The sequence below is a fragment of the Panthera tigris genome, chromosome B2 (assembly GCF_018350195.1).
Source record: "Panthera tigris isolate Pti1 chromosome B2, P.tigris_Pti1_mat1.1, whole genome shotgun sequence".
Classification (NCBI taxonomy): domain Eukaryota; kingdom Metazoa; phylum Chordata; class Mammalia; order Carnivora; family Felidae; genus Panthera; species Panthera tigris.
The window spans coordinates 64235638-64307726 of NC_056664.1; the positions used below are offsets into that span (position 1 = coordinate 64235638).

At 37.1% G+C, this 72089-nt stretch overlaps 1 long non-coding RNA gene across 1 annotated transcript; it reads left to right on the forward strand.

Annotated features, from left to right (window-relative positions):
- The first annotated feature begins 5482 nt into the window (after positions 1-5482).
- On the forward strand, positions 5483-43939 carry LOC107180375. The gene is made up of 3 exons (XR_001511138.2): positions 5483-5581; positions 43051-43147; positions 43830-43939. It is a non-coding gene; the product is annotated as an uncharacterized LOC107180375 (long non-coding RNA).
- The last annotated feature ends 28150 nt before the right edge of the window (positions 43940-72089 follow it).

Sequence of the window (72089 nt, forward strand, 5' to 3'; positions counted from 1 at the left end):
CAAGTCTTCTAAAACTGACTTAGTCTAGTGTTTTCTTCTACTTATCAAATTTATGCTATATTTTTCTCCATTAGGACTTTAATACCAGGTTATAATTGACCAAATAGCTGTAGCTACCATTGGAATTCAGAGCAAGATGTAATCTTTAAGGAATTAATGATCTAGGAAGGCTCCAAGGAGGAGTTAGAAACTGAAGAATGGGTAGAATCTGAGCGGTTCGAGGAGGCATCACTAATAAGGGAAGCAATATGGGCTAAGGCCGGTGGTTAAGTGTTCCATGTTCCAGGAACTATGTGGAGAATATATTCAGAGTAGGATAGGACACTGGTTTTAAGGTCACCATATAAGCCAAGCAGAGGAGGCTCCATTTGATATGGGTACAAATAGAAAGTGATGAAAGGTTTTCAATTTTAGGAAAATAAAAAAAAAAATGATGTGAAGATAGCGAAGAATAGCCTTGCAAGATTTGAGGGGCCTTGTAGGAGTCTGTCTACTAATATCAATATTTTACAGGACTGTTTGTAAGGGGAAAGTAAGCTAATGAGAGACAAAGTACTTTGGAAAGTACATGAGCTCTAGAAAGTAAAGGTATTTTTCAAAGTCAGGGGCAGTGGCCTGTCTGATCACATCGCCATGTCTTGACGGCATACACTTCTCTGACAAGGCAAATTTGGAGATGGATTCTGGATCTATTCCTTTGGGATCAGAGATAGAAATCTCTGCCCTTCAATAATTCCAAAGGCTAGATTCCAAAAGGAGACAGTTGGTACCCCTAAGCCATTGCAAGGTTGAGGATCACAGAGCCTAAAATCCAAAACCAAGATTAACATTTTGAGGCAGACAACACAATCAATGTTTCTCAAAGTGAATCAGAAAAGTATTTAAGTACTAAATAAAGGGGTATAAAAAAGGAGGGGGTAGAGGAGACAGCACCTGAGCCAGGGTGATACATGAGGAAACCCAGGTTATTAGCTGGACTGCAGTCTACTCCTTCCCTTGTCCCTTTCCCCTCTGCTCAATAATTACTATATAGCGGTATGACCTTCCCTTGTATCCAGAGTGACTTATCTCCTCCTGTGTTGTCTTCCTCTCTTATCCCTCTTCTACAGCAACTCTCCAGGGCTAGAAAAGAAATTTTAAAAAAATTACTATAATAAGTTAAAAGTACACATATGTAGTATGTACTGAGTGAAAATTATTATCTGTCACTAATTTGTGTATTACATAATTACCAAAACAACTCCTATGAGGCGTTGGAGTTGGAAACTCCAAGTAAGGAAACTAAAGCATAGAGGGTAGGTAGAGGGTACAGCTCAAAGTCACCTAGCTAATAAATGGCAAAGCTAGGATTTGTATCAGGTGTGGCTGACCCCTTAGCCTATGCTTTGAACTTCTCTCCTAAACTCTTCCCTTTTTCTTCAATAAACATGAAAATACTGAAATGTTGGGGTTTTATGCATACAGAGGTTACAAAAGCCATTTTATGGGTTTGCAAATGAAAGTTTTAATAACAGACAGCATGGGGCCTGGGTTCAGCCACTCGCTTGACTGCCAAAGTATCAGCTTGAGAACTAAAATCATCAAATATGAGTGTTAAACTATGTTGAGGGGATAGGTTTCCATGCTGCATTCTAGCTCTGTTCCCTCTCACACCTTCTGCTCCTTGGGGTCCATTCCCAATTATTTGCTTGAAACTTAATCTCTCTAGTTGACTTAGGAGGTGACTGGAAGACAGGGTGGTGGGAATATCCCACAGTAGAAGGGGTCTCTTGGCCCTGTGCTCCAAAGCAGCCTTAACTGTGCTTATTAATTAGAAGGTAGGTGGTATTTTGGCTTGCTTATAGAAGTGGCTTGTGAGGAGATCCCTGGCCACAATTAAGAGATGAAACCACCAATTTTGGTGCTGGAGAGGAAGTGATCAGGGCAGAGAGCATGGTAGGGTAGGAGTACTTTTTAAATGTTCCTGGGGAAAGCAACAGTTGCCATTAAACATTGGCAAGAAAACTCTAATTCTCAAAATTTAGTGTGATTAATTCTCACTTTGGGAGGAAGCTTATTAAGAATACAGACTCTAGGTTCTGCTCACAGACATTCTGATCCTTTAAGTGTAGGAAGTTGCCCAGCAGTCTGAAGTTTGGCAGGTGCTACAGAAGATTCTGATACAAGTGGTCAAAGGACCATACTCACTCACTTCACTGCTCTAACCCCCTGGAAGACAGCCAAACCAGCAAACCTGCTATGAGGAGAATGCACATTCTACAAAGTCAGCTTGTTGTTCAAATATCAATGCCATGTTTTAGGTTGAGTGGTTACTTTTAAATAAGGCTAGAAGGCTTTCCAGAAGTTTCCAGGCTTATAAATATTGGGGACTTAAATTCCTTATGTCAACAAATAGACTATTACACATACATAGACTATTTTCCCTTAGGAAAATCAGAATATTTTATACATGATGTGGTCCACACAGGATCCCTCTACACACATAGCATTTGTCTAGAGTGAAAACCTTCTTGGAAAGATGCTACTTCCAGTGCTTATTTTATATTTGGTGTAAGATTGGAGTTAATTTTTTAACTGCAGATTTAGTTGATTTCAAAAGGTATACTTTCCTTCATGCAACTACATTGAAAGGTTCATTTCATGTTATTTTAACAATGAGTTTAAAAATCAGATAACACTCTATTGAAATATTATGGTTATGATTTGGCCATTTAATTAGACATTCAATCACAATGTAAACAACTACTGATAATTCACGAAACATACCTTTTCAAAGGTTTGTGCTCTTCAAAGAAAGCTAGGTCATAAAATGTATTATGTTAAATCAGTATTGCTATCTTTTGCCTATAAACCCTATCAATTGTCTTTGTCTGTTTCTAAATCTGTATCCCTATTTTAAAATACAATCTTTCAGGATAGATACTGGAATTAAGCTCGGTTTTTCTGCCAGTTTCCTTTGACACCTTCTCTCTTTCCCCCAAAGCATGATAATGATTCTCTTTAAGGATGGGCGAAAAGAATTTTAAATTATTCTGATCTGAGAACTGGGTATTTTTTCCAGTGAGTATTTATTGAGTATACTTAGGCACTTACATTAAAAGAAATCATCTTTTGTTGTTATAAGCTCCACGAGAAGAGAAAATGTCCAGTGGAGCACCTAACTCCTAGAAGGCATGCTCATAAATAATGAGAAAACTGGGAAAATTTATTATTGAGAGAACAAAATAACTTCTCCTGTATTCTGTACTGACGAATATATGTTTAATAGTTAAAAGAATTTGGGTTAGGGAAAATGCTTGATTTCACTTTTTGGGGAAAAAATGCAGGTTATCATTATAAAGGAAAGTTAGCACTCCATTGTATTGCAACACAACCTGTAATGACAATATTCCAAAAGCATTCTCAGACTAAACCTTTAACATTAATAATTTATCAAAATTATACACGTCACTAACACATCCCAACAAAGAAGATTATGTAAGTAAGCCATCTTGGCATCAGTGATACTGAACATAGCAGCTTTTTTCAATCCTTCATTAAAATTAGATCAAGATGTACTTGCATTATGTGTTACTGTTTCTGTAAGGAAGATTTACATTAGTTTAAGACTTACTTTGGTTGTAAGTGACATTTTCTTTTCCTTTGCCATAAGTTAGAGACCACTACTCCCCCACTGCCCTCCACACAAAAGTTTTCAGTAGAAAGAAGCAATACAGAAAAACAGTGACAACAAAACACCTGCCCTGTTTACTCTCTCGTGTGTATAATAAGAGCCTTGTTCTCCCCCTAAATTGAGTCAGAGATGGGATGAAGGGATCGCTGGAGGCACCTGCCACTTTACCCTCAGGCTTGGTTCTCTGTCCCCAGCCTGGCTCCTACTACTCCAAATGGTGCAGCAAAGTAGATCAGTTTTAAGAAGTGTTTTTAAGCAAAGGATAGTTTATTTCTCACTATAAAAACCCTCTCAAACCTTCAAATATTACTGTTTGAAAACATCAGACTTAAAAGTTACTTCTCAGCAGGCTGAAAGGTGAATCCATGCGCCTGTAAATATATCCTGGCCTACTGGTTCATAATTCGTGTACCACGCTGAGGCCCAAGGAAAATCTCAAACCGAGATGTATTTAAAAAACGGGAAGACACCACAGATCATGTAGTTCTAGCCTCATGTATCACCGATGAGGAGATCTAAGTGGTTAAGTCACTTGTCCAAGGTCACGCAGAGCCAGTTACAGGCAGGGCTGGTGCGCGACCTTCTAATCTTTCCACCTCCCAACCCCCACGCCGCACAGGCCCTCAGTAGTTCTGGCTCCTAAAAGGTTCCCACCGATACGGTTCACAAGTCAGTGGCAGGTCAGCGACTCTTAAGCAATCGCACTTTTATTTGTTCTCCCCGCCTGCTCGAAAAAGTAGTAAAAGGCACTCTCCTTGCCTTCTCCCAAACCCAGACACCCCGGACCGCTGAAGCCCCTCGTGCCGGAAAAGCCAACTCACCCGCAGCCCCTTGCGCGGGAGCCCTCGGACGTACTCTGGCCCTCCCCGCAGTCGCCACCGGCCGCGCCGCGGCCTGGGCTGACGACGAGTCCAGAAAGTCACCGGCGGTGACCGTGGACGCCAGGGGCGGGCCGCGCCGCGCCGCGCCGCCCCGCGGAGGCGCCGCAAACTTTTCCCGGCTCGCAAGTTGCCGGGCTCGGCGGCCGCGGGCCGACTTCCTTCCCGGCTGCGGGAGCGAGGGGGCGCCCCTTCCCCGGGCGGGGGCCAAGCTGGCCGGGAGGGGGCTGGGCGAGCCGAGGGACGGTCAAATAGGGGCCGGGGGAGCGCAGGCGCCCGCACTCTGAGGCGCGCGGGGTCGGAGCCCGGCCGCATTGTCTCCGCGGCCTCGGACCCAGCCCCGGCGGCGGCGGCACGGGCGGGCGCGGCCGGGAGTTGCCGTCCCGAATTTGCCGCCCCCTTTCGCCGCCGCCGCTCACCGCGTTCTTTGTGTGTCTCTCGCCGCCGCCCTCGGGTCGCTTCGCCGCTCTCCTGACAGCTGATGGGCTCGTCACGCTAGGTCCCGCGTCTTCCCAGCCGCCGCTAGCGAAGCCCGGCCCAAGGAGGACTGTGTAAGAGCGGTGACAGATGCTGTCTTAGAGCCGCCGCCGCCTGGGGATATCTGAAACTGCCCTCGGGGCAGCCGGCTACTAGCCCCGGTACCGCACTACTCCTTAGAGACCCTTTCCACGCCAGGACCCTCCCGTCCTCCCTCCGCGGCCGCCAGCCCAGCTCCGACCGGGCGCCGGGCGCCCTGCTCCGCAGCTGAGCGCGCTCGGTCAAGAATCCTGGGGAACCCGCTCCGCCCCCTGGCTCCCGCACCCTCCAATGATCTCGGCCTACAGGGGGCAGTTCCGTCCAATCAAGTGTCGGAAAGCCCGGCCAGTCCCCAAGAGTGTAGCCAATGGAACACGACTCCGGCAACACACCCGCCCTGATCCACTGGGAACAAACCGCTCAGAGACCTGAGGTGGGACCCAGATCCCGGCGCCCAGAGCAAGTCAAGTCCGGCCGGCCGGAGCTGTGTCACGAAGCGAGTCTATGGAGGCAGGTCTGGTCCTTAAATTACTGTATTGTAATAGAAGGTGTTGACGAAAATGGGAACGCTGGACGTACTGCTTTTGTAGGTCACCTCAATCCCTACTTTTAAACTCTTTTTCTGCCGAAAGTTCATGTGAAAGAAAACTGCACAAACACGTAGTAGCACTGTTGACTGTTCAAATTAGGGCCTTTACTTTTAGAACATTGCTTTAAAGCGTCTAACCGGACAGACAGTCCTCAGGCTGATGGATTTGTATTAATGTTTGCCAGAACACCAGGTATCTGAAACAGAAGTTAGTTTCTATCCTGCTCTAAAACGCGAGTGATCATGGCACTGCCAACTTTTTTTTTTTCCTAAAAGAAAATTGCACTCGAGTGAAAATGTAGTTTTATATACAAATCATCTGTAATGTGAACTTTATTTCTGTAACAAAGTCACACAGTGTCTTCAGTAGAGGTTGGATAAAATAGCTGAATAGAAAATTATCATATATAGAGAGAAAGGACTTGAATAAACCACTTGCTATAAATGACTCTAGTTGTTAATCACAATACTTTGCAAGTAATAGTCACTCTATAGTTATTTATTTGATATGAATAGGATTCCTTAGCTATTGTTATTGTTGGTCATGTAAACTTTATTGAGCTCTTTATTGAAAGTGGACTACGCAGTGATGAAAACAGTTTTTGGTAACACATATTTGCAAATGTTAAAATCAAATCACACTTATAACTGTTATGCCTTGCTTAGGCTTAGAACCCAAGTCTGAGTTTTGTCAAAAGATCCAGATTCTTGATTGACTTTGAGCAAATCTCTTAATGGCTAACTGTTAACAAAACATCATATCCCTAACTCTGCATGCCTTATCAAGATGCTTTGAGATCCACCTAGATAGCATTTGTTAAGATTTTGTGAGATGTTGTACCAAGTGCACAGTAGCCTGAAATATGTTTATTCTCTTTTTCTGTTTTACTAATAAGCAAGTATCAAGGTACTTGCCTACGAGAAGCCCAGCAATATTTCCTCTGCACATTTTTCCAACTTGAAATATTTTTTGATCCCATCATTTTTCCTATAACTTAAATATGAATGAAGCTCCAGCCTCTTAATTCTAGAGCAAAGCAACATTCCTAAGTTTTGTTTTGTCTTTCTTTCTACTTTCTTTTTCTTTTTTTAATGGATATGGTTTTAAGAGAGAAATTTAATGTATCCTTTGACTGCCAGTGTGCATAGTTTTATGTAGAAGTTATTAATGGCTATGTCAAATTTATACCTATATAATCAAGTAACTTTTGCAGCCATTTATTAGAGATTCACTTAAAGCATTTGTGCTTAATTTTCAAAGAGCAAATGTATATTTTTAGAGATATTTCCATGTCATAATGTAATTTGTTTACTTTGTTCCAAAATATGCAATCTCATACAGAAGTTTAATTATTACTTCAAACAAATGTACATATGGTAACACTAGAATGTGAAATTTGTTAAGTTTAATTGAACCAGCAGTTGTTATTTTCAATTAATTAACTGCACAGATTTCATTTTCTGAGTGAAAATTGTGGAAGAATCAATCAGTATGAATCCAATGACCATGACTTATTAAGTGTATTTAAGTCAAAACCAGTGTTTGGTAGTTTCCTGATAATTGATGACTCCATACCCATTTATTAAAGGGAATGAATATTTTATCAATTGTCTGGGTAATATTTCTGACTTCATTGTGGTGATATTTCGTTCAGTAAGTGATATTTTCAAAGTTTTTCATCAATGATTTCTTCATCATTTGTTCAATATGGAACAAGAGAGCTGTCACTCTTAGAGAGTTGCCAGTTTTAACACACATTTAAATGTTTACTAGAGAAGCTGTGACTTTGGGGGTAGTTTTAGCATTTGTAGAGATAATTTTTTTTAAATACAGAAACATACAGCCTTTAATAAGTTGCATCACATGATCTTGGTATATGACTACTGACAATTTGATTTTTTCTGTATTGTTACATTTAAGATACAATCATCTTAAGACTCCCTCGTGAATAAGTATGAAGAATAACTTGATTCATATCTTCTGGATTCTGATCATTGATATGCCTCTGAATTTTTATGTGTCTTTGACAAATCAGGCTTCTGTTTGACTTCTCTCCAATTCACTGAATGCAGTTTACTCATTTGAAAATGATATTATTAGGAATAGTGAAATAATATCTATATAGAGAGAATATAAAAATAATTTGTTCATTTTTCTTTCTGGTTCTGACATGGATGCGGGAAAATTCCTTTTGTGAACCATGACATTAGATCTCTTTAACTCTGCTTTTACAAAACTTGTGTTTTTCTGATTGCTTGAACGTGACCCTGCAGAGTGTTCTCATTGTGGGATGTATTTATGGCAAGACATTTTTATATGCATATGGGGGAACAGGGAGAAAATTCCAAAAAACACTGGTAATGGCACACTAGGTTTCCCTCCTCATTTTATTTTGGACCACAGTCCCTAAGGGAAATTTCTTTTAGAGTTTAGTATTAACAGAAATTTTGTTTCCCCTGAATTGAAATCTTTGCAACTTCTTTTTATTTCAACTATCAGGAAGCTCAGAACGAAATTTACAGCTCAATTTAGGAAGGTATTATGGCCTGTTTCATTGCAAATTTTTTATAAACATAATATTTGGCTTATTATTTTTCACCTGTATATTACTAGCTTATATTTGTATGCATGCATTTATTGAAGCTACCTAAAATACTTTCTGAAATGATGTGAATTATTATAGGCATGAATAACATATTTTGAACCATACATAAACCCTGGTGTGATAAGCTGAGCATAACGTAAGCAGAGTATATAGTGAAGACAACATGAAGTTCTGAGACTGCTGTGGTTTTGCTTCGCAAAGGAAGAGGAATCTGATTCACCAGGTGTAGAATCTCAAAACCTTCTTCAGAGAGGCAGAAAAGTATAGTACAAAATAGGGATAATTTATTACACTGATTTTGAAAAGTTAGGGGCGCCTGGGTACCTCAGTCAGTTAAGCGTCTGACTTCAGCTCAGGTCATGATCTCACACTCTGTGAGTCCGAGCCCCCACGTCGGGCTCTGTGCTGACAGCTTGGAGCCTGTTTCAGATTTTGTGTCCCCCTCGCTCTCTGCCCCTCCCCCACTCTCGTGGGAGCGCGCGCGCGCGCGCCCTCTCTCAAAATAAATAAAAAACATTAAAAAAAAGAAAAGTTAAAGTTAGAGGGAACATATATTAATGGATGTTTTATGCAAACTCAGAGGTCTCCCTGATAAAAAGAATATTTGACTTAAATATAAAGTGAAATACATATTATAAATTATATTAAGTCATGGTCGCTTTCCATGTAACCCTTCAGTAGCCTTTTTACTTAACACAGTAACCCCTAGAATATGTTTCAAATGCAATAGATCTTTTCGCAAGGATCACTATACATACCCATTTCCTTCAATTTTAGTGTCTCTTTTAGAAAATAAATAATGTATCCCACTGTTTTCAAATAATATTCTACAATGGTTTTATTTTTGAAAGGCTTTTCCTGAGTACGATATTGTCTTAGAACTATTGAAGAAATTCATCTTATAATTTTGTTTTATGAGATATGTTTTGATCAAATATGACTGATAGGTTTAACAATGATATTTGCTTCTAAAATAGAATCATTTTATAGCATCCCTTTTCCTGGCCAGTGGGTTAGCAGTTTGGGGTGCTCAGTGAATTTAAGAGAGTTTCTGTTGTGATAGAAAACTCAATTCAGCCTGGCTTAAATAGAAGAACATTTTTTTCATTAGCTCAAATATTTAACAGTTCACTTTACAACCTTGACAAAGTAAAAGTAAGTGGATAGTTAGCTGACAGAGGTAGAAGAGGAAAGAAAGTAGCAAAAGTTGAGGGTGTAAGCAGAAGCATAAACAGCCTTATTCCACCTAGAGTGATGTCAAAAAAGTGACTAAAATTTATTGGACAAGAAACAGAAGTGTAAGTAGAGATTTCCAAAAACACTTAAAATAATAATATGATTATCAAAATTACAGAAATGCTGAGAAAAGTACTACAGTAGAGGATCTAAAGCCTCATTTTACATAGATGAGAATCAAGCACATGAAGAGATATATAATAAGTATATAAATATATTAGTTATTTTATTATTTCAATTTTATATTTTTTCAACTAAATTTTTTAGTCTCCAAAATGTAAACATAGTCAAAAGACTTTCCCTTTTTGAGACTATTGCAATTGGGTGTGAGGAGGATTGTTGTCTTATTTTTTTTAAACCAAATGTGAATATTATTTTTATGAAATTTTTCAATATTGCAAAAAAGTCATAGCATGAAATTTATATCAATATATGTTGGGAAACCACAATAATAAGGTAATTATGGTAGGATAAAATGTTGTTTAGAGTCCCAGTGTACTGAAATACAAATATTAATCAGAAATATACGTGGTACGCACTGTCAACGTGGAGCCTGATGTAGGGCTTGAACTCAGAACCGTGAGATCATGACCTGAGCAGAAATCAAGAGTCAGAAGCTTAACCAACTGAGGTACCCAGGCACCCCAGGAATATATGTGTGGTTTAAGAAAGCAAATATAATGTATATATAGTGAAATTACTTTATTTCCTTCAAAAGCAATTCCTAATGTAGTGGATTCTCCTTTATGTGTTTGAGAACAACTGTGCCTTTGGATCCCACAAATTCTAGTATAGATTGAATATGGAGAGGGTTTTTGTTAAATGCCTATTTTTTGTTTTTTGGGTTTTTTTTTGATGAAGTAATTGTATCATTTGAAACCATTGGACTCAGCACACGGGAAAACTCAATAAAAATGTGTTCAATTGGGAGGAATGAATGAAAATTATGGAAAAGAAATTAGAAATCTAGAACATAGAATATTTGAGAAGTTCACATTTTTGAGCTTTTGGGGCTTCAAATTTTTCAGATATAGTACATTGTTAATTTTCTGTGCCAGTGAAGAATATTGGGGCCACTGTGAAATGCTCCTGGGAGTCTCTTAGAATCAGTTCATTTTAGGAAATGAATGTGCTGGACTTGCAGTCTGTGTTGTAAATAGTCAAAGGCAAGGCAAAAACAAATCGTTATCAGAAACCCTGGAGGAAGAAGTGTGTGTGTGTGTGTGTGTGTGTGTGTGTGTGTGTACACATGTACACAAGCAGACACACTCATGTGTAAGAGACTAGGCTGAATAAATGTTTGGATCACCTGCCAGTTGATAAGGAGCAGGATAAATGTTAAAAGCAAGTGCAGAAAAATTAAAGAATCATCATGAAAGTAAAAACTACCATCATAGTGTAATGTTTTAATCCTGATATGATAAGTTTTATTTTATAATGTACTGTGCCATTTGGAAAGAATGTGGAAAATACCTGAACTCATTCTTATGTGGTTGCATCTTACCAATGTTCTCTGAAAATAAATACAGCAATACGTGTTGGGTTTTCATTAACTTTTTTTTTCATTTGGAAAGAAACTTTATATATGTAATGTCATTATATCTTCATAGTTTTCCCTCCAAATAGAGAGAAGACACTTGGTGTAGTATTTGAATTCAAAGACAGTTTTGAGCTCTGCTACTTCAATGGGATTCAACCAGGCCACTAATTCCTCTGGGCCTATAAATGAGGATGATAATAATTATAGATGCTGTATCTCTCTTGCTGTATTGTTTTGAGGGCAGAAGCAGCCAATTTGTTTGAACATGCTTTGTGGACCATTATGTGGGTCACCAATGTTCTTATTAGCATAGGTTCTATTCTTATTTTATAGAGAATGGAAAGGAGTCACAGTGATTGAGATGAGGCCTCTGTTACCCAGTTACGTAAGGTTGGGTCCCTGGTCTCAGGTCCGCAGGTCTCCTAATTATTCACAAGTGCCTATTCTACTACCTTGATCCATGCTTTTAACTGTGGTCAGTGAATATAAAATTAGAATAGTCATGTGGTTTCCTCAATTCCTTTTTTGGATTGAGGAGTTAGATTAATTTGTTACCAGGATTCTTCTGACTGGAAATCTTAACGATAATCAAGAATTTGGTGTCGTCAACACTCTCAGGGCTCTCCACTGACCTAGAAGTGGTGCAGGCAACCAAGCAGGGGGTAAAGAACTCTGTAGAAAACAGAGACGATGTCTCTTTCTCCTAAGAGAAGAGAAAGGGCATGGAAAATCAGGCAGGTGGTATGAGTTGGGAGCTACAAAGGTTCTGAAACTGTTCCTGATTTCCTGAATGTGGAGATAGAAGGGACATTAAGAGGATTTCTAAGGTTCAAGGGAAAATGTTCAGTGACTTTCTAAACATGTAAATGGCCTTGTGTGAGGATTTTTTTTTGTTTTGTTTTAGTTATTTGTTTCAGTGGATCCATATAGAACAAAGGAAAATAAAGAGTGGCCATGAAAATATAAGTCCCTCTCTTCCTTCCCCTAGAATTCTCAGAAAAATTAGGACTTTTGACATCTATATTTAGATGACACATAGAATGGAATGAAAAAGGGAAAAAAAATCCCTAATTGTACCTGAGGGTTCCCTTCTCTCTTGTTACCGCTGAAGTATATGAGTTAGAGAAACAGAAAAATTGTAGCATGTGGAGATAATTGCTGAAAGTAGATACCCAACATTGTGTGCTTTAGTGCTGTAAAAAATAGTTGTTTGAGAAAGCTAAGTATATTTATCATTGCAAATTTTGTCCTTAATGTCTAGTAAATGTTATGTTTAATTCACATAGGATGGAGTGTAAGTTGTGATTTATTAAGGATATAGTACAGAATATATTTATATGAATAGAATAACATCTAGAAAGATCAACACCTAAATGTGGTTATCTTGATGTGGCAGAATTATGGTAATCCACATACTTTTCTGTATTTTCTGATAATTTTCCAATAAACATGGTAAAATAATAAAAAGGAAATTCTCAACTCTCTATTGCTACATTAGTTTTAAAGTTTAAGAATAAAGTGTATGCGTTATATGAATTATATTGTTATTTGCTTCTTATTGAAAATCTCTTTACTTGGACTTTTGAAACAAAAGTTTGAATATTCATTGCAATAAAATAATTTAGATGACTTTTACAACCAAATAAAAACAAGGAAATAATGTCAAGAGAAGTGAAATGGATTTTCATTGTGACAGTTACCTCTAAAATCTAAATTCTAGTTTTTTTGTCAGCTGTTTTTTTTTCATTTTTTTTTTTAAGGGAAGTCTTAGTTGCTTAGTTGCTTAGTAGTTTACCTTAGGTAGACTACTTAAGGACTAGTAAAGTAATAGAGTAGCAAGTAGTCCCAACATCTGAGAGACAGGAATTTCACTTTTTGAAGACTTTGAGTAGATAGAGAAGATAGATAATACTCATGTGGCTCTCTGTGAGTGATATGACTTAGACCAGAGTTCTTGACTAGGGAAGATTTTGCTCCCCAGGGGACTTTGGGCAGTGTCTGGAGATGTTTATGGTTGTCAAAATGGGGTGGTATGGAGGGGAGTGCTATTGGAATCTGGTATGTAGAGGCCAGAGATGCTGTTATACATGCTACGATGTACAGGACAACGCTCCACTACACAGAATTATTTGGTCAAAAATGTCAGTAGTGCATAGGCTGAGAAACCCTGTGTAGACCCCTTTTTATGTACAAATAAAGAAAATAGTACCATCAACTTCAAAACTTAAATCAATCCTTATTTATATGTTGTCTTTCAAGCAATGAAAAATATGAAAAGTGATATTTCCCTCCCCCAAAAGTAAAAAAGTAGAGACTTCTAGTACACTCCTGTGTTATAAAATAATATTTAAAGATTGAGAACCCTGAGGTAGCTATTCATAGTGTTTGAGAAAGCAGAATTAGAATAGTACAACTCATAGAAAACAACTGTGCTTCAGCAACTTAGTTGAGAATTTTTTTTTTAGCATTCCTCACAAGACTATTTTAAGTAGTAATTCAAAATGGTTGGGAATGTGAATCCAATGATATGTCAAGAACATACATTAATAATGACTGCTATTCTCCCAAGAAATAAATGAAAACACAAAATGCACTTATTACGATATTTTATGTGCCCTTCAGAATCATGAGTTATTAGAAAGGCAGTTCTGGGACAAGATGCATGGATACGGGACAGAAGTCTTCCTTTCCATCACCCCAATGTGAAACTTGTATTCTCATAGGAAGATTCCTGGGTTAAGAAAACAACAAGAACAACAACAACAATAACAGGAAGTTTGGCAGCATTTTGTATTGTGTTAACCCTATAACCCTGAAGCATGTTTTTCAGGGCATTAAAAAAAAGATGTGCTTTCAGTTGGTTAATGCATGAAGTTCAGTGAAGGTCACTGAATGCTGTTTTATTTTTCTCCCTGGAGAGGGCATTAACTTAGTCCCTTAAGAATGAACACTGTTAACTAAAGTATACCCATTTAGTCTTTATTACTCCTTTCCTCAAAGAACAGGATACATTTTCATGAAGGATAAAATGATATGTCATGATTATATTTTGTTTTAGTTTTTAATTGTGTAATGTTTAAGGAGTTACAAAATTGTCTTTGGCAGGTTAGCTGAAGACATGCTGAGGATCAAGTTACTCTGTGCTGTCCGAGTCTTTCTTTTCAGTATATGATAGAATTGATTCTGTGAGGTTAATCAGAAAGGCATAAATCCTCTTCTCTAAATATTTACTATTACATATTTTTAATTGGTATATGGAGCAGGAAGGTAAAAGGATTATAGGATAACTTTGTAAATGTTCTGTACCTCTTTATAATTTTACAGTAATTTCTTTCTGGCTATTAAGTAATGTCCACTTACTACTTAATATTTGGAAAATTCAGGAAAGCATTAAAAAGAAAAATTACTCCCAGAGACCACCACTTCTAACACAGGTCAACTTCCTCCCAGCTCTTTCATAAAACACATATCACTGTGTGCCCAACCCTCCCTTCTGCCTCTAACATAGAGTGAACGTTTACTCATCTTATCAAACTTCTTCCAAAACAAAGTTTATAATGTCTGTATTGCATATCTTAAATGGCTGCACCTAACTCAGTTCTATAAGTGGTTCTGATTATTTTTTCCTCTGTAACACACATAGACATATGTTGTTCACAAATCAGTGAGTTCTCACGTACACTCTGGGGGCACCTGGGAGGCTCAGTCGGTTGAGCCTCTGGCTCTTGATTTTGGCTTAGGTCATGATCTCATGGTTTGTGGGGTTGAGCCCCAAGTCGGGCTCTGCTCCGACAGTGTGGAGCCTGCTTGGGATTCAGTCTCTCCTCTCTCTGCCCCTCCGCCCCCTCAAAATAAATAAACATTTTCAAAAAGGCTCTGGTTTATGCAGATTTCTATGGGCATTTGCCACTGCTCTTGTTCCTTTTATTCCCACTCAAAGTATATTGTAATAGGAGTAAGAGTGATATTACAGAGATAACCTTGACTGTATTCTAATTTATTAAATAATGTTTAGTTTGGTACTTATACTATTAATAGTAACAAATTACTTGTGATGCACCTCACAACTAATGTTGGATATTTTGTAATATTTCTGGTGATTAATGATAAATTCAACTAATATGGGTATAATGTGACAATGAATGTTCCTGCCCTCAAATGTTCCCTAATTATTTCCATAAGATGAATGGCCAAAACTAGAGCTCTTCAATCTAAGGGCATTAATTCTTGATGTAGAGCTTCAAACTTACTTTCCAGAAAAGTCATTCCAATTTCTGAAATCATTTTCAACAATACTGGGCTTTAGAATTTAGTTTAGCTAATTTTATAAGTGAAAAAGATACCCTTTAAAACAAAAATACTTGGAATTAAGTAATTTGATTTTTTTTCCTTCATGTTTACTTTGTCCCTTTTTCTTAGCTTCTTTACCTACCTCCAACTCTCCCTTTCTTTCTCCCTCCCCCCCTTTCCCTCCCTCCTTCCATCTTTTCTTCTTTCCTGAAGTAAAAACTTCATATTCTTTGCCATTTTTTTCTGTTGTCATTTTAAGATTTACATAAGCTCTTTATATATAAACTATATGAAAATTTTTTGGTCATAGACCGATGTCAAATATTTTTCCCAGTTGTGTGCTTTTTAAATTATATTTACTTTTTATGATGATGAATGTTTAATTTCAGTTTTTGATGCTCTTTCTTATCATAGGGAAGTTTCAATTTTTATTCTCTGTAGGCAAATTTATACTACTACTTGCATGAGTTCTTTCAATGCTTTTATAGTTAGAAAGCATTTTCCCATCCTGAGATCTGAAAAGTGCTCTTATTTTCCATATTTTCTTCTAGGAGAGTGTGTGTGTGTTTTCAGTTTTTAACATTAGAATATGTTTATAATTTTTTAATGTTTATTTTTGAGAGAGAGAGACAGAGACAGAGACAGAGACAGAGTGCGAGCAGGGGAGAGGCAGAGAGAGAGAGGGAGACACAGAATCTGAAGCAGGCTCCAGGCTCTGAGCTGTCAGCACAGAGCCCAACGCAGGACTCCAACTCAGGAGCCATGAGATCATGACCTGAGCCAAAGTTAGATGCTTAACTGGCTGAGCGACCCAGGTGCCTCTTAACATTAGAATATTTTAATCATTCTACAGTTTATCTTATGGTATAAAGTGAGGAACTAACTTAATTTTATTTCCATTTGTCTAATAATTGTCTCACATCATTAATTAATAATCTTTTATGTCTACACTAATTTATGATGTCTGTCACCTTAATCTCACACAGAACTTTTTCATTCTTGTCATTGTTTTGTCTTTTTAATCTGCTAGAGTAGTTGGCTTGTTGTCTTTCTACTTTATTCCTGTGTTATATCTATTTTCACATCCCACTCGGTTCTGTTGAGACAAGCTTTCCCCATTAAATTTTTAAATCTTTTTTAGTTTTACCTATTTTTTCCTGATAAACTTTGGGAATTGCTTTAAAAAGATATCTTAGCATTGCACTAGTACTCCAAGAATGCACATTAGAATTTTGATGGATTAAATGAACCTATTTTTTCCTCATTCATCCTCAAGGTATGTCCTTTTATTCCTGAAAGTCTTTTTATTCTTCTTACAACCTCTCATTATTTTCATTGTATAGGTCCCACACAATTCTTAAAGCTTACTTTAGGGGGAAGGCTGGGTGGCTTATTTGGTTGGGCATCCAACTCTTGATTTCAGCTCAGGTCATGATATCACAGTTTGTGGGATTGAGCCCTGTGTCAGGCACTGCCCTGTCGGTGCAGAGCCTGCTTGGGATTCTCTGTCTCCCTTTCTCTGCCCCTCCCCTGCTCATGCACACACACACTCTCTCTCAATAAATAAACTTAAAATAATGATTGCTCTTGGAAATGTTTATTATGATATTTGGTTAGAATGAGGTATTCTTCCATTAATTTTGGTTATATATTATAAATATCAGAAATTTGATTGATTTATATATATTTATTTTATACTTGGTCACTTTACTGAACTATGTTATTATATCCAATGCTTTTTATTCAGTTGATTACTTTAGATTACTTAGGTAAAAACATCATATTATCTATAAATAATTGTATTTGTCCCCAGTTTGTTTTTAAATTAACAAATACACCTTATATTTCTATGGTTTTTTTCTTTGTTTTGGCTATCACTTCTACAACAGGTGGAAATCATAGTGGTAATAATAGATATTCTTGACTAGTTTATGATTTGCCAGTGTATTGTTATAAAATATGATGTTGGCTGTATGTTACATATAAATATTCCTTATTATGCCAATGAATTATCATTTTATTTTGAGCTTATTAAGCAAATTTAAAACCCAGAGTACATTAAATTTTATCAAATTATTTTCCATATCTGTTGAAACATTTATGTATTTATTTTGCAGTCTATTTGTGGTTTTTTATTAGGAATTATATACATTGATTCTTAGGATGATTTTTAATTATTCAGAGTAAATTATTATTTTAATATAATCTGAATTGAATATGCTAATTTGTAATTCAAACTCTTGCATCTATACTTAGTATTTTTAGGTTTTACTATGAGGGTCACCTGATTTTTAAAGTGAGTTAGAACATTTTTTTCATATTTTTTCTATGCACAAGCAAAGTATACATCACAGGAATGATTTATTTCTGAAGTTGAAAAGTATTCAATGATAACACTCTTGACTCTACAGCTATCTTGCAGGTAGTTATTGAAAACTTGTTCAGTTTCAGTTCTTCAGTTGATATTGGTCTTATAAATTTTTGTCCACACTTTTTTCCTTCATTATGTTGGAATCCTTATTATTAAGATTTTCAGATTTATTAAGCTAGCTTATTTATGCTAATACTTTTAAAATTATATTTAAAATCATCTATGAATCTTATTAAATCCTTTTAAGATTATATGTTATTTCTTCTAATTAGTTTACTATTTGTTCTTGATTAGGTTTGCTAGCACTTTTGGATTTTCTTTTATATATATATATATCCATATATATCCATATACATATATATAATATATATAATATATATATTTCTGTTTTATTGAGAAATAATTGACATATGAGTATGTCAGTTTTGTCCCTGTGTAAGTTCAAATCCTACAGCATCAAGACGCCTGGGTGGTTCAGTTGGTTAAGTGTCTGACTCTTGATTTCAACTTTTAGTTTTGTCTCAGGCCATGATTTCATGGTTCATTGGTTCGAGCCCCAAATCAGGCTCTGTTCTGACAGTGCAGAGCCTGCTTAGGATTCTCTCTCTCTCCTTCTCTCTCTGCCCCTTCCCTGCTTGTTCTCTCTCTCTCTCAAAATAAATAAACTATAAAAAAAGCATATAGCACCATGGTTTGATTTACATGTATTATGAAATGATTACCACAGTAGGTTTCAGCTAACATCCATCTTCTCATATAGATACAATAAAAAAAAAAGAAAGAAAGAAAGAAAATTTTTTTCCTTGTGATGAGAACTTTTAGGGTTTACTGACTTTATTTTCCTATATATTTTATACTAGTGTTAGCTATAGTCATCATGTTATACATTAAGTCTCTAGTACTTATTTATCTTATAACTGAAAGTTTGTACCTTTTGACCACCTTCCCCTACCCTATGCCTCTGGTAACCACAAGTGTGATCTCTTTTTTTATGAATTTGTTTGTTTTAGATTCCACATAAAGTGAGATGATACAGTATTTGTCTTTCTCTGTCTGACTTATTTTACTTAGTATAAGGCATTCAGAGTCCATCCATGTTATTACTAATGGTAAGATTTCCTCATTTTTTATGGCTGAAGAATATATGTATGTACAACATATTATTATAATAAATATTTATTTATTTATTTATTTATTTATTTATTTATTTATTATATAATTACAATTTACAACTTTATCCATTCATTCATTGATGGACACCTAGATTGTTTCTACATCTGTCTATTGCAAATAATGCTGCTAATGAACATGGGGGTGCAGATATCTTTTTGAGTTACTGTTTTCATTTTCTTTGGATGTATTCCTCGAAGTGAAACTACTGGATCATATGGTAGTTCTATTTTTAATTTTTTGAGGATTCTTCATACTGTTTTCAATAGTGGCCGTACCATTTTACAATCTCACCGACAGTGCACAAGGGTTCCCTTTTCTTCAAATTCTCACCAGCATTTGTTATCTCTTGTCTTTTTGGTCATGGCCATTCTGACAGGAGTAAGGTGACACCTCACTGTGGTTTTAATTTGCATTTTCCTAATGGCTAATGATGATGAACATCCTTTCATGTCTTTTGCCCATTTCTTAAATTGGGTTATTTGTTTTTTTGCTATTGAGTTTTGTAACTTCTTTATATATTTTGAATATTGACCTCTTATCAGATATATGGTTTACAAATACATTTTGCCATTTCATAGGTTTTCTTTTCAGTTTTTGATGGTTTCTTTTGCTGTGCGGAAGCTTTCTAGTGTGATTTAGTCCATTTGTTTATTTTTTATTTTGTTGTTTGTGCTTTAATTGGCACATTTAAAATATCATTACTGAGACCCATGCCAAGGAGCTTTATTCCTATATTTTCTTCTAGGAGTTCTATGGTTTCAGGTCTTACAGGTAAGTCTTTAATCCATTTTGAGTTAATTTTTGTGAATGGTGTAAGATAAGGGTCCAGTTTCATTCTTTTACATGCGAATATCCAATTATCCCAGTACCATTTATTGAAACGATTTTTCACTCTTGAGTATTCTTGGCTCTTTTGTCATATATTATTTGACCATATATGCTTGGGTTTATTTCTGTGCTCTTGATTCTGTTCTATATTGGTCTGTTTGTCTGTTTTTATGCCAGTACCATACTGTTCTGATGACTATAGCTTTATAGTATTGATTGAGAAAGTGTTAAGACTCCTGCTTTGTTCTTCCTTCTCTAAAGGTATAATTTTGTTCTTTCTTTCCTTAGAAAAGAAAATTTGTTTTTCCTCAGAAATTTGTTCTTTTTTCTCTCAAAGATAGAATTTTGGTAGAATTCATAAACTCTAGTTTTACTTCTCCTCTTCCTCACATTGTAGGTTATTGATGTAATCGTTTACAGGTGTTTTAGATTGTGTAATAACAGATTATTGTAGTTATGGTAATTTCTATTATGTTAGTTTTTCTTTTGACTTTTAAACTAGTGTCATAAGTGGATTATGCGCCACCATACCATATTGTAGAATCTAACTATGACAGTGTATTTACTATTACCAGTGAGATTTCACTACCTTTTATGTTTTTATGATGTTAATTAGTATTATTTTACTTGCACTCAAAGAATGACCTTTAGCATTTCTTTTAAGGCAGATCTGGTGGTAATGAACTCTCAGGTTTTGTTTAGGGAAGTCTTTATTCCTTCTTTGTTTCCTTTTTAATTTTTTGAAAATATTTATTCATTTCCTGAGAGAGAAAGAGACCGTGCAAGCAGGGGAGGGACAGAGAGAGAGGGAGACACAGAACCCAAAGCAGGCTCCAGGCTCTGAGCTGTCAGCACAGAGTCCAACACAGGGCCCAAACACACAAGCTGTGAGATCATGACCTGAACCAAAGTCTGATGCTTAACTGACTGAGCCACTCAGGTGATCCTATTCCTCCTTTGTTTCTGGCGGACAGTTTCAATGGTTATAGAATTCTTGGCTGGCAGTTATTTTCTTTCAATATTTTGAATATGCCATCCCATTCTCTCCTGCCCTGAAAAGTTTCTGTTGAGAAATTCACCCAGCTTTATGGGGGTTCCCTTGTATACAACTCCTCTATTTTCTCTTACTGATTCTTTGTCTTTGAATTTAGATAATTTAATTGTAATCTGTCTTGGTGTAGCCCTATTTAGATTCAACTTTTTGGGATCCTTTGGGCCTCATGGATCTGGATGTCCATTTTTCTCCCCAGGTTGGGGAAGTTTCCAGCAATTTTTGCTCTAAAATGTACTTTTGTCCTTTCCTTTTTTGTTCTCCTTGTGGAATTCCCATAATTATTTCTTCTCATGTGTCTCATAATTCCTATAGCCTTCTTTACTCTTTTTTCATTCTTTTTTCTTCTTTGGGTAATTCCCAATGTCCTATCCTGCAGGTTGCTGATTCTTTCTTCTGCATGCTTGATTCTACTTTTGAAACTCTCTGTTGAGCTTCTCAGTTTGGTTAATGTATTTTTCAGCTCTAAGACTTCTATTCCTATTTGGGGTGGATTTTTATTTTGTATTGTTTTGTTTTTGATGCTTTCCATTTCTTTGTTGAACTTCTCATTTTGTTCATGCCCTATTTTCCTAATCTTGTTTAGTTGTCTGTATATGTTTTCTTGAAGTTCACTAAATGTCCTTAAGAGGATTATTCTGAATTCTTTTTTTATGTTTCATAGATCTCCATTTCTTTATGGTAAGTTTTTGGAGCTTTATTAATTTTTTTTGTGTTGTCATAGTTACCTGATTTTTTGTGATCTTTGATTCCTTATGTTAGTATCTGTGCATTTGAGTAATTAAGCTCCTATTCTGGACTTTACAGGTTTGCTTTGGGCAGAAAGTTCTTTGCCAGTCAGTTTAATTTGGATTTCTGGGTGTATCTGCTGGTGATGTCCTTGGGTAGGCAGGGCCTGCTATTACAGACTACTTTGGGGTGAGGCAATTGTTCAAACTCTGAGGACAGGGATAGGGAAGTTTGCCACTAGCTGAAAACAGCTGCGTAGAACTGTTGGCTTGTTTCCCTACCCAAATGAGGTTGCAGGGTAGGATCTGTGTTTGCCTAGATTCTCTGGTCAGGCTTGCTAGATGTTTAGGACTGAGTACTATATTCAGTAGTAGATGGCGCTATGAATTAGCTTTTTCGCCCTGGCAGGGCAGCAGGATGGGATGCAGGGTCTATACTCCTTATTGTTTGGGGACCTGAATCAGTTCAGAGTGTATACTAAATTACCTGGCCAGGTGAGGCCACCAGTTTTTCTCTGCAGACAGGGGAAGGCTTGGGCTGTGGTTCCTATTCAAGTGCCATTATATGTTGAATGGTATATGCAGCTTTCCATGTGTTCTGGCTATGTTCCCTGGTCAGAGAAGCTGAAGGCTATATTCAGTGATAAGTGATGTTACAAATTAGATTCCCTGTCCAGGCTCAGTGGAAGAAGCATCTCTAAAGCTGGTAAAACTTTTTATTTATTGTCTTAACCCAAGCTGACCTGCATCCCAGGTTCCCTGACTGAGCAGGGCCACTGGTTTTGTTTTGTAGACTCAGATCTGCCTGCCTGCCTCTCAGCTTGAATGTCACTGACCACACAGCTTCCAAGAATTGTCTCCAGCCATTCTGGTCAGATGGAGCCAGAAGATACATTCCACAGTGGGTGGGGCTGGGATTCAGCTCCTTGCCTGGGCAGGGCCAAACCAGTCTCTAGGGCTGGCAAAACTCATTTGAGGAATGAATCATTGAATCAAGCAGATCTGTACCCCATCAAGTTCCCTGGTCAAAGTGTGCCCCTTAACTTGACCTGAAGATGAGCAAAAGTGCTGGTTGGGATTACTACTTGTCACTGCAGGAAAAAACTCAGTCGGTTAAGATCCAGGTGCTGGTTATTGTGAACTCTCCCCTGTTCTCCATCATGGTCAGATTCCCAGTGGCTGAGCCATGCAGGTTCCCCTGCAGTCCTCGTGGTGCAAGATCAGAGTAGGAGTTCTCACAAATCAACCCACAATGCTGGGGGAGACTGGTTGATTCCCCCCTGGGTTCTCTTTTCCTTCTGGAGGAACTGGAGGCTCAGGGGAGACCTGTCTGCATGGTGCTATGCTGGCCTGGGGTTGGGGCAATGTGGTCAATGTGTAGCCTCTACTTTTACCCTTCTAATGAAATCTGTCTAGGTCTCTGTGATGCAGAGAGTATGTCTGCCTTACTCTCATGTTCTAGGATTCCCTTGATAGTATCTTGTTCTTGAATAGTTGTTAGTTATTCTTGTGAGAAGGAGCAAAATCAGAAACAATCTGTGTTACCATCTTGGTGATATCACTCCTCTGTTCTTCTTTGTTAATTCAGTATTATAGTTTATTTACCAATTTTACTGTTTTTCTCTTTTCTTGAGCATTAATGTATATATTTATTTTTAATATTTTTTTGTTTTGTTTAGATTCTTCTGTTTGAACTTCTTGAAGTTACATTCAGTTTTATTTTTTAAACTATGTTTTTAATTGGAGCAAAAAATAGTTCAGGCCACATATGTACACTTGCACACATTCTATAAAGTTTGCTAAGTCACATTCCTGTTTTAATTATTTTAAAACAAGTTTGTGATTTTACTTTTCTTTTTATTTTTTCTAGATTGTAATTTAGGAAGGCATTTATAACTTCCAAAGTGTTTGAGTGTTGATCTTTTTTTTTTTTTAATTTATTTATTTATTTTGAGAGAAAGACAGAGAGAGTGAATTGGGGACAGACAGAGAGAGAGAGGGAGAGAGAGAGAATCCCAAGCAGGCTCCACACTGTCAACACTGAGCCCAACGTGGAGCTCAAACTCAAGAACTCTGAGATCATGACCTGACCTGAAACCAGGAGTCAGACCCTTAACTGATTGAGCCATGCAGCCACCCCCAAGGTGTTTGAATTTTTATTTAAACTTAAAAAAAAAATGTTTTATTGCACTGTGGTCTGAGAATGTAGGCTCTGTAATTTCTGATTTGGATCACTTTTGAACATTTTCTTTGTGACGATATTTGAATTTTTATGAAAAGTTATATTAATTTTAAAAATAGTGTCCATGTGTATATATGTTTTCCTGTTTTTAGGATAGAAAAGTCAACATATAAATAGATCCAAAGTTACTAATTATATATATTTACCCAGTATATGTTTGTCAGGGGCTAAGAAGGATGTGTTAAAGTCTCCCATAACAAAATGATTTCCTTTTCTCATTTGTAATATTTCTAACGCCCTTGCTTTATAGGCATTGACATGATCTTACTCTGCTTGTAAAGTTGAATGACTATTTTTTTCCTTGTGATACATATCTTTATAAATACGTAATGACCCTTGGGCCACCATTAATATCTTTTGCCCTTTTTGAAATTAGTATTTCCTGTTTTCTTTTGTGAGTGCCTGATGCATACTTGCCCATTCTTTATTTTCCACTTGTCCATATCACTTTGTTTTAGAGTATTTCTTGTAAATTTCATGAAATTCAGTGTTTTTAAACTGGATTTGAAATTTTTTGTCTGCTATTAAGGAATTTTCAATCATTCAAATTACTATTATGACTAAAATGTTTATTCACATTTCTTTTGTGATTCTTTTTGTGATTTTCCTCAATCTTTTGGTAACATTGCTTATGTCATAAGTTTTTACACTCTCTAATATTTGTCTTTTAATTGTGTAAAGAATTATTTTGGATTTTTCAGAATTATACTTATTAATTCATATTTTTAATGATCAGGATTATAAAAGAAAAGGAAGATTTTGACTCCCTTCATACAAAATGAAGAATTTCGTTCAGTTTCCTTTTCTGCTTTGTCTTTTCCTCACATCTGTTTCTCTTACCAAAATCTACAAGCTTCAATCCATATAATTATCATTAAATTCATATTTTACTTGATGTGTTTGCTCTTTGTTTTATAACAATATTAGCAATAGTTCTTGTGATTACCTTTCTGTTGAGCTGGCTTGATGTATATCATGACTTCCTCTGCTTGACGTCTTCATTAGGATTCATCCCTTGGTCAGTAGGAGTATAACTTTAACCTTTTCGAGAACCACACATGGATAGTTCATTTTTTGAGCTCCTGCAAACCTGTGGATACCTGTTTCCTTCATATCTGAAGGTCAAATTCTCTGGAAACATAATTCTTGCAACTTTTACCCTCACAATTTTTCCCTTAAGAGATGTTGCTGCATGGGCTTACATAATTTTGTTTGTGGAAAATAAAGTCTTATAAATAGCATGTGGTTCAATTTTATTAGAAGTCATTAATTCTTTTCCTTCCTGAATGCTTAAAATAAACTTTCTTAATTATTGAATTTAAAGGTTTTTTTCCAGAACGTAAGTCAATGTGATTCTATTTCATTTTCCAGTTTAATGAATTTTTGCCTTGAATATAGTGAACACTTCTGATTTTAATACTCGAGTCTTTCAGTGATGGTATTCTTTTATGTTCACAACTACTTCAGTAGTTTGTTTTGTAACTCCTGGTACAGATATAAGAGGTAAAAGAATTTCTTTAGGTTTAGGTACATAATCTGTGAGTGAATTTTCTGAGTTACAGTTGCATTTTTAGTTGTTTTCATTCTTTTGCATATTACTCACACCTCTTATAATCTTATACTTTTTTTTCATTCTCCGTATAACTTTCAGCTTCTGTTTCATAGAGTAAATGTTTTCTTTCATCTTACAAAGGATGACAAATCTTTCTAAAGTGGGTAAAGTAACTTTGGAAGGTATACTTTTTCATATAGGAGTTGAGAATTATGTTCCTTTTCCCTTTTCCTTCAATTACCCCATTTTCAATTTATTGTGGGCTTTGGGTTTTTTGTCTGTGCCTTTAAATAGATAGACAATTAAATAGATAATCTTATTTTTCTATGCAAGTGGTTTGTCAGTAGATTTTAGCACTACCATTTTTCCATTGTTAGGCTAATATGCCAGCTTTTAGCACAATTCTTTTTTTTTTTTAATGTTTATTTATTTTTGAGAGAGAGACAGAGTGTGAGTGGGGAGAGGCAGAGAGGGAGACACAGAATCTGAAGTAGGCTCCAGGCTCTGAGCTGTCAGCACAGAGCCTGATGTGGGGCTTGAACCCACGAACTGTGAGATCCTGACCTGAGCCGAAGTTGGACGCCCAACCGAGCCACCCAGGTGCCCCTCTTAGCACAATTCTTACCATATGTTGTAGTTGACAATTCTATTGGCTTATGAAGGAGACTTCTTCCTAAATCTCAATTCCTGATTTTCTACACATCTGAAGTTGTAGTGCATGAGAAACTGAAATTCCCAGTGGGTCAGGGTCATGGGTGACTCAGTTCGTTGAGCGTCTAGTTCTTAATTTCTCTCAGGTCATGATGCCAGGGTTGTGGGATTTAGCCCCATGTTGGGCTGTGTGCTGAGCATGGAGCCTGCTGAAGATTCTCTCATTCTGCCCCTTTCTCTCATTTGTGTGTGTGTACGTGTATGTATTCTCTCTCTCTCAAATAAAAAATAAAAAGTAAGTAAAATAAGACAAATTTCTCAGTGTTCCTTGCTTTCAGGGCTCTTCCTCTCTTTGCCCAGTTGTTTGACATCCCTGAAGTTGCCTCCCAGATTCTGGCACAGGTTTGCCTGAAAGTTTGGGTCTCCTTGCATTGTATTTTCATATATTTTTTTAAATTTCAAACAAATTTGGGTGAGAAGTTAGTTAGGGAAATCTTCATCAGGGGCTCCTAGCCAGCTTCTCTTTTAAAACAGAACCCTTTATACATCTTAGACAGATGCTTCCAAGCCAGAGAATCTTGCTGTTGTCTTAATGTCTTGAGTTCTGGAGGGCACTTTGGAATTTGTATCTGTATTACTCAATTAAGCAATCAATGATGAGAATGAATAATTCAAAAAATTTATCATCACACACATGCTAGTTTTTTTTTTTTCTTTTCCTGCTTGATGCTTTCTTTTGACCTACTTCCTTATAAAATAACACAATTAGCTGGTCGTCCAGATTTTACTGACACTAACAAAGAGTGCCATCTGTTGATGTGCATGATGTGCTCTCTAGTACCAGTCCTTGATTGCTTTGTGGAACTCAAAGCGCTTCACAGTTTTATTGTGATTTTAATCTTTAAAAATACCTCAGGGTCACTGTAAGGAAAAATCATTTAAATCATTCCCATCTTACAGATGACCAGCGTGAGGCAAAAAGCAAGGAAATTGTGCTATAATCAAAAGAAAGTCACTCTAAAAATCAGTAGTATGATCCAGATCACAAGATTTCCAGATAGATGGGTTTTCCATTCCTTAGCATCTGAGTGACCTTCCCTTTTATAATGGGTATATATAATGATTTGTGAAGTACCTCACTGGCCAGTGCTGTCCCCTCTGGGAAGGTGGTTTTCTCTGCAAAACACACCTTTGCAAGTAGACTTTGAAGAGTATTGAGAAAGAAGGGGTTACTTGTCCAGCTCAATGTGACATCTCACATTTACTGCTTTAGGAGTAATCAATAATATTAAGTTCATTCAATAAGCTAGCAGATATTTTAGTGATCTTAAAATATCTTTAAATAGAGAATTATTAGTAGTTTGTATTCAGAGCAGCCTGGCTTGTCCAGAAAACTAGAAAGAGGTCTTAATGGAGACCTGTCATCTTACAGGAAAAAAATATGCACAAATCTGAGTTTCTGTTATATTTCTATATTTTTAGGTGTTTTTGTTTGTTTTAGTGATTTGTGCTTTGGAGAAATACATGAATCTTCAGTAGTTTGTGGCTTATAGATACTTGGGCTTCATTAACAAAAAGGTATTAAAGAATGGAAAGAGACACAGGTGAAACAACTCAACCTGTGTGTGTGTGTGTGTGTGTGTGTGCGCGCGCGCGCGCTTTCTTGCTACATGTCAGGTTCTTTTCTACGTATGTTGAAAGTCATTTAATCTTCACTACCACATATGAGGTAGTTACTGTTATCATATTCATCTCACAGACGAGGACAATAACAATAAGAAATGCTTCCGAGACCTTACGGCATACTGACCAGCCAGATCACACCCAGGCAGTCTCAGACCAGTGCTCAACTTTTTCACACCATGCCATCCTCCCTGCAGACAGTGCACCCAGAGATTTTCCAACCCTGTTTTATAAGCCAAGCTGATAAGTTTAGCCAATGCATCCTTGGTGGATGAAACAGGGCTCACAGTTCATAAGAGAGAAATTAGCAAACCATGTCCCAAAAGGACAAATTTGAGAGAAAGAAAGTGCTAAGGGGAACCTTCTTATGGAGTTTTAATTCAAAAGCAGTGTCTCTCTGAGACATCTTTCCACATTCCTTCATTTATGTTACTCTACTGGGATTTGCCCAGCCCCCCTGCTTAACCTTTGCTTCCTTACTTAGTAGCCTCAAAAGTGGGAAACGTTATGAAAAGAAGCACAAGTGTCAGAGCAGCCAGCTGGCAGAGGGAAATTCCAGTCATATTGTACATCCCCTTGTGAGCTTTTTATTTCAGTTGTTCTTTGGCACACACAAGTCAAAAGCTCAGCTGGCTGTCTGCTTCTTGACGGATGACAACTCTGCAATATTCCAAATGTCCAAACACAACTAACCAGATCTGGTCTTTGTGCTCTTTGAGAAAGCTGTAGTAAGTGAAAAAATTATAAACCAGTGCTTGATGGGTCATGGGTTGTTTAGAAGTAAAGTCACAAGAATAGGAAAGAACAATCTTTATTCTGTGGCCTTGGGTCTCCAGTAGGCTCAAGGACTGAGAAACAAGTCCCTAAACATAGACTTTTGTATCATAACCATGCTCAGAACTGCACTGTGGCTCTGTGGGGCTTAGAGAATGAAGTAAAGGCATGTCACTTGGCATTTGAAGTGTTCCGTGTTCTGGCTACAGCCTTCTATCCGGTTCTGTCCCTTGCACATGCCAGGCTGCTATTCCAAAGTTACACACAGCCATGCCATTGTCTGCACATGACAGGCATTGTGATTGGCTAATGCTTATGTCTTGATAGGTACTAAAGCTTTTAAATATCACCCTTCCACATGTATTTCGTATAGTACTTTAAAGAATAAAATCTTATTCATTTCTTGAGCTAGACTGTATACTTCTTAAGATCATTGGTTTTTTTTTACTCCATTTTATATTTGCCACAATACCTAGTACTTTCTGGTTCCATAGTATGTGCTAAATAAATTTTTCATATGAATAAAAGAATGAAAAATACTGGGAGAATATACCTCTGTGTTTTTTATCTTGTCCTGAGAAGGGAAAACAATTGTGGCTGGGCTAGCCTGAGAAGGAAGCATGTGTGTATCTCCCAATTGTGTTGGCACAGAATTTCCAAAGCCTATGGAAATGCAGGGAGAAATTGTGAAACTGTGTGGTGTTTCTTAGTGGACAGGGAGCAGAAAGAATCTTCGCAGAAGCTCAGATAGTTTCTGTGGAAAGGGAAAAAGTTAAGCCAGTATAATGAAGTATATACTCCAATATAATGGAGTATATAATGGAAAAAGTTAAGCCAGTATAATAAGCCAGTATAAATAATTTTATAATATATAAAAGTTAAGCCAGTATATTACCTTTTCCAAGGTAAGAAAAACATAGGGTTCTGATGACTGAGAAATATCTAAGAGTTTCACTCACCAAGGACACCCTGGGCACCATAGCTCTAACCTCCCATGACAGCGAACACTATTGCCCAAGTGCCAAGAAATGAAGGCAACTAATAACTATTCAGTATCTACTAGTGCATATTAGAAGTATTTTAAAAAGTCAATCTCAGGGGCACCTGGGTGGCTCAGTCAGTTGAGCGTCCGACTTCGGCTCAGGTCATGATCTCACAGTTTGTGGGTTTGAGCCCCGCATCAGGCTCTGTGTTGACCGCTTGCTCAGAGCCTGGAACCTGCTTCAGATTCTGTGTCTCCTTCTCTCTCTGCCCCTCCCCCACTCACGCTTTGTCTCATTCTGTTTCTCAAAAATAAATAAATGTAAAAAAAATTTTTTTTAAATAATAAAAAGTCAATCTCAGAGTGTAGTGCTAGGCTACCTGGATTCAAATTCTGCTTCTGCCATTCACTAGTTATGTTGTCTTGTGCTTCCATTTCCTCATTAAATTGGATTAATAATAGTATCTATCTCATAAGATGGTCAAGAGGGTTTTAAAATAAGTAAATAGTGGGGTGCCTGGGAACCTCAGTCAGTTGAACATCAGACTCTTGATTTTGGCTCCAGGCATGATCCCAGGGTCATGAGATAGAACCCCACATCAGGCTCTGTGCTGAGCGTGGAGCCTGCTTGGATTCTCTAAATTTACACAATCAATCAATCAATCAATCAATCAATAAAATAATTAAATATAGCCTAGTGCATAGAAAATAACATATAATCATTTATTAAATTGAAAATGTGAGCATATTATTTTCCAAGGAACATTGTTTTATGCAGTAGTTCATTGCAATTGTATAGGCACTCGGATGTTCATAGTAATACTATCATAGTAGCCCCCAAATGACAACTGCTCAAATGCCCCCCACATTAGAATAGAAAGGTAAGTTGTGGTATATTCACACAATAGCATGCTTATTCAGCAGTGAATACAAAAGACCTACTGTTAATTGCTGCTGTTAAATGAATCTCACGAACTTAATATTAAATGAAAAAAGCCAGACACACAAAAGAATGCATTCTGTATGAGTGCATTTATATAAAGTATAAAAATTGGCAAAGCTAATCTGTGCTGTTCAAAGTGTAATTGATACTCTCATGTACAGGAGGACTTCTGGGGTGTTGGTAATGTTCTCTTTCTTAGTGCTGGGGTGTTAGCTACACAGGTGTGTTTATTTTGTGAAAATTCACCAAATAGCATGTTTATAAATATATATGCCTTTTGTATGAATGTTGCACTTCAATAAAAAGTTTCTAAAATGAAACGATTGTGATAGTGAAATAAAAGTGGACCCTGTTGTAACATTGAATTAGCAAATGATCGTAGATTCATGCATCAACTAGGAAGGTAATCAGTAAAATCTTTGGAGTATGTAGGTGGAGACCTTCTAGTAGTAGTCAGAACCAACCAAAGAAGGGTTTTCAAGGCTTTGGCTGGTGAATTATAACAAAATCTATAGGTGACCCTATAGGTGAATTTTCTTTCAGTCTTTGTGGCCATCCTAAATTTGTATCACTTTTACTTCCTTTGAATATTTTAATTTGACTTAAGTTGTAGTGATAAAACAGCAATGGAGAGGGTGTAATCGTGTCACAACTTTCTTCTACTTTATTCCATTATCCCCACTCAGCACTTTCATACCCCGTCTCCCAGTGCTCACAGTTAAGTCTTTCTCCTCTCCTGAAATTGCCTTCTCTGACTGATCTTGCTGTCTTGGGAACCTTTTTGCACAGCAATCCCTATATCCAGTCAAGAGCTTTTCTACATTCTTATAATTAGTATTGCCTTTAACAGAAAAAGTAATATAGCTATGGAGTTATTGCTTATTAACACAAAAGCAACTAAGTAACTTTAATGTCTCATCACTTTATCTTATAATGAGCAAGTTAATATGTAGTCTTTTTCTTTCTTTTAAAAAATACCATTGATATAAATGCAAATAACCTAGATAACCAGCAAATATTGAATTAGTTGGTGAATTATTCTAGTAATTAGACAATTTACTAATATGTTAAAGAAAGTGCGTGTCTATTTAAGAATGACTTCAAGGATTCCAAAGTGTTGTGTGATGAGATAAAATGGTGGCAAGAAGTGTTTGCTACTTTTGTATAGAATTTTGACTCCATGGAGGAACTGGTAATTCAGAAGAGGCTTATATGGAGGAAGGCAGTTGGGTGACGGAAGGATATGAAGATGGAAGACCCCCTGCTTGTGAGCTACCTGTTTCTTTAGTGACCAAATAGAGGAGTATTTAAAATCTGATTGGCTTTTGATAAGTGTTTTTAATGGAATGAATGAAGGGTGAGTTCTCTTTGAATCTGTTGATGAAGACCTTATATTCTAATCCATTGTGTATGGATCTTTGGTTAAATTATCAGAGAGTTAAACTCAGAACCCATGATTTTCTGGATTCTAGATTTTCAGTCAAGAATATGCTCAATATTTTACAAGACTCATATGATCCTTATGACATGTAATAATATGCTCTTGTTGATATATGTGAATACATCTACGTTAAAATTGATATAAACAGCACTTAAACCAATTTTATAGTTTCAATACATTTTAATAATGAGCACAAATTTTAAGTATAATGAGAGCAAAATAGTTCATCATATTTTAAGGAATTTTCTTTCAATAGATTACATATATAATTGTAGAGATATTTTAGTTCTTTCAGATAATGGCATTTCCAAAAAATTTAAAAGACATATAAGAATATAGAAAAATTGACAATCCATGAATATCCAGTTTGTCTTGCCAGTAGAGAAGACAACTATTTATTATGTTACATTATTATTATATTGTTTATTTATACTTCACACATTTAAGCACGCCTTAATTCTTTTTATTACTGCTGGCAGGTATTATAAATTCTGTTTTACAGATGAGCAAACTTGAGATTCACTAAGTAACTTGTCTAGGTCATCATACATAAATGAAAGAAGCAGGATTTAACCTAAGTCTGTCTGGTTTCAAAATTTGCTTGGTCTCTACTGTCTGATCCCGACAGCCAGATAAATGTCAGATGAATGAACACACACACACACACACACACACACACACACACACGCACACACATAGAAATTTATTTCCTTCTATCCTTATTTAAAACTATGTATTAGCATAAAAAAGCATACAGGTGCTATAATAATTATATAGGCAATCAGAAAATGCAACAAAAGAATATTCTGAATTGGATGGAACTTAGTTTATTCATATAATCATTTACTGAGTGTAGTCACTCCAGTGACTCTGGTTGTAATTGAAGCACAGTGGAAGTTTAGAAACGTTATGGTTGATGGTTCCTCTCACTTACCTCTTCCTTTGTAAATGTCACTGGGTGCTAGAAATCAGTTCACTCTGAAAGATTCCCTTGTCTCCATGCCCCAGTTTCTCTGACACTGTATTTCTTCCTATGATGACAGTAGGGGGCACTTGATGAGACCCCTTTTGCACTGGTATGCCAATGGAATTTAATAGAACAATTTCTCTCAGGCTTCTTCAAATGCTCTCTCTCTTGTTTCAAACTGTTACCAAGTATGTCACTACTAAATCGAAATTTCTGGGGAAAGAGATAAACCATATGTTGCTTTTCCCTTCAGCATATTTTAACCATATGGTACTAGAAATGGGAATGCAACAGTGCTAGTAATTTAGACTCCCTGTGCTCCTAACACTACCCCATTCCCTAGCTAATTAAAAAAAAAATCCTTACTACTAGCTTGGAAAAGTTGTCTCTGCCAAATAAATAAGGAGCAGGACTAGGAGAGAAAATGTAACTGAAAGGTGCATTTCTGATGAAGTGGGCCTGGGCATGTGGACACATCAGCTCAAGATGGTGGATCACAGAACACACTCTGAACTCCTGAAAATTTTCTTTGTTTGACTTAATTCTGGCATGGAACAAAGAGCTCCCAGGTTGTCACTGATACAATACTCGTTGTCAGCATAAGGGCTAAGCCTATAGCATTATATTTTATTGGATTTACATTTACTGAATACTTGAGGAGTGACAGTTGTCATTCTGGGTAACACTATAAAAATGTTTTCAACAGTGTAAGAATGACAGCAAATATCTTTGACATAAAACTAATAAGGTTTTAAGGGTTTTTTTTAAAAAGTACGTATGAGATAAAAGTTTGTTAGATACTAGAAAAATCGGGAAATTAATCACATAGAAATGTCATGTCCACTGGTCAAATACAGCTATTCATTTAAATAAAAAAAGATCAGATTTGATATGAATTGATTTCATGTAAACTAAAAAGCACAACTCAGAGCATCTGCAAATTTTATATTCCAGTCTGTGCTTTGCTTTTCATTGTGTTCATGGTGTCTTTGAACATAAATAATGTTTTTATTTTTAATTTTAATATCCTCACATTTATCAATCTTTTCTTTTTTTAATGTTTATTTATTTTGAGACAGAGAGAGCGAGAGAGAGTGAGTATGATTGGGGGAGGGGTAGACAGAGAGGGAGAGAGAGGAATCCCAAATAGGCTCTACACTGATGTGTACACTGATGAGCCTGATGTGGGCTTGATCTCACCAACCGTGAGATCCTGATCTGAGCGGAAATCAAGATTCAGACACTTGACAGACTGAGTCACCCAGGTGCCCCATCAATCTTTTCTTTTAGGGTTTTGGTTCATTGAGTGTCATTTAAGAAATTATCCTCTATTTCAAACTCATAAGGATTTTTTTACGTTTTTCTTCTAAAAATTTTAGTTTTCACTTTTAGGTATTTATTAAATATAAAATTTATTTTTATATATGGTAGGAGTAGATACCTGATTTTTCTCTGATAAGGAAAACCAATCATCCTTGTACCATTTATAGGATGATTCATTGTTACTACTTTGTAATGACATTTATGTTACCCATTACATTTTGATATGTGTCTGGGTCTATTTCTGATCTTTGTATTCTGTACTCTGTCAATTTGCTTATCCTTGGCCCACATCACTGTTTTAACCACATTAAATATAGAAAATTCTATCTCATAGGACAAGCCTCTGTTTAATTCTCATTTTCAGAATTGTTCTAGCTATTCCTGGCTCTTTAATTTCCTAAATAAATTTTAGAACTATGTCAAGCTCCTTAAAAATGTCTGGAGCTTTGGCTGTAATCATATTGAACTTATGGATGAATTTTGGGGAAATTGAAACTCATACACTTGAGTCTCCTCATCCATATTTTGTTAGGTAGAACCCTAACATTTACAGGTTTTGATGCTATTTTGAATAGAATCTTGTTTTCTTTTATAATTTTTTAGTGGTTATTGTTAAGGTATTCAACTGCAATTTATTTTGAATGCTGATCTCACAACCAGAAAACTTTCTTGACTTGCCAGTATTTTAAATAATTTGTACATTTCTATGGATTTTCCATGCAATTAGGTCATCTGCAAATAAAGGTAGACATACATGTATTTCTGTCTAATACTTTAGTATAGTTTACTTCTTTTAATTATCACAGTGACTAGAACTTCAAATAAAATTTTAAATAAAATGGTGGTAGTAGTCACCTTTATCTTGTTTCTGGTTTAAAATAATGCTCTGAAGTTTCACAGTTAAGGATAATAACTTGCTTTAGCTTTTTCACAGGTATTCTTTATCAAGGTAAGGAAATGGTCTTGTCTTCTGAGTTTACTAAAATATTTTATTATAAATGTAATTTTTAACATTTTATTTATATTTTTTGTCATTTATTTAGATGATTGTATAATTGTTCTCCTTACTTGTTACTATAGTGTGTAACAGATTTTCTGATGTTGCACCACCTTGATAAACTTTTCTTGTTCCTGGTATATATTTTTTTAATAGGTTAATTATACTCATTTGTGTTTTATTTAGCATTTTTGCATCTGTAAGTGAGATTAGTCTATACTTTTCTTGTATGTCTCTTAGTGGTATTTATTGTTGCTTTGTAGTTACTGTTCTTGTGGTTCTTTGCAATAGTTTATATAAAACAATAAGGAGTTTTTTCCTTGGAGTTAAGATTACCTTGAAAGTCATCTGGGCCTCTGGGCCTTTGCAGAATCTAACAATATTGTAACTATTAATAATCTAATTTCTGTAAACTTCATTGCCTTATTGGCAAATGGAAATGGTTTTCCATTTCATCTTTGAGTTTAAGCGATTTATATTTTTCTAAGTGTTATCCATTTCATCAAAGTTGTAAATTTTATTTGCTAAAATTTTTTTCCTAGTATATCCTATTACTTTTTAGAATCTTTCCAGTATCTGTTGTTAGTCCTCTTTTAAATTATCTCATGTTGTTTTTTATATCATCTCTAATTCTTTGCTTCGTGAATAGTATTTCTGGAGATTATAGCTTGTTTTCTTCATCAACACTATTGTTTCTCAGCTTTCCATTTTATTAATTTCCCTTATTTTTATTATTTCCTTTGTTCTGTTTTCTTTAGGATGACTTTACTGTTCTTTTTTGTTTTTTAAGTTGAACACTTGGTGTGTACTTAAAAATTCTTCTTTATTTTGTTTTCATCATATCCACTTAAGTCCACAAACATACTGTAATATACTTCAGCATTAACACACACATTTTTATGTGTACTATGTAGAAAAGTCATTCTAAATATATTGTAATTTCCATTGCTGTTTCCTCTTTGCTTCAAAGATTATGCAGGAGTTTTTAGTTTCTATTCACGTATAAATGTTTCACTATATTTTATTGGTAATGTATACCTTAATTATCTGAAAATATATATGATATAATTTCTTTATAGCTTATTTAAGCTTACTTGTGGACAGTATTCCTCCTTGTATACTTAAAGTCTCTTTTTCTATTTTCTAGGCATATACATATATAATACATATATAAAATAAATTTTTTAATATTATATGTGTGAGACCAATATTGTTCAAATATTTTATATATTTACTATTTTTTGTTTCTAATAAAAATGTGTTAAACTCTTATACTGTGATTGTGATTTTGTATCTCCCCACTAGTCTTTTTTTTCCCTTTTAATTCCAGCATAGTTATTATACAGTGTTATATTAGTTTCAAGTGTACAATATAGTGATTCAACAATTCTGCACATTACTCGGTGTTCATCATGATAAGTGTGCTCTTAATCCCCTTCACCTGTTTCACCCATCCCTCCATCCACTTCCCCTCTGGTATCCACCAATTTGTTCTCTATAGTTAAGAGTCTGTTTCTTGGTGTGTCTCTTTTTTCATTTGCTCATTTGTTTTGCTTCTTAAGTTCCACATATGAGTGAAATCCTGTGGTATTTGTGTTTATCTGACTGACTTATCTCACTTAGCATTATACCCTCTAGCTCCATCCATATCGTTGTAAATGGCAAGATTTCATTCTTTTTTATGCCTGAATAATATTTCATGCATATATATACCACATCTTCCTTATCCATTCATCAGTTGATGGACACTTGGGCTGTTTCCATAATTTGGCTATTGTAAATAATGCTGCTATAAGCATCAGGGTGCATGTATTCCTTTGAATTAGTATTTTTGTATCCTTTGTGTAAATACCTAGTAGTGCAATTGCTGCATCATAGGTAGATCTATTTTTAACTTTTTGAGGCACCTCCATGCTGTTTTTCAGAGTGGCTGCATCTATTTGCCTTCCCACCAATAGTGCAAGAGGGTTTTCCTTTCTCCACATCCTTCCCAAGACTTGTTGTTTCTTATGTTGTGATTTTAGCCATTCTGACAGGTGTGAGGTGGTATCTCATTATGGTTTTGATTTGTATTTCCCTGATGATGAGTGTTGTTGATGATGAGTTTCTTTTCATGTGTCTATTGGCAATCTGAATGTCTTCTGTATTCTATATTATCTTCTTGATGGATTGATTGTTCCCTTTATGATTATATAGTGTCTTTTTTCATTTCTTGTCAAAGTCTTTGTTTTAAAGTATATTTTGTCTGATATGAGTATTGCTACCCTGGCTTTCTTTTCACTTACATTTGCATGATAAATTCTTTTCCATACCTTCACTTTCAATCTGCATGTGTCTTTAAGTATGAAATGAGTCTCTTGTAGGCAGCATATAGATGGGTCTTGCTTTTTTATCCATTTCATTAACCCTCTGTATTTTGATTGACATTTACATTCCATTTGCATTCAAATTAACTATTGATAGGTATGTACTTATTGCCATTTGTTACTTGTTTTATGATTGTTTTTATAGTTCTTCTCTGTTCCTTTCTTTTCTTTCTCCCTTTTCTCATGGTTTGCTGCCTTTCTTTAGTGATATACTCGGATTCCTTTCTCTCCTTTTTTGCTTATCTATTACTGTTTTTTTTTATTTGTGGTCACCATTAGGTTTGAATATAACATCTTATGCACATAGAAGTCTATGTTAAGTTGATGGTAGCTTCAATTTGAACCCATTCTTTACTCCTCTTCTCCTGCCCACATTTTAAGTATATGGTGTCATACTTTACATCCATTTTGGGGAATACCTTGCCTGATTTTATGGGTATACTTATTTTTACTGGTTTTGTGCTTCCTACTTTTCTTACTGCTACTTTCAGTCTTTTCTTTCCACTCAGAGTCCTCTTCAACATTTTTTGTAAGACTGGTTTAATGGTGATGAATTTCTTTAACTTTTTGTTGTCTGGGAAACTCTTTATGTCTTCTATTCTGAATGATAGCCTTACTGGATAGAGTATTCTTGGCTGCATATTTATTCTTTTCAGCATTTAAATACAGCATGCAAACTTTCTGCTGAAAAATCAGCTAATTGCCTTATGGAATTTCCCTCGTATGTAACTGTTTTCTCTTGCTGCTTTTAAAATTCTCTCCTTTTTACTACTTTTTGCCATTTTAATTACTATGTGTCTTGGGTTTCACCTCCTTGGATTGATTTTGTTGGGGGATCCCTGTGCACCCTTGATGTGGATTTCTGTCTCCAACACCACATGGGAAGTTTCAAGCTATTAGTTCTTAAAATACTTTTTCTGTCTCCTTTTCTGTGTCTTGCTCTGGGATTCCTATAATGTGAATGTTATTATACTTGATGGTGTTGCTGAGTTGCCTAAATCTAATTTATTTTTTAGTTATTTTTTTTCTCTGTTCTCTGGGTCTTGATTGCTTCCATTACTCTGTCCTTCAGGTCACTGATCCATTCTTCTGCCTCCTCTATTCTACTATTTATTGCATTTGGTTTATTTTATTTTTATATTTTTTAATGTTTATTTATTTTTGAGAGAGAGAGAGAGAGAGAGAGCACGCATGAGTGGGGGAGGGTCAGAGAGACAGAGAGGGAGACACAAAATCCAAAACAGGCTCCAAGCTCTGAGCTGTCAGCACAGAGCCTGATGTGGGGCTCAAACTCATGAGCCATGAGATCATGATATGAGCTGAAGTCAGATACTTAACCAACTGAGCCACCCAGGTGCCCCTCCATTTGTTTTATTTTTAATTTCAGTTAATTGAGTTCTTCATCTCTGATTTTTTTAAATGTGTTCTGTCTCATTGTTAAGGGTCTCACTAAAGTCCTCCACTTTTTTCTCAAGTCCAATGAGTAGTATCTTTATGACCATTACTTTAAATTCTGTATCAGGTATATTACTTATCTCTGTTTTATTTAGATCTTTTCCTGGGATTTTTTCCTGTTCTTTCATTTGAGACATATTCCCATGTCTTCTCATTTTGTCTGTCTTTGTATATTTCTATGTGTTAAGAAAGTCAGCTACATCACTTGCTTTTTGAAAGTAGTGGCCTTATGAAGAAGAAGTCCTATAGTGCCCTGCATTGCAGTGTCCCCTATTCACCAGAACCTGGCACTTCAGGGCTGTCTCCTATGTGTGTTGTGTGCACCTTTTGCCTTTAGTCCCCTCATCTGCAGTGGCTCTTTGCCTGTTGTGGGCAGAATTTGGTCCCTGTGTTGTTAGTGGGCCAGGCTGGTCCTGCCATGTGCTTGAGTAGAGTCAATGCAGGCATTACCAGAGATGAAGTAGCACTGAACTGCAGGGCACTTTCTCCGTCTTGTGCTCTGAGAAGCATTTTTGGTGGGCAGGACCTATGGTCAGGACAGGTGTTTGCACCCAGTACACTGCTGGGGCTACAGTTGGACTGGTGTGTGTGGTTATCATCCCCTCTCCTCAAGGCAGGAGTCAGTTTGGAGTGGTACTGATACCTGTTGGGGCTGCTTGCACACTTCCAGGCTTGTGGCACTGGTTTGGATGGGCTCCCGCCAAGGGCATATTAGAGGGGGCGGGTCTGTAGGAGAATGTGGATGTGGGGTGCAGGGTGTTAGCAAGTTGGTTTGAGTGTTGGCACTGTGCTGGTTCCTGCAGGTATTCTTGTGTTGAAGGCAGGGGTTGGCGGGGGGGCGGGGGGAGAAATGATGCCTGCCAGCTTCTTTGTTCCTAGAGAAGTTTCCCCACTATCCCTGCCCCTGTAGCACATGTTTTGAGGTTAGTAAATAAATCTCCTTCCTGTATTGGCCAGGTGTTTTTCAAAGTGCTGTTTCTGTGCTGTATCTCAGCAAGGCTATTTGTTGTGCTCTCTCTTTAAAGGCAGAGACTAAGTTTCCTCTTGCCCTCCAGGCTCTCCCAGAATCAAGTCTACTGATTTTTAAAGTTCCATGTGTCAAGCCCCACTAACTGTAAGAACTCACAAATTATGCCCCTCTGGTTTTCAGAGCCAAATGTTATGGGGATTCATCTTCCCCATGTGGGTTCCCCATGGCTGGGGTGCCTGGTGTGAGGTCTGTTTCTTTCCCCTCTCAGGATCCACAGCATCCTTCCCTCCTGCAGAGAATCCCTGTGGGTCTCTTTAGCTCCTGACAGTGTCTCTGCCCTTCCTACCCTCTTTGATGTGGCCTCTTCCCTAAATTTAGCTGTGAGGAGTCTGTTCTTCCAGTCTTCAGGTCATTTCTGGGTTATTTACGCTGATGTGGGTGTTATGTAGTTGTACCCATGGTATTCCACCATCTTTCCTAGAACTCTGAGATCTCCCGAGAAGGAAAATGGATGTGAAATTGTTAAGAGCAAGAAACAAATGGAACCAGAGAGGATAAGCTAGAAACTTGGTGGACAAACCGGAATCTGTGTTTGTATTTCACTGCCTTCAAGCCTTGACCTTTGATGATGCAGGTGACCTATAGAAGAAGCTAATGCCCTTTTGCTACAGAACTGTGTATAAGGACAGAACTGTGTATAATGATGCAGAAGTTGAAGAAGCTTCAGGACCAGACCCAGCAGGAGTCAGAGGAGCTCTTGGCACAGGGGCTTTCCTGGGCACTACAACTGAGCTGCAGAGCACAAAAGTAGCTATTACTTAACTTCCTCCTTCCAAATGTTATACAAATTTCTATTGAGGCCAACCCTAAACTGGAAATATACAGGGAAGGGAATTCTGGGAAGCCTAGTTCCAATGTAGCTGGATTGACAAGTGCAAAGCCATCACAGATTTCTTTTATTATTACTTTATTTCTTTATTCCTTTAAATGCTTTTAGCTGGTAACTATTTTCTCTGATAGCCACTATTCTTATGATGCTTTCTTTTGTCTTCGGTTTAGCTTATTAGAAATTTCCCATCTCTTTGTATATGATTGTCTGTTTATAGTAGCCAAAAGTGCATGCCTCAGATCTCCTGATCGGAAAGCATAATTGACCAGTTTCTCCAGCTTTTGCTATTCTGGATTCAACCCCGTATTCATGATGAGGCCACACTTTTCTTTTCTTTTTTTTTTATTTATTTTTTTGATATATGAAATTTACTGTCAAATTGGTTTCCATACAACACCCAGTGCTCATCCCAAAAGGTGCCCTCCTCAATACCCATCACCCACCCTCCCCTCCCTCCCACCCCCCATCAACCCTCAGTTTGTTCTCAGTTTTTAACAGTCTCTTATGCTTTGGCTCTCTCCCACTCTAACCTCTTTTTTTTTTTTTCCTTCCCCTCCCCCATGGGTTTCTGTTATGTTTCTCAGGATCCACATAAGAGTGAACACATATGGTATCTCTCTTTCTGTGTATGGCTTATTTCACTTAGCATCACACTCTCCAGTTCCATCCACGTTGCTACAAAAGGCCATATTTCATTTTTTCTCATTGCCACGTAGTATTCCATTCTGTATATAAACCACAATTTCTTTATCCATTCATCAGTTGATGGACATTTAGGCTCTTTCCATAATTTGGAGGCCACACTTTTCTTAGTGTAAGTCTGAGCATATCAAGAGAACTAATACAGGCCCATTTCTGGGACATGTAGACTCATCCACCAGGTGACTTTGATTAAAGGACTCCAGATTAGAGTGTCAAAAAACTTATTGCAACTGCACTTCAGTACAAGACCTTCCTATCGTATACTTTCTTCCCCCTGTTCTTCACAGGGTTCAGACCTACATCAGTCAGAAGGGTCCCATTCATTTCCCACCTTTCCCTTTTGCCCTCACAAGAATTTTCTCCAATAAATTTCCTATACATTTAATCCTGTCTTAGCTTCTTGGAAAACCTGAACTAATGCACTGTGTATGCATGTGCTTACAAAGTGTGTTTTAAAAAGGCATATAATTTTTAATCAACAAATCTTTTAATAGGCAGGTTTCATCTACCTACCTTTATTGTGATTTATAACATATTTAGTCCTACTGTTGCATTGTTTTCTGTTTGCCAGCGTTTTTTCTTTATCTTTAATTTTCCCTTTCCATGGTTGCAATTTGACTGCTGGTCAGGAAAATCTTGGGATATTGGAATAACAAAGCCTAAACTTTTGGTGATTTCAAGTCAAGGTTATTTCTCATTCATTCTACATGGTCGTTGTGGGTTGACTTATTGAGTCATTCAGAAACCTAAGCTGATGCAGGCTCCATCTCAACACATGCTTCCTAAGAGAAGCAGAGAAAACAGAATATGCCAAACACCTACTTGGCTCGTAAAGCTGCCATCTACAGGTGACACAAGCCACTCCCACTCCTATGCCATTGGTCAAAAGAAGTCACTTGGACATCCTGGATTCAAATGGGCAGGGAAATGCAGTGCTATCATGTGTCTAGATAGAGTAGGGTGTTTGTGTATTGTCCAATGACTCTATAACTTTTATCCCCCTCTGCTGGGCTGGAAGCTATAAAATATATTTTTATTATTTTAATTATTATTCTCCAATATGTTACATATTTAAATATTACATATTTTCTTAACAATTTCTAGAATGTATATAATATTTTAATCTTCTACCCAGATTTTACTGAGTTACTGTAATGGAGCCATTATAAGATGAAGTAAATTTAAGTTACATTTGTCATGGGATACATCACATTTTGAACTATAAATTTTAAGTGGAATTATTAAAGTAAAGAAGACCTTTAAATTCAGCAGAAAGGAATTATTTTCATAGAACACCATAAAAATTAATTTCAACAGAGAATCTTATTTCTGCATTTGAAAATGGCAAAAGAAAAATAAAATCAGTTATTTAGTAGAGCTGTACGTATTTCATCAAGGCAAAGCAGCAGAGACAAGTATATGGACAAAGAGTAAACCAACATTAATTATGCTACCATTCATGAATTGTTTTTCAATTTATCCAAAATATCTAATTTTAGAACGCTAGTGATTAATGTCCACTAGTAATTTATTTCCTAATGGCTGAAGAAACAAAAGAAGTGATAACCCGTTTTTCTTTAGATTGGGTTTGGATTGCCTTATATAATCGTTTTTGTTTTCTTCTTCATTTACAGATGAACCCTGAAAGCCATATGTTGAAGAAGCACAAGATGGAAGGAGGCTGAGTTTCTGGGTCATTGTCAGACTAGAAAGGTTTATGTGTACTCTTGGGTGAGTGAGAAATAAGTGTTGCACCAGTAAGATTTGGTGGTTTGTCTGTTACTGTAGCAGGTGTTATCTAAACTAGTACAGTGCTGGAAGGTGAGCTGCCATCTCACACCTATTCTTCCAGCAAAAAAAAAAAAAATGTGGTTTTAGTTTAATGATATATGATTGTCTATCACTGTAATTCATGTATGTCAGAGGAGAGCAGAAAAAATTGCCTTATAGTCATGGAAGTTATTTTCATATAACCACCTTACGAGCTTTTAAAACTGAAAACAAGCTGTACATAGGTAATGGAGTTCTATTTTTTTACTGAAGCAGATTAAATATACATTTTATTTATTTGGGTGGTATCTCTTTGGTTTGTTTCTATTGAATGGATGCTTACTTAATTACTTTAACCTTAGTCTTAACAATTGAAATGAGATTTGAGTAGTCTATAGGATTTTAGGATAAAAAAAAGTATATAAAAAGTATATAAAAAGATATAAAAAGTAGTCTATAGGATAAAATTATCATTGGGATGGGTAGGTTGCATGGTATGTTAAATCTTAGAAAACCAAGAATAGGACTTGCCCAGTGAAGCTTGAAAAAGACTGTTTTAGAACCAGTAAATTAAAGTTTTGACACTTATGTAAATAATTTGGACTACAGTCTTTTGAAATTGCTTATCTGTTTCTTCTAACAGATAAATATTGAGCCATTGCCATGTATAAACCACCATGCTGGGCCCTATAGGCAATGCAAAAAGAATATGACAGACTGTCTCACAGTGTCTGCCCTCCAGGATCTTAAATTTTTGAGGTAAGATCTATTCAAATACATAATATGGAATACTATGTTATAAATGCCAAGAGTTATAGGCAGTAAGTGATGCAGGGACTTAATCCTGAGAAGGGATACAGAATCCCTCACTGAGGCAATTAGAGGAGCTTTATCAGTAGAGACAGCATTTGTGATGCATCTTCCAAAAAGGGAAGATTTGATGTATTGAATAAATTGAACAGCTATACCCAAAGCATACAAAACAAGGCAGGATGGTTTCTGGCAAGGGTGTCTTCAGACCCTTCCATGATTTTAATAGATAGATTGAGGCATTCTTGACACATGTTGATTGGCATGATTCTGGGATTGTTTGACAAGTCCATTATCCATAAAAATAAGCAGATTTGGGGTCCCTAGTACATAGGGTGAAGTAAAAATCGTTCTCACATTATAATGCAGAATTGTAACAAATATAGATTTGGTATTGGGAAACTTAAGTTCAGATTCTGACTTCACAGGATAAGCAGAAATAGTCACTCAATGTCTTTGAGCCTATATTAATTCATAGTATGTTATAACTCATCATATGTATTTTATTTGCTTCAACTACAACTTTCATGATATATTTGCAAGAAATATGTTCCAGAGGAAAAAAAAAAGTCTTCAGCTAGGTCAGGTTTTATTACAAGTAGCTCTACCATTTAACTCTTATAGCCAGTAGATCCAATGATGCTTGAAGTGTTTATGGCAGGTTAGGATGAGATATGGAACTAGTATTAAGGTCGAGTAGAAAAATCACAACAGAAAGGCTGAAGAAAACTTGCATCCTCTTCATCATGCATTATTAAAACATAGCCCTGGGCTTGCTACTGAATCTTCGTAGATACTGAGTATCTGAACAGATGACCATGTTACCTGAGTTGTGACCCGTTTTTCACTGGGTGTTTTCTGATCCATCTAGACAAAGAACTTTCAACATTTCTTTTAGTGCCCTTCTGCTAGAGCCAAACAAGTTTTATATGTCTGAACAAATCTATGTCACTGTAATTTTTGAAGGATATTTTCATAAGTTACAAAATTCTAAATTGACAGTTTTCTTTTTCCTTCAGCATTTTAAAGATGTCAGGCAGGAGAGGGACAGAGAAAGAGGGAGGCACAGAATCCAGTGAAATGCTCTACCCTTGAGCTATACCCCCGTGAGGCACAGAATCCAAAGCAGGCTCCAGGCTCTGGCTCTGAGCTGTCAGCACAGAGCCCAACGCGGGGTTCAAACTCACCAACCGTGAGATCATGACCTGAGCCAAAGTAGGATACTTAACTGACTGAGCCATCCAGGTCTCCTAGGAGTATCTGATTTTAAGATTTTCTCTTCTCTGTTTTTCAGATGTTTGACTTTGTATTTATCCTATTTGAGATCCACTTCATTTTTTGTCTAGGATCTGTGGGTTGATATCTTTCATCAATTTTGGACATTTCTTGACTATCCTGTCAAATATTGGCTCTATTTTCTTCCTATTCTACTTCTTAGAATCAAATACATGTACATTTGAACACAGGTTTTGGATGCTTTTCTCAGTTCTTTAATTTTTTTTTCTCCTTTTATTTTAACTTGGATAATTTCTATTAATTTGACTCCTGATTCACTTATTCTTTCTTCTGCTTTTTTTTAGGCTACTGTAAAATAAATTGAACGAATTCTACATTTATGACACTGTATTTTTAAATCCTAGGATTTCCTCTTTTTAAAAATAAGTTTCTAGTATTCTACTAAAATGAAGTTCCCCATCTGCATCTATATTGTCTACCACCTTTTCCATTTGTTTTGAAAATGTATGCATATTAAATTTTTATATGCTAATTCCAATATTTTGGTCACATGTGGGTTAACTTGTATTGACTATTTATTGTATTGATGGATGACATTGCCCTGCGTGTTTGCATACCACATATATTTTTTTAATTTTATGTCAGAAATTGTATATAAAAGGACTGTAAATATTATTTACTGAAGAAAAAGAAATCCCGTGGGGCACCTGGGTGGCTCAGTTGGTTTGGCGTCCAACTTTGGCTCAGGTCATGATTTCACTGTTCACGAGCTCGAGCCCTGCATCAGGCTCTGTGCTGATAGCTAGGTGCCTGGAGCCTGCATCAGATTCTGTCTCTGTCTCTCTGCCCCTCCCCTGCTTGCGCTCTGTCTCTCTTTCTCTCTCTCTCTCTCTCTCCCTCTCTCTCTCTCTCTCTCAAATAAAAAAAAAAAAAACATTAAAAAAAAAAAAAGAAATCCCATGCCTGTGGCAGGCTGCAAGTGATGAAGCTGAAGCAGTCTAAGCTGGAGTTGAGCTAGCTCTGGGGCTGGTTGTAGCTTTTGTAACATCTGTAGTTCACCACAGGTTTCAAATGTTTTAGGAGAGGAATTGGGACTAGTTTATCTGAGCACCAGTGTAAACTTTATGTTTTACAGCTCAATAGCCATCTTTCCATGCCATTCCAATTTTTTTTTTTTTGGTTCCTATGGTGGTCTTTTGGCTCTCTCCTGACTTTCTGAGCTTCACAGACTATTTCTACATTGCTGCTGTGGTCTTAGCTTTTGGCACGCCAATGCCTTGCACTCAAGTAAGGGCTGTGAGTGACTCAGGGGATGATGTTTCTCAGCTCTGCTGTCATGCACACCCAGGTTTTAGTTGCTGTGTACTAGATCCATCTTTTCAAGAAATCTCTCTTACCTTCTTTCCTTGTCCGCAGGCTTTAGAGCACTACCGTGTGCATTCTGTAAGGCTTTGAGTTACAGCAATCTTTCCCTGCTTTCCACTCAGCTTCCATCCTTCAGCTGGCTATACATGTGTTCAGGGAAAGCTCTGATAAAATTAGGATAAATTTGGTGATTGAGCACACTCTCACAGGACCTCCTTCATGACAGCCACCTTGGCTATAAAAAAAGTTGTTAAAATTTTGGCTAGTTTCTCCTTACCTCTGTCTACAGTGGGTTTGCTCCACCTCCTGTGCCCATGGTTTTGGGTTTCTTCTCTCCTAGGAAGGGTTCTTCCATTTTGGGAATTTAATCCATTTAATCCATTTGTATTTCTTTTTATCTTCAACTCTCTAATCAAAAAAAAAAACCAAAACCATAATTTTATAATTTGTCTTCTTGTTCTCTTTATTAAAATGAAAGAAGTGGTCTCATGATTTTATATATATATATACATGTATGTATATACATGTATATACATGTATACGTATATACATACATGTATATATACATAGATGTATGTATATATTTATATACATAGATGTATGTATATATATATTTATATATATACATACATGTATATATATATATATGTACACACACATACACACACGTATATATATATAATATTTTAAATACACAGACATTTTGATGTTTAATCATTTTTTCTGCTTCTCCTCTGGGACCTCTACAATGTCTTGTAATTCTATGATCATAACAATACTAAAATGAGATACTATGTTTACATAAATGAGAGCAATGTATTTACTAGTTTTATTATCTTTTGTAAAACTGTTCCTATTTCTTTCAAGGATCATTGCATATTCCACAAACAAAATATCATTAAATTATCATGTGTTGATCTTTCAAATAGATGATTAATCTTCTGTATTACATCTTTGTATTTTATTTTATGCTCTTTATTCAGTTGACACATGATTAGAAACAAATGCTTCTAGGTTATCAAATATGTGCATGAATTTCCTAGATTTAATTTTTCTAAATGATCATAGTGCATTTCATTTTCTAAAGAAGATATTTGAAATAGCTGTGTGCAGAAGTATTTTAGTTTTTAGTTAAATTGTTGAAATTGTTTCAAAATGTTTGGTCTCTTTCCTTGTTTTGTTGTTGTTGTTGTTGTTGTTGTTGTTGACCTATTACCTAAAGATGATAGACCTTTTTGCCCATTGCCAAGAGCCCAATTGTTTATTGTTTAGCAATATAGCAATATACTTTCTGAAGTTCCTAATTCTTACACTCTTTAATCTATTCATCAGTCTCTGTCATGCCGGACTCTCCATTCTCTCTACATGAGACACATTTCTCATTTGATAGGGTTGGTCTTCTCACTAGTTGAGAAGTTGATTTACCACTTGTTCAATACAGAGAGAGACCTTGCTACTGACTCAAAGAGACAGGAACCTGGTCAAAGGACATGGACCATAGAATGAAGAAGCCAAGTGTGGTAGGTTGTATTAATGTCAAAATTTAATACCTGCTCCTTATAGGGTACTACTATGAGCCATCCATGTGGGCAGATTATGCTCCCCTGATTTCAGGTTTTACCATGTTTAACTTCCTTTGGCCAGGGAAATATGATAACAATGTCATGTGCCAGTTCTGGGCAGATGTACTGAGAACCGTTGCATGGTAGTGCCATTATTCTCTTCCCCCTCCTCTAAGAGTAGCAATGTCCCAAGTATCCCAAGTACTAATCCTTCAGCCTATATCTCAGAAAAAAAGAAGACACATGGAACAAATTATATGTAACATGAACAAGAAATAAACAATTAAAATTTTTTTTAATTATTAATTTTTGAGAGAGAGACAGAGACAGAGACAGAGACAGAACATGAGCTGGGGAGGGGCAGATAAAGAGGGAGATCCAGAATCTGAAGCAGGCTCCAGGCTCTGAGCTGTCAGGACAGAGTCCAACGTGGGGCTGGCACTCACGGACCGCGAGATCATGAATTAAGCCAAAGTCGGAGACTTAACCAGCTGAGCCACCCAGGTGCCTCAAAAATAAACAATTTTTGTTGTAAACCATAAAAATCTAGAAGTTATTTCTTCCTGTGGCATAATCTGGTAAAAGTTTACCAATAGAGAATTTTGGGGTGTATGAATTGGATACTATGTTTATGGCTTGGTTCCTAAAGCAAGTATAGAAGTACAGTTCTTCTGGAAATGTTTAAAATACTGACATATATTTATTCCTGAAGAATATTTCTTACAGTATTAGAGATAGAAACTTCTTTAAGAACTTACGTTGATTTCTTAGTGTCATCTAGATGCTCTTTTTTTCTTTTTCCTTAGCATCCAATGCAAACATCTAAACACTGGTTTGCTTAAGTGTCTCATGAAGTAGATTGTATACTTTTTAGGGGAAGTGACTTTGTCATATTTGATTTTAGGTACAGCATCTAGCACAGTACCCATACCATGCTGATGCTCCTAAGTGTTTATTAATATGTAGGTACAAATCCACAATCTGAAAAAGCTGAAGTGGCTAATTTGTAGCAAAACCTGACCTGATCTGAACTCATCTGACAACAAAACCTTATGTGAACTGACACAAAAGTGTTTATAGTCATTAATTAACCTACATGGAATGGTAATTTATAAGTTTGGCTTAGGAAATACTAAACATTTTATTGTTGGGTGCTGCTCTAGGCTCCCCGCCACCAGGTGATGTTACGTGATATAGTGTATATGTATTATCTTACCTTTCTAAAATCCCTCCAATTCCGATTTCTAAAACACATCCTGGCTCCAAGAATTTAAGATAAGATATTGTGGACTTGGGTCAGCAAATCAGCATTTTCTGGACTGTGACCAATCTTTTTTTTTTTTTCTGTAGTTATATCATACATACTTTCATCCTTTATCAGATAAATAGCTTTTTGGATTTTTCAGAGTGATCTTGAATTAATTTATAACTTTTAAGAATTTTATACCTAAACTACATGAAAAGAGCATAATTGAAATTTCTGTATCCACAATTTGGTAATAATGTGACATTACTAACATGTAGATATAAATGTTGATGGCTCTTGTTCATAAAGCCTGCCATGGTACCATTAAAGGAAGATATGTAAATATTGATATACTTTAAATCTGTAGAGTAATTTCACTGGGTGAAAGCAGCCAATCTGGGAGTTTAACAAAAAAATTAACTGTGAACAAGTATTTGTTTCTAGTGCCTCTACGAAAGATGTAACGATCATCCTGGATTAGGAATTCATCATTAATAGAGTGTTATAGAGTGGGTAGAAGATCACACACATGCACATGGGTAAGAATCATGTGTTCTGCTAAACAGTACAAATGCATCTCAGTTGTAATAATGTAACCGTAATTTTTTTCTGATCTGTAAGTGGCACTGATAGGTTAGTGTTGGTCATGCTTAAATTTATATAGCTACCACATTTTCTCCATATATAAATTCTTATTTAATCTTAGGTAAAATGGCAAAAGGTATATACACGAGAGTTTGAATGTAGTCCATGCCATTCACTGCTTTTTGATGCGAGCTGCTTTGTATTCTGATTATCTTGCTGCTATAAAATGAACAAAGGGTAACATGGTATTTGATAAAGACAAGAAAACTTTTATTAAACTTTTACAACAGTGAAATAAATTATTCATGCAATTGCATGAATAATGGTATCCATGCTGATTAAATCAGCTAAGAGGAGGCAAAATATTCACGTGCATGGCATGAGTTCCATTTTCAAACAGTTGTAAAATGAAAATGTAATATAAAACAACACAGTAGTCGGTCCCCAAAAGTGGAAAGAAAAAAATGGGGAGTACAGTATTAATTCAAAAGAGGAGGGAAAAGTTTAAAGCACTTGGACTTCTGAAATCCACTAGCCAGAAGGAATTTTCAAAGACAGAAAAAATAATCCACCACTTCAAAGGAATTTAATGAAAGAGAAATAGCAAAGATGACTAGGGTGCAGGAGAGACAGACCTAAGGCTTAGAGACGGGAGAGAATGAGCATTTATGCAGTGAACCATTGCATAGCTTATTCTATTTGGGGCTTGAATAAAACAGGCTCCTCTCCAAATTGGGCTGTTGGGAACCTGCCAGCGTTTTAGGATGATCTGAGAAAGGACCTGCTGCCGGCAATAAATAAGGTGTCTTCCAGATCTCTGCCACTCATCTTAAGATTTCTGACTATCACTTGTCCTGTCATCAAAACGTTCACAAAAAGAAAGTGTCAGAGTTCATACTTCTTCCCTTTCCACATCACTGAGCGCAAGAAATGGCGGAGAAAACCCCTGCCACCCACAGAATTCCAAAGAGCTGAGTGCACGCTGCAGAACACACTGACAAAGTAGGAGGAGAGGAAAAATAGCTCATACTTGAGCCCAGCAAAGTAGTGGGGAGGAAAAAAAGGGCACATGGGGGAAGGAGACTGATCAAATAGGAGCATTCCTTACCAACCATGCACAAACCCACCTTCAGAAAAATTCTTCACCGCAGGGACGCCTGGGTGGCTCAGTCGGTTAAGCATCCACTCTTGATTTTGGCTCAGGTCGCGGTTCGTGGGTTCAAGCCCCAGAGCAGAGCCTGCTTGGGATTCTCTCTCTCTGTGTCTTTCTCTGTCCTTCCCCTGCTGGCTCACTTTCTCTCTCTCTCTCTCTCTCTCTCTCTCTCTCTCTCTCAAAATAAATAAAAACATTAAACAAAATTATTTGCCACAGATAAGATGCTCTTTTATTACCAGGTAGTCCCTCCGATTAGGGTGTTGGCATCTGGGCCAATATGCAGAAATGACTGGAGACCACTGGTGACTGTAGGACTCACTTCTGACAGCCAGCAAGCATGGCGAGGCCTTCCTGCCGGCTCCCCTGCTTGCCACTTGGTCTGTTTGATTGGTTCTTTGTGCCGCTTGGTCAGTGCTGGTGCCATGCTTCCTGTTCTTTCCAACTATCACCTCTGTTCTTAATCCAAGCTGCTGAGAGTTCCTGGAAGAATTCTGTCTCCCCAGGGGAACTCGTCTGTTTCTCCCTTTGTTCCTTCTTCTTCCTTCTGTGTCCCTATGTCCCCCTCCTTCCTTATTTGCCTTCTCTTCTGCCTACACCTGCGGCTTCCCTGAGGCACCTGTGGGTCTTTGAAGCTTTTTAAGTCTAGGAGGCCTTTTATTAGGCGTAGGAGTAAAGAAAGAAAGGTTATGGAATTTTCACTGGAAACCCTTTGCTCCTCAGGGGAGACATATTATAACATATACCTATTTTAGTCTTACCTTATACTTTGAGAAAAGCCATTTGTTTGTAATCCCGGTGCCCCTAGTCCTGCCAGTTTTTCAACGCTCCTTCTTTCTTTGGAGACTCAAACTAAGCTGAGCTCCCAGCCTGCCAGACTGAAGCAAGTCCTTGAATATTTCTGAGCATCCCTAGTGAATGTCTCACTGCTACATAAAGCTATTATGGCTTCTGCTTGTCACTTCTTACCCAGGACACTGCTCCTACATCACACTCCACCAACTATCTCATTATTCTTTTCTAGGCTGCTGCTACTATCCCTCTATTTCCCAAATCCAAAGTTATTGCACTTGACAGGATTAATGAACACTTGTAGGGAACAAGAGGGGATTTAAAATACAGAGTGGGAAAATGCTTTTAAACAATCACTATCAGTCTGTGTACTGCCTTTCAGAGGATCCCTTTGGTTTCTCCCCCTTCTTGCCTCTGACCACAATTGCCACATATGGTGCCCTGGTCCATAGTTCCTTTCTTAGGCCCTCTCCTCGTAGAACAGAGAGCTCCAATCCCTATCTCTGGGCCTGTAAGAGGAAGCAAAAACCATTATTGAATGTTTTATTCCAGCAGTGTCATGCTACCCTCTAAGAAGGCAACTGATAATATTTTTAAAAAAATAGAATATAGTATACATAAATCCTGTTCCAAACTATGGGCATTTGGATGTTTCAGAAGTCAGGGCTTCGCTGACAACAGAGGTTAGGTACATCCATTCCATGCCCATGACTAAACAAGGGTCAGCAAAGTGGTTTCTCTCACACAAAGCAACAGTTTGAAAGTAGGTTGTTCAGTGATGGTGCACCAGGGACAATCTGAGAAAAATCTCTATTAAATAAATGCTTTGCAACATAGTGCTGAAATTGAGAAGTATTTAAATGCCAATGATCCCATTTCTCTTTATATACCAAACTATGCTGCCACTTGTGATGGCCCTGTTATGTAATAATGCTACCTCTAAGAAAGAAGAATGGTCTTTCCCAAATCATAGGCTTTGTTCTTGCCTAATGTTGTACCTAATGAGTATGACAAGATTGAACTGTTAACAATATTTTTTAAGTCCTATATGTGTTAGGAATTGAACTTGGATAAAAACATGATTAAACTGTGGTCCCTGCCTTTACATAGCTTCCAGTCTAAAAGGAGAAACAAAGTTATAAAGCACATAGTGTCTTTTACACAGTAATAAAAATGCATGTAGGATATAATGAGTGCATGGTCACTTGTGAGAGGGATGAGGGGAGGAGTAGAGGAAGAAAGTTCTTCATTGAGTAGGTCATGCTTGAGTTGAATCTTGATGATGAGTGCTGTGTTCCAGGTGGACAAAGTTGGGAGTGATGGTGGTGGATTTTTGAATTTGTCTAAAGGAAGAGTGTGAAAAAGGATGCATGAGAGCCCTTCTCTACTTGCGTCAGACAACTTCCTCTCCTCACCACGTTTTTGGAGCTCTTTTTCATCGCAGCTGTTAGTATTTTCAAAATAATATAAAATATAAGAGATGATACCTCATTAAAACCAAACAGGATCAGCTTCGGGGTTCAGAATGACACATTTCTGAAGCAGATGAAGTGATTCCTCCACCTTTTTCTCCATCACCAAATCTTTAATGTATTATGTGTTCCACTATCTCTAAATGCTAATGGTAAAAACATCAAATCCATGACCAAGGTGGGGGAAAATGAAGACAGCGTAATCATGTCAGTGATAGATCTATATTTACTCAGTAAAGGCGTGACTGGACTAAATTATGAGTCCTGTCTGTCAAACTGCACAAAGTATAGACAAGTTGCTGATCTCAGAATTTATAACATGTACTGTTTTTATATTTGAACTTGTTCATATAAGGAAAAATTTTAAGAGTCCATTCCAGTCTACATTTATAACTGTTGTATAGCTTGAAATATATTTCCATTGTGTAAACTAAATTCATGAGGAAGAAAAACTAGTTGAAATATGTTTAATATATTAAAGTTCAGATGTGCCTTGTCCTGTGATAGAGGGATGCAGGAAATTCTAGAATTTGCATGTGCAGGGAAAGACTATATCCCCCACTGCCTATAAGCATGTGAGTTTTTCCTATCCCTGCCATGTTTTCTATGTCAGGGAGACCCAGATCTTTTAAGGGATGTGAACAGGGAAGAAATAGGTATTGCCTCAAAAACTCAACTGTGTGTAAGTTGAATTTTTTGAGTGCCCCTTTCTCTGTAGTGAAAGTGTGCTTTAGGTGAGAAGGCATTAACATCTAATTGTTATCATAGTGGGAAACTGTGGAAAACAATAGAGGAAGGGACTAAGAGAAAAATTAGTGAAATGATGGGCTGTTTGTCCAAATCCCTTCAGTGTGCTCCCAACCCTTTCAGTAAAAATCAAAGACTGGACAGCCCTGTACGGTTCATGCTCCAAGCCCAGTATTTCAGTGAGACCCTATCTCTTTCCACTTCTCCCCTAGCTCAGTCCAGTCTAGCCATACTTGATCCTTTGCTTTTCTTGAACACGAGGCATTCTTCCACTGCACATCTATGGTACTGGCTGCTGTCTCCATCTGTAAGCTCTTTCACCAGAAGTCCTCACTGCTCACTCCTTTAGTTCATGTCTCAATGGCATCATCTTCTTAGTGAGGCCTCCCCATTACCACATTTAAAATTTCAACAAAGTGCTCCCATCCCTATCACTCTGCACTTTTTTTCCATCTCCTGCTTACAATTTCTTCATTGCCCTTTTCCGTCTCCGCTTTACCGAGTACTTTACTTTTTTGTTTATTGACTCTCTGTAGAAGGTAAGACAGTGATTCTTTATTTTTCTTTTCCACTACTGTGTGACCAAATACTGGGCACCAGTGGGCACCTGATCTTTTTGATACGACGGTGCTTGCCTCCCATAGTCCTGGCTGTTTACTCTTTCCTGAGTGCAGCCACGGTGTGGCCTTGTGTGGCATGGTGTCCTCTTCTCCTGGACTGTGAATGTATGTGACTAGGAAACCCCGTGACATGCATCTGTCCAGTGTCAGTTGTGTTTGGTCATCCTCATAACCCTGGGGCAGGGATCCCTCCCTCACCTATAAGGTGACTAGGAGGAAATTAAAACAAAGAGATGCTACGAGGCAAGACATATACAAGCATCAGTAATATAATTGAGAATGTCTAAGCAGGTGGTAAATGAGGATTAAGTAAAAGTACTGTGGGAGTTCAGAAATATTTGCATAATTAGTTTAATAAACAAAGGCTTTTATGAAAAATTATAATAAAGACGTAGAATACAAATGACTAGCACATGTCCTATTTAGGGCACCATTCTGGGTTATTTCTGCCTTCCATTGTCTTTGAGCTGTTTTACAGTTGTAAGTTGCAGAAAACTGATAATAATGCAAATGACTTTTGACCACAAAAATAAAAAATAATTGTACCTGGTAAAATGCAATTGATTGTTGCCCTTTGATAGACCCACTTTGCATCTCTTTATAATTTCACTTCAAAATTCCTTTAGACACACACACACGTAAATTTCTTAGAATTCTCCTTTGCACCAGTTGTAACATTTCACTGTTTTTGTCATTAATTGATGAGTTAAATAAGATCTGTGATACACTTCATTTTATATTTATATGAAAGGCATAATTTTATCCTTAAAAAATTACCCTTCAGTAATGTCATTTCTACTAAAACATAAAAAATGGCTTGTACTGTCCTCTCCTTCTTCTGGTCATAAGCCACTAAATTTTGAACAATATGGTAAATTATAATGAAATCAGGCATGTGAGATTATGGCTGTGTCTACATGAAAGCGAACATCTGGAGGAAACATGAAAATTTCAGGCAGCCAAAATTGAGATACTTGGCTCTGAGTAGATGAAACATCTGGATTTTTGAGAATTGATTCATTTCCATCCATTTCTACCATTTTGGCTTTATTCAGACAGTGCCTTTCTTCTGACCCCATACCTTTTCCTAGCACTTCACAGACACCCTATCTGTTGTATAGAAAGGGTTTATTTTTTTCTACCCCTCTCCACTCCTCCACATAGTATACATGACAATAGACTCTATTTTCACTTAATTGTTACTTAAACTATTGCTTGAAACCATCAATAAGGACAAAGGAAAAGAAAGACATTTATATTTAGTGTACCTGAGAAGTAATTTTATTCTGGCTTTTCAGTAGGTAATTACAAGATTTTTTTTTTCATTTATTTTCATACAGTTTTGTGGGTTTTCTTTCCTTGAGAGCTGTTTCTGCTAAATATTCTACAATATAACATATGAACACTTAAAAATATATCTGTCCATTTTGTTTTCAGCATCACACTCTTAATAAGGGGGAAAAACATTGAAGACTCATGATGTGCTTTAGAAAGTACTTAGATATATCATAGAAACTCAAGGCCATGACTAGGGAGGAAGGTCATAGAGCCAAAAATATACCTGGACCTGAAAGTACAATGTAGCATTCACTTCAGTACCTTGAATTGTGAGTCTAAGTAGTCAAAGCCAAATTGTCAAACCAATGACTTTCACTTTTATTTTTTATTATAGATTTACCACTTGGCAAACTGTTACAACAACAACAGCAACAAAAAAATCCCAAAGAGTGCAGAAAGAACTAGTGCAGTGGGTTGTCCCAGTTTATATTCAGTTCCAGTTTATATTCAGTTTTGTCAATTTGACCTTCACAGGTCTGTAATTACTGTAATCACAGCCTGCTGAACGTGCTAACAATCAAAGCATCCCAATTTGAACAGTTCAACAATAGCCTTTTTAATAGGGGTAAAACCATGCCAAAAAGACTGGCTGCTTTACTTCCAGCCTTTTCTGAAGACACTGGACAATAGGGAACAGGTATCAGGCACTTCACCTCTTAAAAGTAGGCTGTGCAGAGAATGACCCCAAGTCTGTTACTAAGAGAACCACTATGTGACCAAAAAGAGGGTGCCCTCCACCGCTTTGTGGCTGATTCTTCCGAATGTTGCCTGATGATGTGGACAGAATATCTACTTTTAGGGGCCTCACTTTTTTTAAAAAAATATATAATTTATTGCCAAATTGGCTTACATACAACACCCAGTGCTCATCCCAACAAGTGCCCTTCTCCATGCCCATCACCGACTTTCCCCTCTCCCCCACCCCCATCAACCCTCAGTTTGTTCTCTGTATTTAAGAGTCTCATGGTTTGTCTCCCTCCCTCTCTGTTTGTAACTTTTTCCCCCTTTTCTTTCCCCAGTGAGACCCTCACTTTGAACACCCAGTGGTGCCTATGACATTTTCAAAGGTCAAAAGAATTAGTAAAATCGGTTAGTGTGAGATAGCCCAAAATGCATAGCTGGTATTAGGGGCTTCTTTTCTACCAAGTAATAGGGAGAACCATAGTGATTTATAAGCATGTTAACCTCAGGCTTGCCCTGCATTTTCTGTTGTTTCCTTCTACTGTCACCATAGATTTACTGTGAATTATCTATGACATCATTCTCAATACCTTGTGGACAAAAATAGACATTTATAAGATTCTAAGATTAGAATAGAGTTTGGTCTTGAAAACAGAGTTTTTGGTTCATGTTTTTGTCGTTGTTTTGTATTTGCTGATTGGTTCTTACATGAATTATAATCTATAAATCTGTATTTGTACAGCCCTAGAGTGTCATGGCTCAAAGGAAATTAGAAAGTATTTAGCCTATATCTTTAACTTTTCTTTTTTGCCAAAGTACCCTTTTAACAAGCTAAATCAGTGTATAAAAACAAATAAAAGCAGAGCTTCTCTGAGTCCAGACACACACATATAATCTTACCAGCTAAGTTGTCTCTTTTATTAACTCTCCCCAGCCCCCAACATAGCAGAACTCTAAGGCTCCACAGAACATAGTTTGAAATTTAATCCAAGGTTCCAAAGCCTAGAGAGATAAAGTGACTTAGCCAATGTCACTACTAACTTCTGGAGTCCCTTTCTCTGACCAACTGAGTGAACCACAAATAAACACTAAACATATTTTGGCAAACAATTACTTATCCCGCTGTTACATATTTTTTCCTTTGTTTTCTCCTACTCTTCCATTCTACTCCAAAAGACAGGCAAGTACTTTCCTAGTGATTTTGGTTCTGGTGGCAGCAGGACTAGTCAAATCAACCCACCTTCCAGAAGCAGCCTTGATTAGAAAAGGAGGGGATGCTGATAGTACTGACAGCACTAAAAATGAGAACCAGTTTTCACTAAAGGTAACTAGTGCACTCACTTTCTGGGATACATATCCAGGTTGAGAAATAACCTCTCCAAAGGCTGATCTCTCTCACTGCCAAAGTGCAATGTGTGCTAGGCAAATGAGAACATTGCTTAATGTATATCTCCACTGATTTTGTCTGAAGGTATGGAAAACTACCCTGCTTGCTTGGGAAACTCAGATTCTCTTTGTGAAACAGTCTTACAGATACTATAGAAAGTGGCCAGAGTGAATTCACTGGAAATGCTTACACTTTCATTAGTTTTCATCCCTTATTTACTATCAAGAAAGACAGTGGTTGGGGCTCACTTGTGGATGAAGGTCCTACGTTGGACCACTTCTATGTCCAGAAGAGACATTAAACTAGGAGCAAGTCAGCATAAATGGAACGTAAAATATCAGGATGGGGAGGACATGTAGAACAAGAAGCAAAACTAATATTTATCGAGTGACTACTGTGTAACACTTACTCTTCTAGGTCCTCTCTTTGCTTATTTTATGAGTGTAATAACCCAATATGAAAGTCACTATTATCCCTAAGACACATAAAGATCACAGGGGCAAGGTGACCCAGCTCTCCAGGTCCTGGGTCTGTCTGGTGACACTCATTTCAAAGTCATTTCACAGAATTATGATGGGAGTTGAGTAATGTTAATGATTTTGAGCTTTACGATTCAGAGGCTATGAAGAGATATAAAGACTTCCTAAGATGGCTTTGTATGTGTTCCTCAAGAACCCTGCAATTTAATTAAAGGCAAAAGAACATGACACCTTAAGGTCCCAGCTTGCTAGTGTATTAAATAAGTTACCACCATTTAACCTTTGAGGACTAACTGGAATATGTAATTTGTAAGCCAAATGTAACACTATTTTTAGGATGAGTAGGTAAAAATAAATCAGTAATGGAAATGAATGAAAGTGTTAGTGTTTCTAAAATATTGTTTAAGGAGTTGCCAAAAAATTAAGTTATATTACTTTTTCTGAGTAAATAATAGACTTCAATTATCAAACACCTTTTTATAAGTATCCAATAGGAACAAATAGTTATGAATATTGTATGTAATGTACTACTTCTAACATTCTAAAGTCCTTATATTAATCACTATTTAGGACTGTTCTGTGTATCTACATTTGCTCAGAGTGTTGGAAAAGTGCCCTGTAGGAATGAGCAAAACTGATGCACAAAGTGAGGAAGGAAAATTTAAATACAAAGCAATTTCTCTAATAAAATGCTCAAGCAGTCTAGAGTAATTTGGGTGCTTGGTGAATCATTGCTTAGCAATTCATGAACACTGTGGGTGCTTGGAATTCAATTCCATTGTCCTCTATCTGAATTGCTTTGAAAAAAAGGTCACATGAGAAGGAAAGGAAGTTTTGACTTTCACATGCCTGTTATTGCTAAGGAAACCACTTCCTCAGTATTCACATATTCAGCATGTCTTCAGTTTTGGCTTCCATACAAATTACATCTTGGTACTGCATTAAGAAACAAACAAGGGTGGAGAATATTTTAAAAACTCAACTATGACATGTTCACAGACAAAAAGAGGAGCATTCTGAGATGCCCTTTCTATTCTGAAGTACTCTAGGTATGCCTGGATGGAGTCTCTAAGAGCTAACAGGATGTCTGAGATGCTAGGGAAGTGGCCTGTGATCTGCCAGTAAACAAATGAGAAGCTAATACAGCTCTGTTGTATTTTCTGATTGGCAATGGCTCTGAACTATCTCCTACTTGTAGTTGCGGACAAAGAAACAGGAGATGAATTACCATGTTCTAGGACTGAGTGTTCCTTTCCAATTCAAATTGCAGTAAGAAATAAAAATGGTTAGTCTTCCTTCCAGTGTGTAGATTATATAACTTGTCTCCTTTTTTGTTTGTTTTGTTTTGGTTTGGTTTTTGTCTTTTAAGAAGAAAAAAAGAATAAAATGAAGGGATATTTTAGAATGACTGGGGTCATCAATGGGCCTGATTGCAAATACAGCTTAACTCAGAAGTAGCTATTTTTGCTCAAGTGGATCTTAACTATTTGGTGGTTTCTTTGCTTTTATTTATGTTTCTATTTTTAACCCAAATAGAAAGATCTTGTGTAAACTGCCTCTTTATCCATTGTAGAAATACAACTATTTTTATTTCTCCCTGTTGCTGGGAATAATGATTAGTACCCAGAAGATCACAAATCTGACATGTCTGGGGTCCATCTGTTTAACTATCCTGATTCTTTCAGCAACAAGATTTATTGTTCATCCTCCACCTTTTAGTTCTCAACCTTGTTCATGAATCATAGGTTCAGGACAAAATTGCACTGTTATTAAGAGCAATCTGCAAACAACTACTCTATAGTGAACTTACAACAGAGGAGTGCTCGTTTGTTAATACATGGCGGCAACTATGAAAGAGGAAATTCTTAGTTATAATAAAGCTGGAGTCATAGCATTAGCTGAGCATTTGAGACATTTTATGTCCACAAAACAATAGAGTTAATATCAAATGGGTACATTAAGCATTTAAAATGCATTGCTTTAGAACTCATGGATTTGATTTTTATCTTTAGTGTTTGAGAAAGCTAAATATTTTGAGTGACAGAGAAAATACAGAAAGATGTTTATGTACTTATTTATTGATGATCATTGGTGCACACTTGCCAGAGCTTGCTGTAAGCACTCTATTTTTGGATATACACTATGCAAAAAATTTGTAAACATTATAATATGCTTTGGTTTCAAAAAGAACTGGGATGATGATGATGATGATGATAATGATAATGATAGGAATAGAAATAGTTAATGTATATTGAGAATTTAATAAGTGCTAGTCACTGGGGTAATAGTTTACCTATATTATCTCATTTCATCCTTACAACAACCCTGTGAGGTTGATATAATTTTTATCTCTGATCTTCACATGAAAAATTGAGACTCAAGGAAGTTAAATAATTGCTTAAGTTCACTCATTTAGTAAGCTACAGGGCTAAGATTTGAAAACTGGTAGCCTCTCCCCAGAGTCTGAACTCTTAACCACTGTAGTAGGTGTTTATATAGAGAAAGCCTTTGACATAAATTGAATTGAGATGCCATTAGGCTGAAGTAAGCAAAGGATCCCCTCTTCCTGTCCCAGCAAGCCATGTATGTGTGTGTGTGTGTGTGTGTGTGTGTATATATATATATATATATATATATATATATATATATACAGGCAGATACCAAAGTCCTCTGGATAGGGAGGGGGTCATCCCCAGCACCAGTCATCCAGGAAAAAGAAGGTCTTAAGTGAGAAAAAGAGGGAACACTTGGGTGAGAGAGAAGGTCTTGGTGTGGGTGTCTGGGTAGTAGATGTGCTAAGATAACAGTGACTCTCCCTACCCCACCATCCTTGCTGGCCTCCTGGGGACAGACTAGGAATGTAACAGAGAGCCCTGTAGTAGACAAAAAGATGAGGAAGATAAGTTATGTCTTGTTAAACTGGAAAATCAAGTTTCATCTTGTGCCCTTCATCTACTTCCTTTAGTAAAGTCACATTTAAATGTTCATTCTGTCAAAGAGATGCTCCAAGCATACTAAGGGAAGGATCATGAGGCTATGTTTTGTCAAAATAAATTTCTAGGCCCAAGATGGAGCTGGTTTTGTACAGGGTGCCATATCAGCAAACCAAAACTTAGTTAACTTTCTTGTCCCTGTAAATCCTCCCTTGACCAGAAATGAAATATATCCAGTCAGCCAATTCCCAAATGCCTAGCCATCTCTGGGCCTTCTCACCCCAAACAAGGTTGACTGTGTGACCCCAGTCAATCTTATATTTTTTATTTTTTTCTGGTTTGTTCTTTATTCTTTATACTATAAAAGCTTCCTGCCATCTTCCCCATTTTGCAATTCTCCAAAAGGAGAATGGTGAGTGAAGTGTTAAAGTTTGTATCACCTAAGTTATCTCCTTTAGTCATGTTTTAACAGTTGGGATCTAACATTAAAGGGAAATTGGAACTCTCCATACCTTCTTACTCTTTGAACCAAAGGTTAAGATTTCACCAAGGGAAGGGGTGAATCTAGTGGGAAGATTGAAGCATCAATATCAGATCACCTTAGGCCATGAAGAGATCCTTCTTTGGTTGCCAAAGTTAGAAAATTCAGCCTGTTTTCCTGCCTTCTTTTCTTCTTCCTCTTTCTTTCTTTCTCTCTCTTTCTTTTCTTTCTTTCCTTTCTTTCTTTCTTTCTTTCTCTTTTCTTTTCCTTTCCTTTCCTTTCCTTTCCTTTCCTTTCCTTTCCTTTCCTTTTCTTTTCTTTTCTTTTCTTTCTTTCTGGAGGCATTCTCTCCACAACATCTCAAAATATTTCTCCAACTAGTTCTGCAATTCTTCAAATTCTCACTGTCCTGGGTTAAGGCATTAAAGGCCACAATTAAATGCAAATGCTACCAAAGCACCTTCACTGACGTCCTACCTAGCTAATTAAATGGCACCAATCCCCACCCAGTTGCTGAAGCCCAAATCCTAGCTATTCTTGATTCTTCTATCCCTTCATTCAATTTAGCATTCATAGGTGCCCAATCATATAAAAACATCCTGAATTTTCCCTCTTCTCTCCATCAGCACCACCTCTCATATGGGCTGCTGTGGCACCCTTGTAATTTGCCCAGCTGCTTCCATACTTGTCTTTTTAATTCGTTCTCCACATATCAGTCAGGGTGAACTTTTTGCAATTTAATGAGAGTACATCACTCCTCATCTTAAAATCCTCTGGTGACATCTCCTTGTGTTTAGCTCCTACCCTGATGTATAAAGCCATATATGGTCTGGACCTGCCTATTCCTTGAAAGGCTTCTCTATTATTGTCCCTTCAACCACCATACTCCAGCTGTAACTGAGGCATTTTGACTGTTCTCTGAATATGCCAAGCTCATTCCTGCCCTAGGGCCTTGGTACAAGTTGTTTTCCCTTTCTAGAATTTTCTTCCTCTTTGTCTTCACATGGCTCACTCCTCATCCTTTATTTTATTTTTTATTTTTTATTTTATTTTTTGGTTTTTTAAATTTACACCCAAATTAGTTAGTATATAGTGCAACAATTATTTCAGGGGTAGATTCCTTAGTGCTCCTTACCCATTTAGCCCATTCCCCCTCCCACAACCCCTCCAGTAACCCTCAGTTTATTGCCATATTTATGAGTCTCTTCTGTTTTGTCCTCCTCCCTGTTTTTATATTATTTTTGTTTCTGTTCCCTTATGTTCATCTATTTTGTCTCTTAAAGTCCTCATATGAGTGAAGTCATATGATATTTTCTCTGACTGACTAATTTCACTTAGCATAATACCCTCCAGTTCCATCCACATAGTTGCAAATGACAAGATTTCATTCTTTTTGATTGCCGAGTAATACTCCATTGTATATATATACCACATCTTCTTTGTCCATTCACCCATAGATGGAGATTTGGGTTCTCTCCATACTTTGGCTATTGTTGATAGTACTGCTATAAATATGGGGGTGCATGTATCCCTTCGAAAAAGCACATGGATCCCTTGGATAAATGCCTAGTAGTGCAATTGCTGGGTCGTAGGGCAGTTCTAATTTTTATTTTTTTGAGGATCCTCCATACTGTTTTCCAGAGTGCCTGCACCAGCTTGCATTTCCACCAACAATGCAAAAGAGATCCTCTTTCTCCACATCCTCGCCAACATCTGTTGTTGCCTGAGTTGTTAATATTAGCCATTCTGACATTATGGTTTTGATTTGTATTTCCCTGATGATGAGTGATGTTGAGCACTTTTTCATGTGTCAGTTGGCCATCTGGATGTCATCTTTGGAGAAGTGTCTATTCATGTCTTTTGCCCATTTCTTCACTGGATTATTTGTTTTTTGGGTGTTGAGTTGGATAAGTTCTTTATAGATTTTGGATACTAACCCTTTATCTGATATGTCATTTGCAAATGAACTACTGGGACCTCATAAAAATAAAAAGCTTCTGCATGGCGAAGGAAACAATCAGCAAAACTAAAAGGCAACCGACAGAATGGGAGAAGGTATTTGCAAATGACATATCAGATAAAGGGTTAGTATCACCCCTAATCTTTTAGATAATACTTTGAATATCACCTTTTCAGAGATGACCTCTCCATCCTCTGAGTCACTCACATCATTGCTGGTTTCCTCCTCCTAGAAGGTAGGTTTCATGAAAGCAAAGGCCTTATCTGTCTTGTTCACTATATGATACCTGAGGCCTTAGAAATATGTTGACACTGTGGAGAAGCTCACTGAACGCTGGTGAAAGAGGAACCAACCCTTGTTATTAACCATTATTATTGAGTTCAATTCAGAGTATAGCCAACTACTGAGCTGAAGATCTGAGGAAGCACAGAGCAGTGAAGTTTTTCATGGATACAGGGGTGATGGGGGATGCATATAATTGAATCAAAATCTGTTTCATAATTAATGTGGCCTTAAACAATGACAATGGGGATATTGATATTAATGATTCTAAAGTTTTTGCTTCTACCTTAGCACTTACCACTAGTCTGAATTGCAGCTGTTAATTCACTGTCTATACCTATCAGTCAGGATTGTCTGGGTTAAGGTGGAATAAAAACAAACTACTCCCAAATCTCTCATTGACTTAAGATGAGTGAAATTTATATCTTAATCATGATATACATTCATCACTTTTGCTTATTTGTAAGCCCTCAGTGACCCAATCAGATAGAGAAGCCACCATCTTGAACTTGCTAATGGCTCTGCTGGAAGGAAAGTAAAAGACATAGCATAATGAATTACATACTAGCTTTTTAAGGATTCTACCCAGAAGTGACACATATCACTTTACTCACATTTTATTCATCAGAGTGAGTCATGTCACCTTCAAAATTTAATTGGATGGATAAGTACAAAGAGAAACAGAATAGTACTAATGTCTACCATTGGCCATCAAAAGGAGAAGATAGGGAGATACAAGGTGATCACTGATACATAGAAACTATAAGAACTTTCTGGGCAGAAGTGATGGCCCTTGAGTGGTGAGAAATACTGCTTGATTGGACCCCAATTCTTCAACTAGGAAGTGATGAGAGTTTTCCTACTTCTGGCCAATAGAAGATTGGGGGCAGAATCATTTTTAGTCTCAGACATTCACTTTTTCATGCAAGGCTGTTTTCTCTTTGGCAGTACATCTGTCTTAAAGATTTACTAAGTTTCTGTGTTGCTTATTCTCTGTTTTCCTCATCAAAATGTATTCCCTTTTTTTTTTGCTTTGTTTTGTGCTCCAGGAACTGACTTCTATTGACTGCATTATCCAAACTCCCCTACCCTCTGGCGTTTTGATTTGGTGAATATGAAGCACAGTGTCTTAGTCTGTTCAGGCTGCTGTAACAAAATGCCACAGACAGGGTAGCATATAAACACAGAAATTTATTTCTCATAATTTGGAGATTGTTGGTGAAAACCTTCTTCTAGACCGCAGATTTCTGCCTTGTATCCTCACAGGGTGGAAAGGGTTAGGGAGCTCTGTGGGGTTTCTTTTATAAGGCACTAATCCTATTCCTGAGGGTTCCACCCTCATGACTTAAGCCCTTCTCAAAGTCCCCATCTACTATACCACCACCTTTGTGGATTAGGATTTCAACATACGAATTTTGGGGGAGTATCTCCTCATCTTTAATTGATACCTTAACTCTGACATGCTTCTATAAACTGTCTCTATTAAATTCCTTTCAGTAAATATAGTCAATCTCTGAACAACATAGGTTTGAACTGAATGGGTCCATTTATATGCAAATGTTTTGATAAATACAGTATGGTACTGTAAATGTATCTCTCACTTCATTTTCTTGATTTGCTTAATAACATTTCCTTTTTTTGATTTTCTTGATTTTTTAAAGTTTATTTACCTCTTTTTAGAGAGAGACAGAGAGACACAGAGAGAGAGAGAGCAGAGAGAGAGGGAGAGAATCTCAAGCAGGATCCGAGCTGTCAGCACAGAGCCAGACTCGGCTTAAACTCACGAACCACAAGATCATGACCCAAGCTGCAGTCAAGAGTCAGACACTTAACTGACTGAGTCACTGAAATTTTCTTTTTTCTTTTTTTTAATGTTTATCTGTTTTTGAGGGAGGGAGGGAGAGACAGAGAGAAAGAGAGAGAGAGAGAGAGAGAGAGAGAGAGAGAGAACACGAGTTGGGGAGGGGCAGAGAGAGAGGGAGACAGAAATCGAAGCAGGCTCTGTGCTGTCGGTGCAAAGCTCAACGTGGGGCTTGAACCCACAAACCCTGAGATCATAACCTGAACTGAAGTCAGACTCTCAGCTGACTGAGCCATCAAAGCACCCCAAGGTGCCCCAATTTTCTCAATGACATTTCTTTTTCTCTTGCTTACTTTGTTGTAAGAATACAGTAAATACTATATAAACCATACAAAATATGTGTTAATCAACTCTTTATGTTAATGAGTAAGGCTTTCAGTCAACAGTACACTATTAGTAGTTAAGTTTTAGAGGAGTCAAAAGTGGATTTTCGACTACAGGGGCCAGTATCCCTACCACCTGCATTGTTAAAGGGTCAGTTGTATTTTGTGTATGTCATCTACTTCCTGCCTATATAGTTTCTTAACTATTGGAATCCAAACACTGATGTATGTCTATAGCCACCCGTAGTTCTTTCCATGACATATTTCTTAGATTTGCTATATTTCTTTCCTTTCTTACTCCCTTGCTTCTCTCTTTCTCTTAATTTTAAGAACTTTGAGCTCAGTGATAACCTATTCCAATTGAAAACATTTACTGTTTTTTGGCTAAAACACATTTTTTCATTCAGCAGTGTGATGACCATTCCCTTTGTGTTAGTTTGCTGGGTCTGCCACAACAAAGTACCACAGACTGAGTGGCTTAAACAACAGAACTTTATTTGCCCACAGTTTTGGAGGCTGGAAGCCCAAGATCAAGGTGTTAGCAGGTTTGGTTTCTACTGAAGCAGCTCTCCTTGGCTTGCAGGTGGCCATCTTACTGTGTCCTCACATGATTTTTCTCTCTGTGTGCAGGCGTCCTTGGTGTCTCTTTCTGTGTCTCTCCTTATAAATACACCAACTGTATTGGATTAGGGTCCCACTCTAATGGCTTCATTTTAACCTAATCACCACTTTAAAGGCCCTATATCAAAATAAGGTTACATTCTAAAATACTGGGGGTTGGGACTTCAACATATGAATTTTGGGGAGACACATTTCAACCTATAACTTTTTTTTTACATGACCCATGTCACAAGACAGAATTCCAATTGGTCTTTGTACATCAAAGCCCTTAGTTTACCTTTTACTTATCAGAGAGAGGAAGTTGCCTCTTCCAACCCTGAAGATTCCCAAATTTCTGGACACTTCCTATTTTCTTTTATTGGTGTTTTCAAGCCACTTGATTCTTTTTCTATGGTGCATATGAAATACAGCCAACTGATAATACATGCTATTAATACTATTTTCTAATAGTTTTCTTTGGAGCTACATTTTTCTGCCTTCCAGGTTATCACAGGCAACAGTTTTACCAAATGTTTTGGTAAAACATCCATATTACATTGTTCCAGGCTCCAGTGGTAGTTCATTTGCTGTCCACTATCCAGCCCTTAGCCACTGCCATATATTGTAGGCTTGTTTGCTATGGTAGCAACCTATGCTTAAGTACTAATTTTGGTACTATTCAAGATAGGCTAGGTTTGCTGCAGTAAATACACATATTTATTTCTTGCATATGCCACATGCCCACCAATTCTACAATGGGCTCCTGGTAGTCACTTGGTGACCCAGACGGTTGGAACAGCCACCACCTTGGATATGCCCACTTATGGTGCCAGAGGGCTGCAAGAGCCATTGCCTCTTAAAACCTCTTCTCATATATGACACATGTTACTTTTTTTTTTTTTTTTACAGTTTATTGACCAAAGTGAGTCATATAGGTTCTTTTAACTCCAAGGGGACAGAGATCTGTTGCTCTACTATGGCCTTGAGAAGATAATCAGAAAGTTGTGGTGAACAATACTAATGGTTGCTGCACAGGGTTGCTGCTCAATATTTGGTAGCTCTGGAAAGTAGGAATATAGGAAAAAACAAAGATTTAAGATAATCTGTGGCATAAATTGTGGGTCCATGATATTATGCTTTTTATTTTTTAGTTTTTTAAAAACAATGTTTATTTATTTATTTTGAGAGAGAGAGAGAGAGAGAGAGAGTGAGTGGGGCAAGGAGCAGAGAGGGAGAGAGGGTGAGTGAGAATCCCAAGCAGGCTGTGTGCTATCAGCTCAGAGCCTGACACAGGACTGGATCTCACGACCGTGAGATCATGAGACCATGACCTGAGCCAAAATCAAGAGTTGGATGCTTAACCCACTGAGCCACCCAGGCACCCCTGTGATAGTATTTTTATTTTCTAAACACAGCGGTACTGTTTCTCCCTCCATACACACAAAAGCAACCATCCCATCCCCTAATGCCATAGAATTACATATTCAACTCTGTGAATATCAGATGGCTATTATGTGTCATTTGGTAATTTCCATAACTTTTCTTTTACCGCTAAAGAAGCCTGAAGATCATGTAAAAAGAGTAATGTACAACTATCTTCTGCTTTATTGTGCCTGTGATATGTATGATATGTATCTTGTTCCCTTCCAAATGCATTTTAAAATGAAGTCATATTTAAATTTATCATTTCTATAAAGCAAGAAAGATATTTATTGTAATGCACTGCCAAGCAGACTGGCAGATGCCACTAACAAATGGTAAGAAAAATTCTTCTATGGCTCATTATTTCTATAAAAACAAACTATTTTTTAGTTATCATTTCTGAAATAGAATATAAACCCAAATATAAATGACCAAAAAAAAAAAAACCCAGAAAAAACATAGTGGCCATCAAATCCCAGCATGTGTGTCTCTAGGAAGTTAGTGAATAAGTGAAGTTAATCACAATATCTCACATTCTGAAGAAGGTACCAATTAAAGTAATTTCCAGTCTAAAATAGATGTGTCTGTAACGGGAATTACTAACAAGGGGTTAAAAATGGAATCAGGTATATAGCATACTGTGGGAAAATGTGCATAAAATTAGATTGTTTTGATTAGGTACAGTTTTCTCAGACCCTTCTCTGGGAATAATTTTTTTTTTTGAAATCTTTCCCCAATATTCTACCCTTTTCACTGACTACAAGTGATTTTTCTAAACTACAAATCTGATCATGTCGTTCCCCTACTTAAAAGTAGTCTACTTCAGAACTCGGTCACCATTAGGAAAGGGTCGCTCTTTTTAGCTCCTCCAGGTTAACATCATCGTAACCTCTCTAAATCACTCAATCTAGGAATGCCCCTTTGCATACACTAGCGCCACACCATGTGAGCTAAGTGCTCTGTTCTGGCTCCCTCATAACCGTTGTTTGGCTCTCAGAGCTCCTTGAATGATTCCTCTTCCGAGAAGTCCCCTTTGTTGTTTCTTCCTTTAGCCCCCCCCCACCCCACCTCCCACCCCACCTCCCACCCCACCTGCCACCCCACCTCCCACCCCACCTGGCCTTCCCTTGCCTTGCTCTTTTGCATTTGAGACACAGTCATTTCCTGACTGCATTTTTTTCTATTACATGTTTGTTCTGAGCTCTGGTTGGACAAGCTGTGACTGAAATTGTTTCCTGGCTGCTGATTCACTGGTTTGCTCCATCCTTTGGAGTGGGGGACCCTTTGGATTCCAGACCACGTGGCTCCCTGTCTCACTGGTACTTTTGGTTTCAGCGGGTTGTTGGTCCTGACACCACCAGACACCCCTGAATCTTTCCCCATCTTTTCAGAGGTCATTCACTGATATACTGAGTTATTATGCAGTTCTGGATAAATCATTTAACCTTTCTCTTTCTGGGGTTTTGTTTTTGTTTTTAGTTTTAAGTTTTCCCAGTTTACAAATAAGAGTCTAGATAAGCCAAAGACTGCCCTCACAGGGCTTGTGAGAATTAAGTGAAATAAAGCATGTAAAAACACTTTGTTAAGTGCAAAGTGCTAAACTAATATATTATTTTATTGCAGTGCTTTTACTCAAATACATAATTCCTGGATGTAATTTTCTTTGTAAGGAGCTTTGTGATTTGAAAGTATTGACTGAAGGGGCATCTAGGTGGCTTAGTTGGTTAAGCGTCCAACTCCTGATTTCAGCTCAGGTCATGATCTCGCAGTTGGTGAGTTTGAGCCCTTCATCGGGCTCCATGCTGAGATTCTCTCTCTGTCTCCACCTCTCTCTCTGTCCCTCCCCCACACATGCTGTCTCTCTCCCTCTCAAAATAAATAAATAAACTTTAAAAATTAGTTTCTTGTTTTTTTAAAAAACGTATTGACTGAGAATTTGATAGACTAATGTGTAGGTAAGAGGGAAAATAATGATAGCTATTGTCATTGGATATATACCATATTCCAAATACTGTGTTGGCTCTCTAGATGTTACCTAATTTAATCTTCATATCTTCTCTGCAAGGTAGGTATTATCATTTCCATTTTACAGTTGAAGAAACAGTCTCAGAGACTTGAAGTAACTTGTTCACTTCTGTGTTTTGCCAGAGCTGTGATGCTCAGTACAAGCCCTCCTTGAGATACTGATATGCTCCGCTAGGTTTTGCCTCTTTGCTAGTCCCACCATGCCAATCTGATTCTACTTTATGTACTTCCTGCCCCATGACAATTGTGGTGTATTAGGCAGATTTCCAAGATAACTTCCAAAGATCCCTTCCTCCTGATAATCATGCCCTTCTAAAATCTCTTCCTCTTGAGTGTGTGCTGGACTTAATGACTTGCTTCTAATTAATAGAATATAACAAAGGTGATGCTATGTCACTTCTGAAATTGGTTGACAAGCATCTGTGACTTCTGTCTTGTTGGCTGTCTCTTGCTTGTTCATTTTGATGATGGCATTCTCTTGCTGTCTCTTGCTTGTTCATTTTGATGAAAGCAGCCGCCATATTGTGAGCTGCTCCATTGAAAGGCCCTGTGGTAGAGAATTGATAGCAATCTTCAGCCAACAGTTACCAAAAACCTGAATCCTGCCAACAACCAGTGAGTGAGCTTGGAATCAGATTACATCCCTCTTGAACTGGAGACTCAGCTGACATCTTGAGAGACTATAGATTCAGCTGACACCTTGATTATGTACTGTGAGTGATACTGAGCTGGAGAACTTAGCTAAATTATGCCTGGAGTCCTAAGCCACAAAATTGAGAGATAATAAATGTTGTTGTTGTTGTTTAACTACTATATTTTGGGGTCATTTGTTACACAGCAATAGATAACCAGTACCTCTGTTATATATGAAAAGCATTCTTGATAGGGATCTGTTGTATGACTAGTGAATGTGGAAATTAACTCCAACATGCTCAGCTTTTTCACCTTATAAGCAATACTTAATAAGAGCTGAGATTGGAATTCATGTCACTCTAAGTTCAAGGCATCACCTTTTATGCCATGCTGCTGGAAGGCATGTGCATTTATATAAGGGCCTTTGGTGCGGGGTGAAGGTGGTAGGCTGATGTTTTGGTGCCCATGTACAAATGAAAACGGATAGAAATTTTATACCTGAAGATAGACTGGTAGGGAGAGTTTGGGATGCTAGAGAGCTCCTCAAATATTGTCAGATAATTTAATCCTGCTCCACTTGAATAGCAACCACTTTTACTTAAAGCAGAGGTCAAAATTTTTCTGCAAAGAATCAGATAGTAAATAATTTAGACATTGTAGGCCATTTTTGGTCTGTTGCATATTCTTTTTTGTATTTTTTATAAACCTTTAAAAATGCAAAAGTATTCTTAGCTGAGAGGCCTTACAAAAACAAGCCATGAGTCACATTTGTCCCAGGCTATAGTTTGTCACCCCTGACCACAGTCAAGGTAGTCCTTGAAGAGCACAGATTGATCTAAGTATGGTTCTCTATGGGATTCCCAGAGGGAATTAGGCCCTAATGTCCTAGGGCGTTCATTGTAGGTAATCA